General features: G+C 32.5%; 1 non-coding gene across 1 annotated transcript; it reads right to left on the minus strand.

Moving 5' to 3' along the window:
• Positions 1-29,362: 29,362 nt before the first annotated feature.
• LOC120887693 (U6 spliceosomal RNA) lies at positions 29,363-29,469 on the minus strand. The gene has a single exon (XR_005731029.1). It is a non-coding gene; the product is annotated as a U6 spliceosomal RNA (small nuclear RNA).
• Positions 29,470-72,089: the final 42,620 nt, after the last annotated feature.

The raw sequence follows: 72,089 nt of genomic DNA on the forward strand, positions 1-72,089 counted from the left end.
GGGGCTCCAGCAGTAACTAAACTTCCAGTTAAAATGAAATCTTAAGGAAAAAGTATCAGAATATTGCATTTATAAGGTATGATATACTACACCCATTAAAAAAATAAACTGTCAATGACAAATGTGTCAAGATGATTTAGTGGGGGGAAAAATCCTTTCTACCAATGATATGAGAGCAATTGAGTAGACTCTTAGAAGAAGATGAAATGGACTTCTGCTACACATCAAATAAAAGGTTGTCACAAAGTGGAGACAAAAGCCAAATGTGAGCTAATACTATGTAACCGTGAAAATAAAACAGGTGTAAAAACTGTGAGATTGGAAAAGCCAATGTTTTCTTAGCTATGACATAAATTGTGTGAAAATAAAAATAAAAAAATAGAACTACTTCAAAATTAAAGAAATGTGTCTCAAAATATACCATCAAGAAAGTGAAAACTTACTACAATGAATGGATGAAAAAAATTGGAAATCATATATCTTGTAAGAGATGTGTACCCAAAATATATAAAGAACTCTTAGAACTCAATAATGTCCACACAAAATCCTCAATTTAAAAAAAAATGAGTGAATAACCTGAACATTTACTACAAAAAGATTTAAATAGCACTCTACATATAAAAAGAAACTCAACAAAATTAGCCATCAGGGAAATGAATACCAAAACCAAAATGAGAAGTAACTTTGTACCCAATGGGATTCCTATGATCAGAAAGAGAGAGAAGAAGTGAACCTATAGAGAAAATGGAACATCTATACATTGATGTTGGGTATGTAAAATAATGTAGTCTATTTGCAAAATAGTTCCTCGGAGGGTTAAAACTAGAGTAACCATATAATGTAGTAATTTCATACCTAGGTATTCATGCAAAATAAATAAAAAATACATTTACACTGAAATTTTTGCATGACTGTACATGAAATATTAGTCATAATAAGTATGAAGTTGGGTTGGGGATGTGGCTCAAATGGTAGCATGCTCGCCTGGCATGCGTGAAGCACTGGGTTGGATCCTCAGCACCACATAAAACTAAAATAAAGATATTGTTTTCACCTAAATAAATAAATAATTAAATAAGTATGAAGTAAAAACAACTTAAATATCCATAAGCTAATAAATAAAAGGTGGTTTATCCATGCAAGCACATAGTATTTGTTAATGAAAATGTAAGAAAGGATACTCAGTTCGAGTAGGACGCCAGTGTTCGGGCAGCACCCAAAACCTGAAGTTCTAGTCCATGCAAGACTCAGTGAGCACCTTAGCAGAATCACCTGTCAACACACATGCAGATCCCCAAGACTTTGCTCCACTCCCACACAGGTTACTCAGCTGCTACCCACCCACAGAACAATGCCATCTCCCAGCTCCCCCCACCTCACCAGAGACTGCCACTTTGCTCAACATTCTTGTAATATTAAGTGGGGGCAGTTCCCAGATTGGATCTACAGGGGCCGGTGGATTTTTGCAGAAATCACCAGCACTGAGACCACCAGCGCTGCGACTACACCCATAGAAATTGGAGCCTCAGGGCTCAAGTAAGTCTCCAGACTCCAGACCCAAAGCCCTCAGTCTAAACAGTATGATACTGAATGAACAATGGGCCACAGATGACATCAAGGAGGAGATTAAAAAATTCTTAGAGGTAAATGAGAACACAGACATAACATATTGAAATCTCTGGGACACTATGAAAGAAGTATTAAGAGGAAAATTAATTGCTTGGAGTTCATTCCTTAAAAGAGGAAAAAGTCAACAAATAAATGACCTCACTTTACATCTCAAAACCCTAGAAAGAACAAAGCAGCAGCAAAAGCAGTAGAAGGCAAGAAATAATTAAAATTAGAGCTGAAATCAATGAATCGAAACCAAAGAAACAATTGAAATAATTGACAAAACAAAAAGTTGGTTCTTTGAAAAAGTAAATAAAATTGACAGACCCTTAGCCACACTAATGAAGAGAAGGATAGAGAGAACTGAAATTACCAGCATATGGGATGAAAAAGGCAATATCACAACAGACACTACAAAAATACAGAAGATAATTAGAAATTATTTTGAAAACTTTTACTCCAATAAAATAGCAGATAGTGAAGGCATTGATGAATTTCTTAAGTCATACGACTTGCCCAGATTGAATCAGGAAGATATACACAATTTAAACAGACCAATATCAAGTGAGGAAATAGAAGAAACCATCAGAAGTCTACCAACAAAGAAAAGCCAAGGACTGGATGGATACACAGCTGAGTTCTACAAGACCTTTAAAGAGGAACTAATACCAATACTCTTCAATTTATTTCAGGAAATAGAAAAAGAGGCAGTAATACCAAACTCATTCTGTGAGACCAATATCACCCTGATCATAAAACCAGGCAAAGACACATCAAAGAAAGAAAACTTCATACCAATATCTCTAATGAATATAAATGCAAAAATTCTCAATAAAATTTTGGCAAATCAAATACAAAAATATATCAAAAACATTGTGCACCATGATCAAGCGGGATTCATCTCAGGGATGCAAGGTTGGTTCGACATACGGAAATCAATAAATGTAATTATCACATCAATAGACTTAAAGAATTATATAATCATCTCAATAGACACAGAAAAAGCATTTGATCAAATACAGCACCCCTTTACATTCTAAGCACTAGAAAAACTAGGAATAACAGGAACATATCTCAACATTGTGAAGGCTATCTACGCTAAGCCTCAGGCCAACATCATTCTAAATGGAGAAAAAATGTAAGGCATTCCCTTGATAAACTGGAACAAGACAGGGATGCCCTCTTTCACCACTTCTATTCAACATAGTTCTTGAAACACTGGGCAGAGCAATTATTCAGATGAAAGAAATCAAAGGGATATGTATAGAAAGAGAAGTACTTAAATTAGCATTATTTGCTGATAATATGATTCTATACCTAGAAGACCCCAAAAAATCCATCAGAAAACTTCTAGAACTAGTAAATGAATTCAGCAAAGTAGCAGGATATAAAATCAACATACATAAATCAAAGGCATTCCTGTATATCAGTGACAAAGCCCATGAGAAGGAAATGAGTAAAACTACCCCATTCACAATAACTTCAAAAAATAAAATAAGATACATGGGAATCAACTTAATGAAAGAGGTGAATGATCTATACAATGAAAATTACAGAATCCTAAAGAAAGAAATCAAAGATCTTAGAAGATGGACAGATCTACCTTGCTCTTGGATAGGCAGCATTAATATTATCAAAATGACCATACTACCAAAAGCACTATACAGTTTTAATGCAGTTCTGATCAAAATCCCAATGTAAATCCTCATGGAAATAGAAAAAGCCATCATGAAATTCATCTGGAAAAATAAGAGCCCAGAAGAGCTAAAGCAGGAAGAGCAAAGCAGGTGGCATCGCTATACCAGACCTTAAACTGTAGAGAGCAGTAGTAACAAAAACAGCATGGTATTGGCACCAAAACAGACAGGGAGACCAATGGTACAGAATAGAGGAAACAGAGACTAACCCACAAAATTACAATTATCTTATATTAGACATAGGTGCCAAAAACATGCACTGGAGAAAATATAGCAGCTTCAACAAATGATGCTGGGAAAACTGGAAATCCATATGCAACACAATGAAATTAAACCCCTATCTCTCACCATGCCCAAAACTCAACTCAAAATGGATCAAGGACTTAGGAATACAATGAGAGACCCTGCATCTAATAGAAGAAAAAGTAGGCCCTAATCTTCATCATGTGGGATTAGGTCCCAACTTCCTTAATAGGACTCCTACAATGCAAGAATTAAAACCAAGAATCAATAAGTGGGATGGAATCAAACTAAAAAGTTCTTCTCAGCAAAAGAAACAATTTGTGAAGTGAACAAAGAGCCTACATCCTGGGAGCAAATCTTTACCTCCACACATCAGATAGAGCCTTAATCTCTAGGGTATAAAAAGAACTCAAAAAGCTAAGCACCAAAAAAACAAATAACCCAATTAACAAATGGGCCAAGAACCTGAACAGACACTTCTCAGAAGAGGATATTCAATCAATCAACAAATATATGAAAAAATGATCATCTTCTCTAGAAATCTGAGAAATGCAAAGCAAAACTACTCTAAGATATCATCTCACTCCACTAAAAATGGCAGCTATTATGAAGACAAACAACAATATGTGTTGGTGAGGATGTGAGGAAAAATGTACACTCATACATTGCTGGTGGGGGTGCTAATTGGTGCAGCCAATCTGGAAAGCAGTATGGAGATTCTTTGTAAATCTGGGAATGGAACCTCCTTTTGACCCAGCTATCCCTCTCCTTGGACTATACCCAAAGGACTTAAAAACAGCATACTACAGGGACACAGCCACATCAATATTTATAGCAGCACAATTCACAATAGCTAAACTGTGGAGCCAACCTAGATGCCCTTCAGTGGATGAATGGATAAAAAAATGTGGTATGAAATTTTACTCAGCAATAAAAGAGAATAAAATCACGGCATTTGCAGGTAAATGGATGGCATTGGAGAAGATAATGATAAGTGGAGTTAGCCAATCTCCAAAAAACAAATTGAATGTTTTCTTTGACATAAGGAGGCTGACTCATAGTGGAGTAGGGAGGGGGAACATGGGAGGAATAGATGAATTCTAGATAGGGAAGAGGGGAGGGAGGAAAAGGGAGGAGACAGGGATAGAAAGGGTAGTGGAATGTGATGGACATTATAAAGTATGAAGACACGAATTGGGTGTCAACCTACTTATATAAAACAGAGATATGAAAAATTGTGGTATGTATGTGTAAGAAGAATTGTAATGTACTCCACCGTGGTATATTTAAAAAAATAAAATCAATTAAAAAATGATACCTCAATATTGATGAGACATGAGAAGTAATTATTTTCATGTTTGCCTCATACAAAGATGTTTTCTGTTTTCTTCTGATTGTTTTCAAGATATTCATTTTCTCTTAATTTTCTGCACTTTGATTAATTTATTGCAATATGTCCACTGAATGTGTGATATGCTTTGCTGTTTTGTTGTGCTACCAGGAGTAATTGATTTTTATACAATAAGAATGTTATGTGTTTATGTGTTCCTGTCCCAATCTGTTTATTGTTTGATATTGTCTCACTCAGGTCACTAAAATCTCTGTTTACTTTTCTTCAATCTTTGTCAATCTGTTCTTCAAATTGATTATTTCTACAGAGTCATATTAAATTTATTGAGTCTTTTTCCTGCCATCTGTAATTTTCCGAGAGCATCAACTCTTAATTTTCATTGTCTTTAGATTTTTGTTTGTTTGTTACTGGTGTATCTATTTCTCTGATGAACTTCTCATTTATGACTAATTCAGATCATTTTCTTTGTTTAATGTTGTCTATGATAGATCCTTTAAATTTGTGCTTGCTTAGTTCAACTTCTGGGCCAGTTAAGGATAGATTACTATCTATTGAGTTTCTCATAACTGTAACAATATTACGACTATACATACATGTACAGTTATTATTATATTTTGATCATGAATTTAAAAAATATTTTTGTTCTTCAGTTCATGGTCACTTGGCCTTGTTGCTTTGGGCCCGAAGTAGCAGAGTACCTGGTGAGAAGTGCATGATGAATAAAATCTGTTCACTTTATACCAACCAAGAAACAGAAATGAAGGGGCTGGGATCCAAAATTCTCCTTCAGTGGCATGTCCCTAATGCTTTAACTACCTTTTGGGCCTCACTCCTTAAAGGTCCCTCCACTCCAGAAGAACCAATAGTCTGGCAACCAAACCTTGGGTATATGGATCTTTGGGGGACATAAAGATCCAAATCTAGAGTTCTTACATGATGCTAAGCATGGAGAAGGAAGTGCAGGATATGCCAGTTGACAGAATGGCCCTTGTTCCTATTTTCTATGGAGTGAAGAGTCTTGCAAGGAAGGCAAATGAATTATACTGATGTTTGTTTAATTGCAGTAAAGAATATTACAGTGTAGACACTGAAAAAAATATGTGTACACTAATTTGGAGTGAACTTGTACCTAGCCAAAAAGCTGGCGTATCACAGTATACCTTCAAAGATTATGAAATTATCAACATAGAAATAAATTCCATAAGGAAATAGTACCTAAAGAGATTTTTGACTTACATTAAGTCTTAAAAAATAAAATTGTAGGTAGCTTAATTTTTCCTTTAGTAATAGAAATATCCTCAGTTTGGCATACAACTGAGAAACAAAACAGAATCCCCACAGTCTCAGTTATTAGAAGGTCTTTCTTTGTCAGTAGTTTTAAGTATTAAGAGAAATTTGTTTTCTTGGCATCTAGAAATCTTTCTAAGTTTTCATTATGACTTCTTCTTTCTTTTGAGAGTCTTATATTTACCTGTTTATTTTATTTGGCTTAATTCCATCAGTCAATTATATTACATGAACTTTTAATTTGAAAAACAATGAGAACAAGATGCCAAATATCTTTATGGGGCATGAAATTTGAGAATTAAACTCTTTTTTACTATGTTTATTCAACTATGTGTAATATATTGTGGAGAACATCTGAAGTATGTGACATCAAATTAACTTTAACACTCCTTAAATTATCATGGTGTTAGGGGATTATTAGTCACCATTGTTCATTTGAGAATATTCAGATACTTATTTTCATAATTATCTGATTATTTTTAATTTTTCATGCAAAAATGTCTCTATTTTTCTTTTCCTTTCTTTCTCTTTTTTGCCACTGGCAGATGAGGGAAAGGAATTTGTTCAGATGTTTTTTAACATTTAATATGAGTCTGTTAACACAACTTGTAAACAGATGGGAAAGTAAATTGCTTGCATTTTACTAAGCCGCTTTCATCTTTCCAGGCTCTAGCAATGACATATAGCTTAAAGACACAAATATAAAAGTGACTACAATACATTTGGCTAAAAAGTGAGTGAATGGCTTAAGGCATTAACACAATGCCAAATCTTTTACTTCTAGATTACTTAAACTTATGTCAACTAATTAGCAGTTTTACTTACCAATCTATAGCAAACCAGTTCTTTCATATATCCACTAATTTATCCAAAAGCATTCAATATGTCTTGATGATTAGGTGAGACAGTAAAATTTAAAAATAAATAAAACACAATTCTTGCCCCCAAAATTTTTAACTTTTAATGCAATAGATATTTTTCAAAGAAAAAAAATATAATAAAATATGATAAATATTACAGTAGAATTGGCTAGCATAGCCCAAAGTAGATATAGTATCTTAAATGTTTGTATTTATAATTATAGTAATTTTTGTAACGTAAAATGTGAGAGTGGTTGAGAAAAGTGGAGAAGGCATTGCTTATTTATTTGCAATTGTCAAAAGGAGTTGAGAAACATCTGCTGACACATAATTATAAAGAACAAACATCTCCAGGGGGACATCGATCTGAGGGTACATCAACATAAATCACCAAAGACAATGAACATACCCAACTATCTGTGGTGCAGTTTCTATCGAAGAAACTGGTTTTTTTTTTGCACATGTCAACACTATAATAAAGAAAACTACCCCTGTTTAAATGTATTAGGGAAAGACCATTAGGTATTAATCATATCGAGGGTAGAAGTCATATTTAAATATTCTATTTTATGGATGAGCAAGATGATTACAGGGCTTACGTCAATTTTTCATTACTGAAGCAAACATCTGAGATAACAAAATTAAAAAAAAGGAAATGTATATGTGAGTTCACAGATTTGGAGAGGTTAGTTCAGGATCTCTTGGTCTCCTTGTTTTGAAGCAGCACATCATGGCAGGCAGCATGTGGCAGAGCTTAGCCATTTACCTATTGTTATGGTTTGGATGTGATGTGTCTCCTTCAAAAAGCTCACACATGAGATAATGTAGGAAGGTTCAGAAGAGAAATGATTGGGTGGTAAGTGTCTTAACCTAATCAGTGATTTAATCCCCTGATAGGATTAACTGAGTGGTAACTGAAGTGGTAGGGTGTGGCTGGAGGAGGTGGTAATTGGCGCATGGCTATTAGTATGTATTTGTAACTGGATACTGGAGCCTCTTTCTGCTTCTTGATGACTGTGTGACCTGCTTCCCTCCACCACATTCTTCCACCATGATGTTCAACCCCCATTTCAAGCTCTGAAAAGTGAAACCTGCCTTGTATGGACTAGGACCTCCGAAACCTTGAGCCCTCAAATAACTTTTTCTCCTCTATAATTGTGCTGGTCAGATCCTCTTAGTCACAGCAGTGAAAAAATCTGGCTAAAACACCTCTTAAGGCTAGAAAGGAACAAAAGTAAAAATAAGTTGGTGTGCTTGGGGATTTGGCCCACAGACTGTAGTTTTTCAAACCTTTGATACATATCCCCCCCTCAAACAATGTGGGTATTGAAATAGTATATCTCACCTAATATTAAATGAAAAAAAAATATCCTTAGGTAAAGAAAATGGACAATATGGACCTCTGCTTCTGCTTCTGTTATATTTTCCACTAATGTTTAGGATGTTGAAATCGAAATTGGTAGGGTCATAAAAAACAGAACACAAAATAAAATTCTTTTAGAATAATCTGTCACTAAGTATGTTCTGTCATCACAGGTTCTGGGGAATGCTATCACACCTTATGTCAAAAAATTGTTCCATATTAAAATTAGTCTCCAAAATATAACTTCAAAGTTGATTTTTTTTTTAAAAAAAGCAATTATCAAAATAAATTTAAGCAATCGCTCCTTGTGATATCTGAGTGAGGCTGGATTCAACAGTAAGCGTGCTCCCATGATCTTACTACTAAATTCTATTTTCTCAAATCTACTATACTGAAAAAGTAACAGAAATAATTATGAATATTTGGGGACTACTTTATGTCACTTATTTTTTAAAGCTTTTTTTTTCTTTTATATAAAATTATAAATAGTCATTTGAAATATTGGAAAGAAACATAGTCAAATCCCTATAAAGGTAAAGTTATTTCTAAAATTATATAAATGATTTGACCAAGAATCTAAATATTCACTAATTTATTTTTTTCTCAATAATTAAGAAACTTTTTACCAATATTAGCTATGCAGTGTCTAGATTATTTTGTCATCTTTATTTTATTGGAAATTTAAGATGGACAAACTCTCAATGTTTACATTGAACCACAGACAACTATGTTTAAAATACCCTAAAATGTCTTCAGAAAAAAAATCATTGAAATATATTCCATAAAACACATCAAGCTCTCCAGTAACTAAGAAAAAATTATCCTTCTAATTATTTTTTTTACTTATACCTTTATATAGCTGTCAGATTTCTGAGGATGACTTTTTGAGTGATTTGATGTGTGTTAAGAACTTATTATTCATGGATAAATAAAAGAAATATATAAATTTAAATAGAACCAGAAAAAAATAGCACCAGAAAATATAAAGAGAAAATCTCTCTGTGCAGTTCTGATTTTCCCAGTGCAAGTCACAGACAGGTCAGTATTGCCAATGAATAATAGACAGTGGCCATCATCTCCTGTGTCAGACTCTCTCTTCCATGGTAGTGTAGGTCAGTATCATTATCTTCTCCATATTCAGCTGAATTCTCCTGGGTATTAAAGAAAGTTACTTTCACATTTCTATTCTATAACATATATTCTAACATAATAGGAGAAGACGAATTGAATTTTAAGACATGAGCACTTAAAGTGATGAACTTGAGAAAAGAAAACTGGAACCTGATGACATAATTTAACAAAGACCTTAGTGTAATGTACTGGATCCTAACAGAAGGAAAGCAGGGAAGAACAAGAAGGAAGAGATACAATTATTTAAAGATTTAGTACAGTAAATTAAATGTTTACCTAATCTATTGTTTGGGCTTCCCCCAGACTTCTTACGACAAAATTATTTTTTTCCCACATATATCCCATACTTTCACATTCTTTCTTCCATGACATTCAATTTGTCAGAATTTTAATGAAGTAATGTGTCAATAGATGAAATCATATTATTATTCCTTCAGTGTTTTTGTTGTGTTGTTATTTTTTCCTGATACCCTGCCCCTGGGATAGTTTTGTAAAATCTTTCTTAAATATTGTATTCATCTACCGAGATCTCTGCTCAATCTGTTTAAATGTGTCCAAGTTGAGATGACTTACCTGATAATAATACATCAGAGTTTTCCTATGTATTTTGAAATAATAAATCTACCAGTCTTTCTCCACATGCTTTGTGTGCTACAATATATTTTAATCACTCTAGCTGGGTGCATGTAATATCAATCAATTTGCATTAACAACTCTCTTTCTCTGCCTTGAGAGATTTAGGTTTTTCCTGATTATGTGCACAGATCTGCAAATGTGCATAAACTTTTAGATTACCAGAAATATATTTGAAGGTTTATTTAATTTTTTGCAGTGCTGGGGATTGCATCTACCATCTCATACAGAATAAGCAAGCTCTCTACCACTGCATTATATCCCCAGATCTTTATGAGATTTTCAATGTCTTCTGTGGATATTCATTCTTCTTAAAAGGAAGTTTTGTTTTTCTTTTACAATTTTTGATACCTTTTACCCCAAACTGCTATTGCTTCTTCAGGAACTATAGTGCTCAACAATTGCCTCTGATTGTTTTTAACAAATACACAAAAGATAGCATTGTTTGCACTGAGTGAATTCTGAGTCATATCAAGCAAATACAAGTACTAAAATTGGACCTTTTCAGGAAGCAGACAGATAGGTCAAACTGCCACAATTCTCTCAAGATGAGTCCCTGGAGAGCTATAAATATGTTCTGCTCTCATCACCCATGGCAAGAAGATTGTTTTCACAGCTTCCATAATTGTTAGGGTGCTGGTTTTACAAGGGCAAGTTAGAGTTAGAAAGTAAGAGGAAGGTACAGGGTAAGTTAAAATGTCCAATTTCTTACTAAGAGTTTCCCAATTTTGCTTGAGAAGTATTTCTCAGATTTTTTTGGAAGCCTTTGGTTAATTTTCAGGGTTCTTAAAAACAAATATTGACAATTTCTGTTAGTGTTCATATTTTTTTTTCAAATGGCATATTTTTGGTTTCTTACTTGGCCATTTTGGACATCCTTCTCTTCTATGTAAGGATTTAACTTATAGTAAGATTGGATCAATAAATAATTAAGAAAAAGTGAATTCTTTCACATATTGTATTAAGAAAAATCGGTGATTATAGGGAAGAAAATTCAAGTTGTTTCCTACATGAAATTGTGTGTAAGAATATTGCATATTTTAAAGAATTAAACATGCAGGATAAAATTATTCAGTTAATGCACTTACCTGAAAAGATATTTTTGAGCTAGAGGTAAGAAAGGAATTTCTAAGAATTCTAAATTGCAACATGAAGGTAATATGTTGAAGACTCTGATTACATACAGTTTTTTTCTGTACAAATATGCACAGTATGCATAATTTGGATGATATAGTATAGATTGAGAAAATAATTACAATTTCTGAAACTAATATTTAATATTTATGATGTCCAGAAATTCCTGCAATTTAGCAAAAAAAGTCTTCAGAATCAAAATTGCCAAAAAATATGGATAGAAATTTTATAAAAGAATAAATCTAAAACCCTCAAAATTTGAAATCCAAAAATGGAAATATCAATGAGACATTACATTACAATGCTGAGAGTGGAAAAGTTAAGTTGGGGAATGAAGCCATGTATTCACAGACTTGAGGATAAGCTACTTCTCAAATACTGCTGGTGAAAACATTGGTAGGTGCACAAATATTGTTTGACTAACACAGATATGGAAGAGGAATCTGTTTAAATGTGTCCAAGTTGAGATGACTTACCTGGAATTTTGCTTTTGGTGGTACATGCAAATGACATAAATAAGATTTTACACATACAGATGACAAAAATAAATTTATTCACTTTAACATGCCTAAATATTTATTGAACAAATGAAATCAATTATAAGAGTTTTCTGTTTGAGAACTATTTCTATGCTAAATATAATAACTACTAATTGTGCAATATAAAACAGAATCTTTCAGTGGTGTTTGAGTGGATGTTCACATTTTGTTACAAGAAACAAAAATTCAAAGCTTAGGTAGAGGATAAGAAAACTCTACCAGTAGGTACTACATTAAGGTTAGGGGATGAGCTATGTAGTTCTCTACTATACTGTAATTAAGAGAGATGTTAATAGAGCTTGTACTGTGTTAGCTAGTTTTTCATGGGTTTGATCAAAATACTTGACAAGATCAACTTAAAAGTAGGAAAAGTTCCTTTTGAGCTCACAGTATCAGAGCTTCGGATTCCATTTCTTTGGGCTCTATATGAGGAACAATGTCACAGTGAAGGGTATGTTGGAAGAGCATTGTTTTGTTCATGGAAGACAAGAAGAAGATAGAAAGGGAAATGGCATGACTCCATTGACACATCTCCTCCAGTCACACCCAACCTGCCTCCAGTTACCAGACCTTTCAAATTTTAATCCATCAAATGGATGAATCTACTGATTAAGTTACAGATCTCACAATCCACTTATTTTACCTCAGAACACTCCTGCATGAAAACAGGATATTGGGAGATACTTCATATCCAAAACACAATATTCTACCCCTGTCCTCTCTCAGGTGCTGGTCACACCCCCACAATCCTTAACCTGCTAGAAAGAAGTTCCCCACTGCTACTATCCATTTTTCCAACAAAACTCTTGCCTTTCATTTCTGAACCACCAAAGATCACCACATTCTTTCCTGTTGACTACTGAATCTATTGACTGATTTTCACCATTAAAACTATAATAGTATTATTTTTACACTATGATTGTAAGGAACCAAGAGGTGAATTCTTTTAATTTTATGTTGTTCAGATTTTCGTTTTGAATATAAATTTAATCTTTCCAAAACAGAAGTATGGCACAGTCACTCATGACGGTTTCTAGTTCTATACCACCCTCTAATTGCTCAAGACCTTGACCAGAGATAAAAATTTAGAGGCCTTTCTTCTACCTAAAGGACTGGGCTACCCACTTTCCTTCTCCTTCCACTTCCTTTGAATAGCGCATTCAGTCATTTGCCCTCAAACTTAGTGACCACAGCTTCTTCTCCAATATATACTGCTGGTTGACATCCATTCTCTCTAGCTGTTCTTCTTATTCCACATTCCTGTCTCTTGTGAATCCAGGGGAAACAGGACTGAGCTTCTGAACTCATTAAGCCCTTCTTGTCCAAGGTCAGTAAGTAAAGATCTTTGAATTTATATTCTATTGTGGTAGTTCACTTAATATACACCTTCCAACTAAAAAATCAGATACTACCCCAGCATGGGATTTCCTTGGAACAACATGGGCTCAACAAGGTGACTTTCCAACAGCAAAGAAATGGCCAGGAACCATGAATTGGACACAGGTCAGATAAGAACCGCAGGGGTGTCTGTCAGCACAAATGTTTCTTGCATCAGGGAGCCAGGTCTCAAGTTGGAAACTAGGCTTTAGGCATTCTAGGTAAGGATAATAGCCTGTGAAAAGCACACTGTAAACACACACTTCCAGCTGCTCTGTATTTCTATTAGGACAGTGTTATTAGCCACTCTGATACTGGATTCATAGTTTAGCTGGGGGCTCTAAAGACATGATTAACTTGCACTGTTGGCAGAATAATTAAAACTAAGTTTATAAGATTCACACACATGCCCAATATAATTGAGCACAGTAAAATTTGTATGAGCATGCACAGCATCTTAAACTAAGTAATATATTATTATTCCTGGTGAAAGAAAAGTTTCTAAATCCATGTTTCTATTGTTGAGAAAAATACTGCACTTTTTATATAATTGATTTTCCACTAAAACTAATTTTTATTTTTATTTTTTAAATATAGAAAATACATAGGCTTCCAAAGCTGTTTAATTACAAAGCCATATATTGTTCGCTGCCTAAGGTTTATGGACCAGTTAATAATAAAATGTTGAGTTGGTAACATGAAAAACTATTTTTTTTTACTGCTCTACACTCAGAGCAACTAATGTAGTCCAATAGATAAGAAACAACTTTCTGTTATCGATGGAAACATTTTATCACATAACCTACCCACCATGATAGTTCAAGATATCAAGATTTATTTGAACTCCACCTGAATTATTAAGCATTCAGTCAGTTTATTTGGCTGTCAGCATGCAACTGATATTTCAAGTCTCTAGACAAGCAAAAAATAAAATAAAATAACCTGTTACCAGTATAGATTTCAGTTACTGAAATGATATTGCTAACATTCAGGTCAGTCTGTCCGTTTCAGGGGAAAAATATGTTTCAGACCTTTTATCTTTTATTTTATTTTTTTATTTTGTTTTTTCCTGTTCCTTACTTCCATCCCACTCTTCTTCATTCATTCTTTCCTTCTCTTCCCTCCTTATTTATTTATTTATTTATTTATTTATTCCTCTTTCTCCTCCTCTTCCTCTGCCACCCCCTTCTTATTCTTCTTCATTTTCCTCATCTTCTTCTTCTTTCTTATTCTTCCTCCTCCTCCTCTTCCTCCTTCTCCTCCTCCTTCTTATTATTATTTAGAAGGCAGGCAACAGAACTCATTTCTTTCTTCAGAAGAAGACACCCATTATTAGTGAAATCCTGGATGTCACATTATTTGTCACTTCAGGTTTTCAAAATCCTCTTCAATGATGCAAATGTTCCCTCCATTTTTGTTAGTTTTCAAGGGTGATTTTTAGTAAGGAGGAAGCCAGGGGCTCTGTGCAAAAAACAGTTTGAAAATTTCAGATCCACTGAAGTAGTCAAATTAGAATTACCATTGGATTAGTAAATTTTCTTAAAGGTGATATTAAAAGTGAGAATCAGTATATTTAGCAACATGAAAACCATTGGAAAATAAAGTGGAACTATTTTTAAATGGACATGATTTTTCAGTTATTACACATCATTTTGTGACACAATTTGAAAATTGTATTCAAGAAATAGTAACTTAAGTAAAGCAATGTAATTCAGTAATTAATGATAGCTCCCAAGAAAGCTTAATGCTACAAAATATAGAAGACACTTATAAAGGCTAGACATACACATAGATGTCAAAAAGCCTTCAGTTCTGTCCTTCATTCTATCATATAGATTTTGAGAACATGGGCAAGTAAAGTGTTTCTTCAAAAGTGGCACTATTAGCCAGGAATGGTGGCACACACCTGTAATCCCAGTGACTCTGGAGGCTGAGGCAGGAGGATCAGCCCTAGCAATTTAGTGATGTCCTAAGCAACTGAGTGGGACCTATCTCCAAATTTTTAAAAATGTCTGGGATACCTCTGAGTTCAGTCCCTACTATCAAAAAGAAAAAGAAAAAAAATATATAGGCACTATATAGTTATAAAACTATTACAAAAGAAGCAATAGTTATATATGTATTCCTCCTCTTTTTAGGAAATAATTGTATTTCAAAGATGATTGCAGAGAGTTAGGTTTAAAACAACAAATAGCACTTTCATGTGTCAGAGAAATGAATAATTTCCTATAAACCAAACAGGACAGGTTTCATTGCTCAAGTCCTGGTAGGGAAAATTCATTTAATATTAGCAGAGCCAGTTGCAACATAGCTGACACAAGTATAATGCAGATGTAAACTGCTTGATGTAGTCATCATGAAGGATCAAACCCTTGGTGATATCTAGACAAATTCTTATATTTCCCAAACACACTGTTATCTCAATTTTGAGGAAGAGATTACAAGCAAATCATATCTGTGAAACTTCTACAAAATATAGTTAGGTCTGCTTGTGGTCAATTGTTTTTCTATTTAAAAACAATTTTTTAAAAAAATTCTAAAATACATCATCATTTCACGTTTTTAAAATTACTTTTAAGAAAGTAAAAAACAGAAGTTGATATAAAATCCTGAACAGTGAATATAAGATACATGTAAGTTTATTCTACTGATGAAAAGTAAAAACTATACAATGTTTGAAGCAACATAAAATGAATTTCTTAAATGATTTTGTCAAAGAGATTGAATCTTATGTCAACAAAGGATTTTTCCATCAATGTGATTGAAAATGTTTTGTTCCTTAATTTTCTGAATTTTTACCTAATTCATGACTAGGTTTCTAACAAATATTCATGTAGCACTCTTACAAAATGAACAGCCTGAATTATCTCCATACTTGTGTTGAGTCACATAATTTGGAATAGATATTATTATAGCCAGAAACCATAAGAAGAAACCATATAATCTAAGAAAATTTACTTCAATTTTACAAGCTGTGAATATGTATTAGAATTTATATGAATACAGATGTGTGATAGTTTTGACATGGCTATGGAGGTATAGGTATTTGGGTTGTTGTTTGTTTAGGTTGTTTATGTTTGAAAGTCTTAGATATTTTAAATATTATCCACTTACCAGATAGGTCTGACAAATATTTTATACTACTCTGTAGGTTGCCTTTTTATTCTTTGTTTCCTTTTCTGTACAGAAGTGTTTAATTTCATAAGGTCCCACTTATCTATTTTTCTTTATCTTGCTTATGTTTTGATGTTACACCCAAGGTCAACTCCAAGATCAATGTCAAAAGTCTTTTATCCTATTTTTTCTTGAAAGACTTTTGCAGTCTTATGTTTAATCTCAATTCCATTTGAGTAGGTTTTTGTGTGTGGTGTAAGATAAGGGTCTAATTTCTTTCTTTTGTATGGGGATAAGGAGCTGGACCAGCATTATTTGTTGAAGATACTATCTTTTCTTCTTTGTGCATCTTAGGACCCTTGCAGAAGATTATTTGACTGTATGTGAATGGATTTATTGCTGGGATCTCTATTCTGTTCTGTAAGTCTATGTGTCTATTTTTGTGCTATAACTATACTGTTTTAATTACTATATCATTGCAATTTCATTTGAAAGAAATATTTTTGACAATTTCAGCTTGTTGCAAGTTTACATTTAATTGGACAGAGACCTTAAGTAGACATCTCCAAAAAATATATGGACGAGTGCATGAAAAGATGTTCAACATTAGTAATCATTAAGAAAATGCAAGTCAAAAATCACAGTATCTCCTTAGATCTTTTATAATGTGTATTATTAAAAAATGACAAACATAATAAATATGATGGAGGTAAGTTGGAATTAAACCTTTGCATACTATTGATAGTAATGCAAAATTGGATAGCTGTGATGATAAACAGTATAAAATTTCCTCTAAAAAGGTAAAATCAGAATTACTATGTGATCAGAAATCCCACTTCTCTGTATATATACAACCAGATTAAAATCAGGATCTTGCATTCCCATGTTCATTGCATCATTATTCACAATAGCCAAAATATGGAAACAATCTAAATGTCCACTGTGGGTTCAGTGGATAAAGAAAATGTGGTACTACAGAAAAGGTATATTACTCATTCATAAAAAGGAAATACTGCCATATGCAACAACATGGATGAAAAGGGTGATATTATACTAAATTAAATTCGCAAATCTCAGAAGGAAAACACTGTACAACTTCACTTACACACAACATCAAAAATAATCAAACTCATAGAAACAAAGAATAGAATATTGGTTGCCTGTGGCTGAGACAAAAAGAAGGAAGTGCCCCTTTTCAATGGGTATAGAGATACATAAGTTCTAGAGATCCTTATACCACATTAGATCTATAATTAACAATACAATTAAGTGCCCTTAAAAATTTGTTAAGAATGCAGATCTCATGTTAAACATTCTTACTGCATTGTTTTTAAAGATAAAGTTTATGTCTCCCGCCTTTTAGTAATGGAAAGATTCTGACCCTTTTAACCAATAAAGAGTGGCACAAATGACATTGTGTGACCTCTAAAGCTAAATCCTAATAGGTTTTGAGTATTCACTAGAACATTTTGAAGCACTGACTTTGAGGACATTTACTTAGGGTGTACTCTATCCTGGAAGCAAACCACCATGACTGGGGAAGCCTAAACCACATGGAGACATCAGGTGTTCCGTCTCTGAATAAGAGATCCAGGTGAGCCCTCAGACTCATCTTAGTTAAAATAAGAGATATGTGAGTGAAAAAGCTTCCAAATGACTCCAGGCTCCAGTCTTTTGGTCATCTGAAGTTATGATGAAATACAGACAAACTATCTCTGCAGTTCTCTGTCAAAACCCATGACTCACTGTTCTGGAGCATATTGAAAAGATTGCTTTTGTGACATTATATTTGAGATGGTTTGTAAATAATAATGGGTAATGAGAATGGTATGTACATTTTGATCAATTTTAAAATTTAAACTAAATACTAAACTAATTCTATAAGAAAGTTTTGTACCAATTGTAATTTCTTTAAATTATTTAAAGCTATTTTCCTCCAAGTAGGAATAACTTTCCATTGATTTATATACAGTTCTAAGCCAAGGTACATTTTCAAATGAAGAATTTATATGAAATAATTAGAAATATGTGGTTTGAAGTTTGTGATCTAAAATGAAATGAAAAAGGCCAAAAATATAATAACCCTCCTGAAGGAAACAAATACATTAGAAAATTTACATTAATATAGAAATATTAAAATGTTTTATAATTAACAAAAGAAATGTATCATTTAATATATGATTAAATTAGAAATACTAAGTCATTGTGAATTTCAATATTCGTCATATTTCTATCATTTGGTAACATATTTAGAATATCCTTGAAGGTAGAAAGCATGTAGAGGTAAAGCATTTAGATTGTGTGTGTGTGTGTGTGTGTGTGTGTGTGTGTGTACCTTCAAGAACAGAAATATTCTAGTGAAGCAAAGCAACTAGATAGTGGAAGATACAAGCATGTATAAAATATGCATTGTATTTCATTTGATAAAGGAGTTGAATGATTGACCTGATACATAATACATGTGTACTTGAGAAGTTTAATTAGAATGAATGATTGTGACCTCTCTAGAGGGGTGACATTTAATCTGAGACCTGACACATTGAAAGGGACCAGCTGTCCAAAGTTCATGAAGATGACAGTGTTCAGGTGGTGGCACCTGAAAGCACTAAAGCTCTTCTACAAAGCAAAATTTGTTTTGTCCCTTGATAGAAAGGTAAATGCACAGTAGCATAGTGAATACCAGGGAGCTAATATATATCTCATACTTTGCACTGGATCAGAATGTCCTATCTCAGAAATAGTCGTTATTCTTATTTTTATTAAAGATGTGCACTCAAAGGTTCCCCAAAATGGTTTCTAATATCATTGCTGTTTATAGGGAATCCATTCATACCATTTTAGATATTGACTGAAAATTGTGTACTAACTGATTATACATGATAAAAATGCAGAGGATCAGAGGGAAAAGTGGTATCTTTACTTGATGTACCCATCTGTAATTAATAGAATACAAATATCTTCAAAAGAATGGGAAGCTATATAGTAATAGATTTGTAGACACCATGAGGGCTGCTCCCCAGGACATTTTTTAATCAACGTTAATTGAGAAATAAATTTACTGCTAAGAAAAGGGCATCTTTTGTATATCAAAAGAATAATCAACTCTAGGTATTATTTTCTATTCACTAGAAAGTAATAGCTCTGGCAAACTTAAAGTTTTTCCTTTAAAAGACATTCAAGTTTCTAAATGCCCCTCTACATTTTAATACGAGGCATGAAACTGTGAAAATGTCATTTTTTAGAATAATCATGAAATATTTTATTTATTTTCTTTCAAAAAGAACACAAAATCAAGCATACATAAATTATTATATAAGCATTGCTATTATTTATTTAAGAATGGTGTGTACTGCATCATTAAACTCAACAGAAATGTAGAAATAAATCAAGGATACATCTTGAGAATAAAATGTCAGGATCAATGTTTAATGTTTAATATGCATTCTCATTTTAACACTCTTAGTAGTGTTTTTAACAATTACAAATCAACACAAACTATTCTGTATTTTGGTAAGTTGGAATTAAAGTTACCTGTAACTACTACCTATTTATTAACTCTTAATTTCCCTTTCCCATAATTAAATAATCACTAAATCCAATTGTTTCTACCTTCTCTCTGGCTTTCAGTCTATTTTCTCTGTTTCGTAGCCGATGTATAGTACCCACAATTTCATACCTGAATGGCCACATCTTCTGCTCTCCTTGCCTCTGGTCTTTCACTCAATAATTGTTCTCATGAAATTAAAATCACTTTATGCAAGACATTCCACAGTTCCACAAACCATAAGTAAGGTTTTGTAGTCAAAACTTACCATGGATTTCTGACATCTAGCAACATTATAATAATATATTCTAAGTAACCTACTGTTTTCCAACATAATTCTATTTATATAGAAAGTGTCGTATTATTCTCCTAGTTTTCAATATGTGTCCTAAGGAAAATAAAGGAAATTAAATGTTATCTATCCTTTTTGAGAAAGACTACAATCTGTACTACTCATTTGTCCTTATTTCTGTCCTGCACACATGGAAAAAAGTGTCACAAATAAAAACATCAAGTTTCCATTAGCACTTGGCCTTGATTCTTCTTTTAAATCAAGCAATGTAATTTATTAAATATGAAAAAGACAATAGGTGTGCTAAAGGACAAATAAGATTTAATGTATTCCTGCTATACGGATGTTCTCTGTTTTATGGTGAATATAATATTTCTAAAATCTTAGCTGGGAAACTTGGAAATATGACATACTTGCAAACTGAAACTATTGGGGTACCACAAAGATATTTTTGGGCAATCATTACTTTTTCCATCTCAATCTGCTCATGGTTTTCCAACTCTTCAGCTCAGAAATACTAGCTGTAATTTTATGGACATAGTAGACTCACTCATGGATTTTCAGGTGTTGATAATTGTAGAATGTTCAGTTTTTCCTATTGCTAAATTTTGATGATGATTATTGCTTTGGATTGCTCTCAACCCATAAAATACATGTCTTAAAGATAACATTTTATGAAATTTATATTTTTTATCATCTACTTTATGTTTGGCTATATCCATTATCTACTATTCTTTTCCAGCAAAGTTAACATATTAATTTTCTGGTGCTGATGATATGGAGAAAGTGACATAAGATAGCATTAATGCAGAAAACATCTATTTATTGTTCAAAATATTCACTTCAAACTCATTCTGTGGTTGGCACCATTTCCAGTTCTCAGGATGCAACTGTAAAAGAAGCTGAAAAACATTCTCTACTCTCCTGGACCTTTTATTCTAGAGGACATGAGAAGTCACAGAAAGAAAAAGAAGAATAATGTAGACTATATATATTAGTGAGAAGAAATTATGAAAGCATGAAGGGAAATATAGCAAGTTCAGGTCGTATGGGAATTTTTGGTAGGGTGACTATGTAAGCCTGGAGAAATGTGAATTTCTCAGTAAGGATTTATAAGGTAAAAGCCCTCAGGACGGGACATGCCTGGTGTATTGAAAGAGCAGCAAGTCAGAGAATGACTGGAGTAAAACAGCAAGTCTGGCAATGCAGGTCATGTAAGATCCCATGAGTGATTTAATTTCTACTAGAGGGACATACAAAGCCTCTGAGAGTGCTTAAGGAAAAAGTATAAGTGTACTTCCATTTTTTCCCTCTGTGGTGAAGAAGCATTGAGACTAAGACGGGAGATTGGATAAATGGATACCACAGTAACATAGACAAGAGAATTTGGTTTCTTAGATAATGATAAGGGCAGTAGACAGAATGGAAATGGTCCAATTTCAGATATGGTTTGTATGGTGTTGCCATCTGGATTTATTGCACTCTAGATTTAGAGAATAAAAGAAAAAGAGGAATCAAAGATGATGCAATGGTCCAAATGAGTCTTCACCAAAATCCATGTGTTAAAGGAGTGGTATTCAGGGTTGGGTTCTTGGGAGATGGTAGGAGTTTTAGGAGATGAGACCCAATGGAAAGTCCCTAACTTATTATAGACATGTTCTTCAAGAGAACTGTGGAACCAGAGGCCATTTCTCTTCCTATTCCCCTTTGCTTCCTAGCTCACAATTTAAGTGGTTTTCCTCTGTCTTGTGTTCCCAAATTGATGTGCTGCTTCAAAATAGGGCACAAAGCAGTGGGTTCAGTTGATCATGGGATGGAACCTCCAAATGGTGAAATAAAATAGACCCTTTCTTTTTAAAGGTTAATTCTCTCAGATATTTCATAATAGCGATGAATAGGAGAAGATTTTGGTCTAATCAAATGGAACAATATAACTAATAATACTTAAAATATAATGACCTTAGGAATAGCTGGTTTTGGGCTCAGAACATCAAAAGCTTAATTTTTAGAAAAAACATATATTTAGTATTTGAGTAGACAGGAAGAAAATTGGGAGTTCAGGTTGACTCTGGCCTGGGGAGACACATTTGAAAGTTATTATTATCTGAATTGTATTAAAACCATAATTCTAGTTAAAATCACCTAAGGATTAACTGTAAACAACAAAAAAGACAGAGTAGAACATTATGCTTTGAGCTATTTGATTTTGAAAAGGTGAGGTATTAAGCCGAAATCTGAAAAAATACACCAATAAGAATTTTCCAAAATAGAAAATGTATAGTTTGGTGCCTGTATTTGGGAAGCCATGGGGGAAAAATATGAAGTAAATAATCCTATGGCAAGTAGGTTAATAAGTAAATAATAAGTAAATAATCAAATAGGTTAGAGATTGAGTAATAAATAATGGATTTAGCAACTTGATGATTATTGGTGACTTCAGCAAGAGAAGTTTAGGAGAAGTGGTGAGAAAGAAACTTAAATAGAGTTAGAGAAAATTGTGCAGAAGAATTACAGATCCAAGTGCACAAGGGTGATAACCAGGAAATAATGTTCTTGTATTGCTAAGGTGAGGAGGGGGCAGCATGGTGGTGATTGATCTTTGCTTAGTTTTCAAATTACAAAAATAAAATAATGCCTGTGTGTTGATGCGAATGATGCTGTAGACAGGAAAAGGATGATGTAGGGGAGAAGGCAGAATTATTAGAGCAGCAACAGGCAAGAGGACATGAAACCAAGGGTAAAGTCAGAGTTTAAACAATGTTAATAGTAACTGGGAAAAGATTTGCGCACAGCCTCAATGATTCCAATCCCTAATGGAACAAAAGTTTACAAAACATCTCTTATGATTGCTCCAATTTTCTAAATACAACAAGTCAGGACTTCAGCTGAGAGTAAAAAAAAAATTTATGAAGGATTAATAATTTTAAAATTATGAATGTTGTTTAGAGATGAGAAAGCAGAGTGGTATAGGAAAAAGGAATGCGTTAGGAGAGTGTTTCGTTTTTATCAGGAATATCCAAAGGACCCTCACAGAGTCCACACAGAGTCCAAGGACCATGCCACACACGAGAACTTCACATGAGAGATTTACTGTCGGTAACATGAGAGATACCCACAAGGTAGATGTAACTGACAATAAAATCTCTCGTGTGACCTTCTGGTGTGTGGCGTGGTCCTTGGACTTTGTGTGAACTCTGTCAGGGTCCTTTCAAATATGAGATAAGACATGAGAATTGGCTTTGTTTCCCTCTAAGCTTTTTAAGGTTCAAGGCTTGAGGTGTGGAGTTGCAAAGGAGGTGGCATTTTAACCAGGATGGTATTTTCTCCAGGCACCAACAGAACAGAGTCAAATGCAATCTAATGTTTCCATACTGAGTTTTCATGAAATTAATACAGAAGAAGAAAAAAACCTGGCATGAAGTCCCAAGAAAATCCAGAAAAGCAGTGAATGATAAATTTTGGTATAGTTAAGGTATTATTATAGCAATAGTATTAAAGACTATTTGCAAGAAACATAAAATATTGTGGCCAGAGAGTGATACTTGAAATTTTGGATACATATTTATTATGGCAAGGGTAAGTACAAGACCATAGTATCCAGTCAGTAGATAAAGCAAAGTTGAGATTCTAAGTAAATATTGAATACTTGTTTTATTTTATGGTATTAATGATAGCAACCATTTAATAGATCTAGTAAATACCATATCTATTAAATTCAAAATTATTTTAAAAGTATAAAAAATCACACAGGAAATAATGTAATGACATGAAAGATAACCATAGCAAATATTTTGAATAGTAAAGACGGTTTACAAAGCATGAGATATGTATAATCATAGTTTTGAAAATTAACTTCATAAATTTGTATATGTGGGTATATGTGAATATATAAACAGTGATATTCAACAGAATATTCAACAATGAATCATTAGTAGTCATATACAAAGTTTTTATAATTTTCAAAATTTATTTATACACACTGTATTTTTAAAATTTTTATGAGCATATATCTTTTTGGCAAAAACAACTCTGAAAGCATTTAACATTTAGATGGAACTTACACATTTAAAAGCAAAAAAATAGGTATTCTGGTTTTTATTATTACTTCAGTTACTTTTCTTTCCAATAGTGTAAGAAAACTGTCTTGATATAGAATTTCCTGCTCACTGATTTTTATCCTAAGTATCTAAATAGCTAATGATCCTTTCTACTTGAACACAGGCTTTTATTTGAAAACATTATTTAATTTAATTTCTTTACCTTCAAAATGCAATTTTTAGACACATTAATTATGTCATGTACTCTGAAGTATTGACCAATTTCTTCATATTGCCCTATTCTTTGTGAACCATGAAAATTAATATTACAGTGATATTAGCAATTAAAACAGGACAGTGGATTTTTTTCCTTTCTTCCCCAGCTTCTGGAGCTGACTATTTTTCCTCCTTTGAACACAGCTTTGTTTTATTCTGTATTTATTCAAAGGATAAAAATTTAGTTTTAGGACATTATTATGCTGTAAATCTAAATTCCTTATACTTAGGGCCAAACTGATCTGAAGCCTGTGTTAAAACTTTAAATAAAAGTGTGTAATTAAAGTAATATTGAAAATATGAAAAAGATATATTTGTATACTTCCTCACATGTGATTAAATGCTACCTACTATTTAATCACGATTAATAAACATCTGATGCAGGAACAAAATGTAATTTTTTTCCTCAACTCATAACTGAGAGAATTAAATCCTAGAAGCAGGATTTATTGATGATTCATGGAAATCAATTTCTTTAAAAGGCATTTTAAGGACATAAACAAGCAATGTTGTTACCCAGGGCAAAATTAAGCATAAAAACATATTGCCTCTGAGGCAGAACAAAATCGTTTCTTGCAGGGAACAATATTGCAGAGTCGCAGCATGAGCCTTGAATTCTATTTCAGGGAAGAGACTAGAAAAAGAAAAACACATTAATAATAAGCTTCTGTCCATGATCAAAGAAATCTAAATTTCCCAGCTTGGATATGTGCGCTGAAATAAGAAAGTTACACTTGCTGCTTGCTTTCTGGAAGCTAATCCACATCACATTTACGCTGTTAAATAATCTCTTATGCATTCATTTTACTTACAAGTAAATTAGTTATTAGGATTAAGCACTTGGGTTATTATTTCATCATCCTTTGCTAAATTGACATAGAGAAAATCCTGTTGTTTTCCTTTATGTTCCAAAGGAAAAAAAAATAATCGTTTTCAAATGTGTTCATGGTAGTGTTTGGGGCACTTACTAAGTTCGTGAAACAGAATAGGAATATATTTTTGTGATATCAAGCAATCCTTTCTTTATTTTTCCTTGAATATATGTGCCTGTGATACCTCTCCTCCCTATGAAGTCTGCTGTCACTATATTGCTAGAACTACCAGTCCAGGTAGAAATGATCTCCTGACTGAGCTGGTGAGTAAGTGACTGGCCTGTACCTCAGGCACCAGAGTGTGGTACCCTGGAATATTAAGTCATCCAACAACACAATCACTCCTAGGTCTGAAAACCAGCCTACTCTCCAATACCAATTTTTTTGCTTTGCTGCATATTTTATTATTGTGTCACCTGGATTGCTATGCTTTTTTGCTATACATTTTTTCTTTTCGTTCTTTCTTTTTTTTTTTTTTTGCTAGTTCCTTAAAAGCATACTTTTTTTTGCTCTCAGATAATGAAAAAAAAAGCAAAGGAATAGCAATATTCAGAAAAAAACAGCTGAATACACATAATCATCATGAAACTTCACACTGTGATATATTATCTCTGATGCCATAGAGCAGATGTACTATATTTAGTTTTAATATAGTGAAAACAGCATGGATTCAAAATTCTGCATTCGTCAGTCCCCATAGGAAACGATTTCATTTTCCATAATTTTCTCTTTTCATACTTACCAAAGATGTATTCTTTCCTTTTAGTTCACATGCTCCTTTTTGCTATGATTTTCTATACATGCTGAAAAGTTTCTAATGATGATACCTTTCTGAAATACTGGATTCCTTCATTCTTTCTTCTTTCTTGATATTGCTCTCCTTCAAGCTTTAAAAGTGTTGTTTAGCCCCTACAAAATTATTTTACACAAATATTAGAGATAAGAAATATTTCTGGACAAAATTTTAATTTAGGCTTGTCCTGTGGAATTACCACTCTGATTGTTAAGTACCTTATTTTATTCTAGGGGACTTGATCAAAGATAAATGTGTTAGTCATCTTTCCGTCTCTAACACAAAGTATCTAAGGAAATCACCTACAAGGGAAAAATTTACTTTGGCTCATAGTTTCAGAGATTTCAGTCCATGGTTACTTGATGCCACCATTCATTGTTTCTGGACCTGAGAGGGGCTAGAATATCGTGGTGGGAAGCAAGTGTTGGGGCAAAGCTGCTCATGTCACCGTAGCCAGGAAGCAAAGACAGAGAAAGCAGGGAGAAAAGGGACAGTGACCAAATATAATCTTCAGAGGCATGTGCCCAATGACCTATTTCTTCCACCCAGGCCCCAATCTCCTAAGGTTTCCACAATCTCCTAATCAGTCTGATTTAAGCTAATTGGACTAATTTTAGGAAATTGTTTCTGATAATGAATAGTCACAAACATTATAAACCACTTAAAATCACACATGAATCTGTAGATGAAGTAATCCATTCATGGGAGCACAGCCTTTGTGATCCCATCACTTACCAAAGTTCTCAACTCTGAACACCTCAGTATTGTTCATCAAGATATGAGCTTTTGGCTGGCATTTCAGATCCTAACTACAACAATAAGTAATTTCTGCTAATTTCTAAAGGATTTCTATGCATTTGATGGCTAGTTGCTTCAGCACCATATTTGGAGAGAACATATCCTTTTACTTGTTCTTCCCAGATGTTTTGGTCAAAGCAATGCAAAATTGGACTAAAACAGAGTTAATTATTTAAAACTTGCCTCACATATAAGTCCTTTCAACCTGTCCCTGAAACCATCCCTATAAAAGATCCTACTTATATTTCCTATTACCTGCAATACAAAACATTTCCCCAGGCCAAAGGCATAGCTCAGTGGTACAGAGCTGCTTAGTATGTAGGAGTAACTGGATCCAGTGCCCAGCAACCACCCATCTCTGCCTTACCCAAAACATACTTTCAGGCTGTAGTAAAACTGTGCTTTCTATTAAAAGTGAAAACTCTCATTTGACTGTTTTAAAGTGTAAGAATATGATTAAATTACTCAAGTAGATTTATATTAATTATACTTTTTTTCAAAAATCTATAATATTATAATCATTCAAGACATATAATGCAAAGGCTAAAGAAATTTCGTCTCATATGGACGTTGTAAGGAAAAATGTCAGTCTGATTTAAGCTAATTGGACTAATTTTAGGAAATTGTTTCTGATAATGAATAGTCACAAACATTATAAACCACTTAAAATTACTACATGTGAATCAAAAGGCAAATGGCTGATTTTCATTTCCTACCATTGCCCTTAGATGCATTTCATATACTTTTGAAAAACTAATAGTTGTAAGTGGATCTTTATAACCTAGAGTATATACAAGGTAATACTTAATTCAAAAGGTATTGCATATGGTTAATGATATGTAAAAACAAAATTTGGTTCTTTTTAAGCAACAGCCAAACAAAATTAAAAATCCTTTCAGAAAATTCATTGAAAAATGCAAAGAAAAATAGATTTTCTTCATGCACTAGAAATGTTTGCAACTGGTTCTTATCAATTATGCATATAGATAGCTAATCACAGCCATTATATTTTGTAAATATCTGTAAATAGCATTATTGTACACTGATATTATAAGAACAGGAATAAAAGTATTGAATTGGGATTTAATGAACCCTCTCCTGTTGCTCCTATATTTAGTTTTAAACATAATTCCATTCTTCTGAGAAGTTGTATGCTTCTCAAAAATAATAGATACATGGGTTAAATCTTTATTCCTAGACATATATATTATTGGTGTCTATATTAATAATTGTATACCTCCTAAATTTAATTTTTAAAAAGATGTAATCTGATTCCATATGGGACTATTCAACTGTATGTAAATCAGTGAAAATGAATTTATCTTAGATTTTTTAACAAAAGAATGTCAAATTATTATTTTTATTTTAGTCTCATAATAAGTTATTTGTAAATATGAATTATTTCCCCAAACATTTTTTGGTAAATTCTTTATATCTATTTTATTCATGGCTTTAGTTAAATGAGCTTCATTCTCCTCCAATCAAGAGAAGGAAATTATGTGTTCTTTCTATAGTGGCCTTGGATTTTGTGTTGCTCAATACAACACTGTAGATGTAGTGTCCATTCCCAAACTAGTTCTCAAGAAGACCTGCACACTTCTCTCACTCTTACACTCTGCCCTCATTGTGAAGGTATGCTCACTCAAACCTTCTGAAAGGTGAGAAACTAGTAGAAAAAGGTGATCCAGCCCAATCAAGACCATTCCATATATGCAGCTGAATCTTCCAGAGACCAGAAAAATCATTCAGCCAAGCAGAACTAAAAGTAGCCCATTGATCTTTGATTTTTTGGCTATAACAAATTATTGTTCTTTTAAGCCCCTAAATATTGAGTGTAATGAAAAGTAAGCATATTTTGGATTTAGATAACTGAGACACATTGAAAATTGGTAGCTCCTGTGATTCATTCCAGCATTCTTTAGATATTCTAAATAAAATGCATTAATATTTTTTTACAACAATGACATGTTATAACTAATAAAATCTGAAGAGAAGGGGAGTATATGTAACATAAATTTCATCATACTTATAAGAATCCAAAATAATACATCAAATAATAATAGTATGAACTTATTTTCTACAGTAAGGAGTTTAATACTAGGACAGGAAAAAACAGAAATTGCCAAAAACTAAAGATGAGTGTCCTTAAGAAAGAGAAAGATAAAACAAGGAACTTTTTTTAGTCTAAGTTCCTGTTAATATTTTAATAGTTTTCAGTATCAAGCACCTATATTACATAAAAATAAAATTGCAGGGGAGAACTATCAGCCTAATTCATTAGTACAGGTTGAATACCCTTTTTCAGAAATGCTTCAAATAAGATGTATTTCAAATTTGGGAACATTTTTTTACTGTAGTTATTCATTCATATTAATTGCACAAATTAATTGTATTCACTATATTTTTATACAAGAAAATGGAATGTTTCACAAGTTTTCAGGGCATCTTTGTGAAAGGGACATGCTCATTATGTCTATATTATTCCAAATATAGTGTATGTGCTGCTGAAATGAGTGCAAGATTTTAGATTCTCTTTTTTTCTGAGGAGGGGATTTGGGAATATCTGTACACATACACTGTGATATATTGAGGATGGCATCCAAGTCTAAACCTGAAACTCACTAATGCTTCATGCACATCTTATACAATAGCTGAAAGGTAATTGTATGGATATACATATTTATTAAATGATGTGTTTGTAAATTAGGATCTGCATCATATATTGGATTATCGGAATTCCAGAAGTGTCACAAACTTCATCATCCACGAGGACAATTTGCATGGCTTATTTTCTTTTATTTTGGCATCACCATTGTTCCTGACTGTGAATTCATATGCTACCAGGGAACAGTAATTTTCTTATACTTATTTCTGTATAAGTGCTTAAAAGTAATATATATATATATATATATATATATATATATGAGAAATTATTAATACAGTGAAAAAATGCTATGGTAGTGTTTGAGTTAACTAAGCAGCACAGTAGCATCACCAGAATTCCTGTATCGACTATTAATCAAAAGAATCACAAAGAATGGCACCTTTCAGTCCACTTAAAATGCTTTTATTTACTTGTTTATTGACTAAAAGGCTACTACTGTACATTGCCTTTTACTATTGTTTTCAGAGAGAAGAAACTTCAGAAGCAGCTGACAGACTAGAGGTGTTTCCTGTAAAGACAAGGAGGCATTCTGCTGAATGGCTTTTCAAGTGTTTCCTCTGGAGTTCTCAGCCTCTTTAGCACTGGTTTTTTGACATTGAAGTCTCCCTTAGATTTTATACACTACAGATTTCCTGTTCTGTTTTGCATGCACACTGATCTAGCTTGATAAGCCCATCATGAACTTTGACCCTGTTGTCTATAGGCATGTTTTCTGCAGTGTAAACAATGCCACCCTCATGATCACTGTCATGGTCATCTTGATTCAGAATCATTTCGGCTATTTTGCCACTGGTCAATGAATGAGCATTAGGTGCCTAATTATTGGTATTAAATTTTTTTATATCTACTTTTTCCAGCTTACTGACAGGCATGGAGCTATATTTTTTGCATACAGAAGGAAGTCAGCCATCTATTTATTTATTTATTTATTTATTTATTTATTTATTTATTTATTTATTTATTTATTTATTTATTTTTGCTGCTATTGTTGTTGTTTTGTTTTGTTTTCCTCACTCAACATCCAGAATGTTTCACCACCTTATTCATCATTACTGAGCATTGTCACAGACCAGGCATCCACAATGTATCTTCGGTCACTGAAGTTTAGGTGATGTCAACAGCATACACAGCATCCTTTGTGCTAGGCTGAATTTGAGAATAATCTTCTGCCACGCTTTTGCTCACTGCTGCTAGTTAGGAAGTATTTTCATATTTGATCTTCATGATTCTAACGATACTGTGGTCACATAGCTGAATTAATGAAGTTACATTTAAGGGAAAGTACATGGCATAAACCTACGTTTTATTAGAATTTCACTTGGACCATTAGCAGAACGGTAGTTAAGGAATCACAAAATTTTGTCATCCTCATTCAGTTCAACTTTCATGCCATGAGCAGGAGCCACTCTACAAATTATATGTAAAACCAATCAGTTAAGTTGCATCTGGTGATCTGTCCCTTTGTTAGCATGATGATGATCTGGTAAGGACTCTGCTCCTTTAAAACAGCAGGGACTGAGCTTTTGCTTTTCACAGCAAGATGGCCCTTATGCATGCCTGGCTGCAAGAACACATCTCACACAGTGATTCTGTCTTTGGCATCCTTAATTCTTGGAGCGCCATCTCATGTGCTGTAGTTAATGTCTTTGGGGGAAAATCACACTCAAACAGTGATGTTACACCAGCATTTTGCAATTGTGCTCATGTCAGGTTTTTACCTGCAATGACCCTGGCAATCTCATCAGTGAGCTTCTCCACCTCTTCGTGATCACCTAAAGCTCTATCACCAAAAATCTTTAAATATTGATGCCATATCCTTTCTGAAAAATTTTGCAAAAAGCCTATGGAATTTTCACATTTCCCTTCAATGTTGAACTCATTGTGATATACCTTTATTTCTTTTATGTCCAGCATACCACTCAGAGCGTTCTTGGCAATGCTGATAGATACACATTTCAGTACATAGCTGAGGCCTTTGTTTATAATTCTGTGAAGTATTTCTTCTATTTTTTTTATCATTAACTTTTTTTCATTACTCTTAGCACATAACTTTGGTGGTATATCCTCCCCTTTCCTCATATTATATATGCGGTCATTAGAACCTACCTAAGCTTTTGGAAGATGTTTCACATTTACACCACTGTCCAGCAGTTCTGAAATGGCTTGATTTTCTGTACTACTAATAAACATACATGCTTCTCTTTTTTATCACCATGGGGATATTTACAGATATTTTTGATATTTTCAACAGTATCTTTACAACACAGTTTAAAAATAAACAACCCACTGAGTAATGAATGTTGATCTTAGCTCCACATGAGGCATCACTGAAAAACTTCTGTAGGTATTTGCCTGCACACCTCTCATGTTATTACCTTTGGTGGGAGAGCTAGCATGGGAGAATCTGGGCATGTGCAGAAAAAAATATATATCATAGCTTACAGGTAGTGAGAGTGTCTTTCTTTCTTTCAGGGATGCTTAGTAAACTGTGTTGGGAACATGCATTTTGATAATCACCCATTATATAAGGTTAGGTATGAAAATTTTCCACTATTGGCAGAAAGTAGGTACTCAAGAAGTTTCAAATTTTGAAATGTTTCTAAATATGCTTTTATTTAAATATTAAAATGTGTTAGAATGATATGTAAAGATAGATACAGATACATATGATCAAATGGGAAAATCAGTTTTTAAACTGATTTTTATATAATGTTCAAGTTTCATAAAAAATTGCACATAGATTTAAAGTATGGCCAGTTATACAGCACAAATGGCCTGAAAGATTGAAAAAAATCAACAATTATTAGTTATTCCCATAAAAATAATTTTCTAAATATTCTACTTAAAATTATAACAAAAGCAAGTAACACTTTATGTAAAGTTTGAATAACTAAGAACTAAATAATCTCTTTTTCTTAATTTTTGTTTTTGGTACTAGAGTTTTAACCCAGGGGCATTTAAAATTGAGCCATATCCTCAGTCCTTTTTAAAATCATTAATTTTGTTTTTAGATAGGGTCTTACAGAGTCTTACCAAGTTGCTGAGGCTGATCTCCAACTTATGATACTCCTGTCTCAGTGTCCTGAGTCACAGGGATTACAGACAAGCACCACAATATCCTCTTTTCCTTAAATTTTGATAACTTGAAAAGCTTCTTTTCATGATCCCTGAATTTTCAGGCCATTGTAACCTTTATTTTCAAAACGCTTTTAATCTTATATAGTATAGCTGTAACAAGATGAAGTAAAAATTCTGAGGAAAACGTGATCACCATTCCATACTGTGTTCTAAACTCAAAAGATATTCCCAAGAGCTGTAGAAAGATTATTTAGCATCTGGTGGTTTATTCTGCTACACTATGTTTTATCAGTAAAATTCTTAAACCCATTTGAAATATCTCTCTCAAAATCCATAGACAGGCTCAAAATGTGTGATGATTATATTTTTCATAATATTAGAAACACATTTCAAGCACAACCTCAAACATATTCACATATCCATTTTCCTGTTATAGAAAGAAAATATTCAACTTCTGATATCATCCATAAGTTCGATTCATTTAAAAATGTTGTTTCTTTACACCACTTTTCAATTTCTGATATATCCCTATACACTTATTTATTATTAGTTGTTTCTCCCACTAAAATAGTGAATGAAAGCAATGTTTTGATTTTTAAATCTTTTATTCATTGCAAGCTCTTCATTTTGGTAATACATGACTAACAATTGTTAGTGCCTCAATAAGAACTATTGAAAGAATAAAGTATTACAATTCAATTTAGTTAACTAAAAAACAGACCTTCTTGCAAGTGCTGGATTATCCCTGGCCCCTACTCCTAAGGATTTAAAAAATCAGTACAGAAAGTAGGGGTGATTTATAAATTGAAATTGTGTTCCTTGCTCTGTTGGAGAAATATGTAGACAAAAGGACTTTTGAAGGAAATAATTCATTTTGAGAAGAAGGTAATGCAGTTCAATTTTTGAGATTGGTCTTAATACACCCATCACGTGTGCAGAAGTTCATTTCATATTAATATGCACACATTTGAAAATAGACACTATTGAGATTCTATGAATAATAGTATGTCTTTGTCAAATTTGTGCTTTAATTAAATTCTATTTGCAATAGAAGTGATGATATGGTCTTTAAACTCAGGAGATGATCAACTGGGATGCCAGTCTGAAAATAGTTTCTGTAGTTTCACTGAGAAATAATAAGAACTGGAAATAGAACAGTTAAAATAAAAATAGGGATAAATAAATAACTTAAAGGTGATATTGAAAGAAATTATAGATTAATTTGATGTGTTTGGTAAAAAAAGACAGAAGACTTAAAAATGCATCCAGAGTTCAAGACATCTGTGTACGTGTTGATACTGTAAATTTAGATATGAAATCTAGGAGAAGCAAGTCTAAGCATACTGAGTCAAATCTTTCTGTGCATATCTCTGAAAATATGTATAGTTACCTCTTTCTAAAATCTCCAATGAAAACCTTTATTTTCCTTTAAACTTTTAATTTGTATTTATTTTTATTTCCTTTTCCAATAATATCCAAATAGTTGATTCTATTTATTCTGATTCTATTAATTTTCCTAGGCAAACAAGATGCTCCATCTTTTACATAGTCTCCAACTATCAATTAACTCATTGGTTAGATTGCATATGCCGTCAACAAATAATTCCTGATGAGGAATCACATGAAAGAAACATTGCTGAATTCTAAGGACAAACACATTGATAAGGCAAAGATGACTCAGTCTTCCAGAACAGCTCATGACCTCTTCAAAGAACTAAATGAGTAAATTTGTCTTTATAATGGTCTATACAACTAGCAGTAGTTAAGTGTGGATTGTGAGTTCTTGCTTCATCTCTACCTATGAAACTAATGACTTAATAATACATAAGTTATAATGTTTTCTTTATTCTTTAAATCCAATTACTTTGAATCACTTTCTCTCAGGTCTAAACATAGCATTTTAATCCTTATTATTCTATTAGAAATTGTGAATTAAAATTTTATTGAAAAATTTGGAGATTCAAATGCAGTTATAAGAAATAGTACAAAGAGATTCCTTGTACATTTTTCCAGGTTTTCTCTGGATAAATCTAAAATTTAATATATTAACCAAGATATTGGGGCTGTTGCAATCTGTCAATCATAGAGTTCTTCAGAATGACTTGAGTGTGTTTATGCATTTATAATAAGTCATACACAATTTTTCACTTGTGTGGGTTTATTTACCTTCCGATAGACAAGATGTTGAACAGATTCAACATCACAATAATCCAGATGTTTTTATTTTATAACCACATCCACCTCCCAATACCTTCTCTTTTCTTGGTCTTCAATTATTAGTAACCACTCAGTGTAAGTCATCCAGTGGTCCTGAGTAATAATAGTTCATTTTTTCTTTATTGATGAGAAGTTATCCATATTTGCATACAAATTCACCTTTTGAAATATTTCTGATTTGATTCTAGCTTTCTCCCTTTCTAAATAAATGTGCTATGAGTTCTTGTATAGATTTTGTTTGAATAAATGTTCTTATTTTTCTGGTATATACGTTCAAAAGTGGATCTGCTCTGTGAAGTGATAATTGCACATTTAGATTTATTAAGAATAGATTATTTAGAATTGCCAGCCAGGTGCTTGTTATCCCAGCAGCTAAGGAGGCTGAGGCAGGATGATTGCAAGTTCAAAGCCAGCCTCACCAATTGAGTGGGGCCCTAAGCAACTTAGTAAGAGTTGAAAAAGGACTGTGGATGGGAGTCATAGGTTAAATGCCATTGGGTTCAATTCCTGGTATGCACCCCCCCCCAAAAAAAAAAAAAGAATTGCCAAACTGTTATCCAGTGCACCTGTACCATTTGACATCCTCACAAGCAATGTATGTGAGTCAATTGCTCTTTATCATTCTGAAAATTTTGTGTTGTCACTATCTTTTCATAGCTGTTCTGACTTGGATAGACACAGCAATGTGCTAGTCAGATACTCTAATGAAAGAGCATTGTCTCAATTGTTGGGACTGGTATAGGAAGACAGCCAACATGCAGAAAGATTTGGCCCCTTAAAGATTGACATAGTTGAAGAGACAACACAGTCACATCTTTTTTCCCTTGGAGAAAGTTCATCCAATGAGTGATGAGAGTGTTTAAAGAACTTACCATTAAGATTGAATTTGAGATATAAAGGACCATGTCAATACCAAAGCTTCTTGTGGAGTTTCTGAAAATTTATCTCAAATTGATTTCTCTGAGTCCTTTCCTACTTTTTTCTATTCCCTTTTACATTTTGGATCTGAATAGCGATCTTTATAATTTTGCATACTGACTTCTATCTCTTACTCAACTTTCCAGGTAACTCAAACTACAATTTTAGTATCACTTAAATTTTTACTATTCATTTCACTTCATATTTTATAATGAATTCCTAGAGTTCAACATGCATTGCAAATCAGCTTGTTTTCCATTCCTACTGTTTATTAAACCACTGTTGCCTTCCTTTGGACTTATCCTCTATTGGAACTATCATCCGCTTTTGTGATATTGGCTTCCTTTTAGGGGACACCATTTGAGAGCTCTAAGGCAACAATGGGATGCTAGAGAGGAGGAAGAGACACACTCTTTTACCTTTACTTGCTGCTACTGTTAGCATCACCATAACACAGCAGGGGTTACTTGTCCTGCCAGGAATAGTTAATTATAGTAGAAGCAGTTGGTTCTGACTTGTAGCTTGGTTACCCTTCCAGAAACTTCCAGTTCATCATGCCCTTCAGAGATCCCTGTGCCATGGCTTCTTCTCTTCAGTGACCCAAATCTCAGCTCAGGAGGGCCCCTCCTTTCCATTGGAAAGGTTTAATAATTTTGAACTCCTTACTTTCTGCAACTGCAAACTGCATAATCACTCCACATTCCCATTTGGTCTTTTTTGAATTGCACATGGCTGATTACCAGTTTACGATATGTTCTGTCCATTTTTATGGCTCCTATGATCCTGACTGATCAACCGCAATTTTATTTAAAAGAATTTTAGAAATATAATTAGTTAAAAAATATACTATGTTCTCAAGAGACTAGAAAGTATTTGGAGATAATATAAAAAACAAAAAGTACATCCATAAAATGAAAAGTTTTTTGTTCAATTAATCTAAATATTCCATAACAATTTCATATTTTAGTTAAATTAAATAAATAATAGTTATTGGATATTGTCAAGATTTTTGAAAATTAATTATTCGAGAAAGCAAGTGATGTTTTATTACTTTAGTATCTTGATTTGGCCTGGGGTTGTGTCTCAGCAGTAGAGTGCTTGCCTAGCACATTCAGCAACACCAAAAAAAATAAATAAACAAAATAAAGGCATTGTGTACAACTAAAAAAATAAAAATAAATACTTTAGTATCTTGATTTATTAATTTTGATCATTAAAGAATGGTCTGAGCTTTTAATATCTGTGATTACAACTATAAAAAATAAAAATATTTTCTAAGTATATTCAATCATTCAAATTGACCAAAATCTGTTTAGGGTTATCTTTCATTAGTAAAATGAGAAATTTTCTTTTTTTCAGAATTCTCATGTTCTGACTTTAAGTAGATATTTGCTTTGTTAATTAAAACCAAACAATCACAATTTAAAAATTTTTAGGATTTAAATTAATATTGTTCAAGCCTTACTTGAGTCCCATTTTCTCAGAGTTCACAAATCTTTTTTATTCATTCACCAATTCATTCAACCAACATTCATGGTCCAGCTGTGTTTAAGCATTAGACATAGGCTAAGTATATAGAAATGAAACAGGTAACAATTATTGCTTAAGAACTTACATTTTTAAATCTTTGCCTTAAAAAATAAGGTTATTTATAATATTTGATTTAAAAATATTTTCAATTATTACCTCCAGAATTTTACATTTTTAAAAATTTTACTTGAAAAAATAAGATATTTTTAAATTTTTTGATTTAAAAAGATTTCATTTCATAGTATAACTTTCAAAAATGGTCTAATGAATTAATAGTATCATTTTTATTATGACTACTCTAAGTAGAAAAAACATACCAGGTGGATTCATAATCATGTCTTGTTATATAGACAATAAGTCACATTTTCATGTTTTCTTATAGGAAGTTAAAAGTTGAGAGTAATGACTACATGTTTATTATAGATTAACTTTGATTCTGGATGTATTATATAACTATTAGTGCTATAGTCTCAGAATTTGCTACTTATAGACCATTAATTCCTTATTTGAATTATATATCAAGACAATTTCAAGACTGATGACCCTAATTTGGTATGCAGCGCAGAAACTCAGCAGAGGAATTTTGCCAATATGAGAAAGTTACCAGCAAAGAAGTAGATACTTTTATAAAATTCAGTATATTTACAATATTAAAAGCCTGAGCAAAACAAACTTCAAAAGCAGAAAAACTACAAAAAGAACAATTTTAATACAGACTGAATACAATGTTTGCTCTCAAAATGTTTGAAAAAAAAAACATGCTTATTTTATTTTGTTTTCATTTTATTCTATATTAGTATCAATTTTGGTATATTTATGGTATCAAGTTAATTTTCAAAAAGATAATTTCAATTTATATCACTGATGGACAAGGAAAATGGAATTGGTTTAGTTTCCTGGAAACAAGTTACTTATTGCCATCACATAAAATAGCTCTATATGCTATGTCAATTTAGAAGCAAAATTTGACAACTCGAAAAGAAAGCAAAATACATTGTATTTTAATGAAAGTGGTTATAACATACATTTTGGAGCAAAGTTATTTTATTCATGTAAATGTGATATTTTGAGTAATGCAATACAATAGGAAATCATGAGTATAGTATTGTAACATTTTACCAAGTTTTAATAGAGTCTAAAATTACAAAGATAAAAATGTATGGTGAATATTAATAAATAGCAGGCAAGAAAATACAGAAAAACTACTGAAAAGTGAGATCTTATGCAGGATACAATTGCAGTACAAGATCTGATGCAATCTCAATAAATAGTAATCAAAAAGCAATCTACAACATATATATCTTATATTTGAACATAATTCTAGTAAATTATAAAAGTATAATTTTAGAGCATGTGTGTAAATATATTGATATTTATTTGCATGCAAATACACACATGTATATGTCAAGGTGTTCTTATTGTCATACATTTCTTTTAGATTTTACTTTTGATCCATGTATTATGTTAGCAACACATTTCAATTTACCATATCAGATTAACTTCAAATAGACTTTTCGTAAACTTGGTGAACTTGATACTTGTTTAAGCATTTCTGTAGCATGTGAATATTACATAAGGGTTTGAGTCTTTTCATTAGGAAATGTTAAGCCCCAATGGACTACATAGAAACCTTTGACTGTCATGAACTAACTGCTAGATCAAATCACTTCAGAACAATTCTTCAGGTGGTTTTGGACCAATTCTGTTCTCCCCTCTTTCTTGTTTATATTTCTCAATAACTGTAGACTGTGCTGGGACTGCAGTGTGGTGAGATAGGGTAGAACTTCCTAAGCAGTTCAGGCCTTGTTCTTGATCCTCTTAGGGAAGGTAGCATCTTGAGTTAGGAAGGAACAGCCAAGAATAGCCTGGACTCTGTTTCTTCCTTCACATATATGATCCATCCCTAGGGTATAGAACCCAGGGAAACCAGACCCTTAGCCTCCTTCAGCTGTTGTGCAAAGTGGAACACACATAGTTGAGAATCTACCTGCCCCTGACTATTTTCTTGAGCTTTGAGGGGAATGTCTCACAATGAATTCAAGACTGTTTTTTTCGTTGGTTTGTTTGTTTTTGTACCAAAGATTGGATCCAGGAGTGCTTAACCACTGAGCCACATCCCCAGCCCTTTTTTTAGAATTATTTTTTATTTTGAGACAGGGTCTCACTAAATTGCTTAGGTCCTCACTAAGTGGCTGAGACTAGCTTTGAACTTGTGATCCTCCTGCTTCAACTTAACTGGGATTATAGGGGTGTTCCACCGTCACTCAGCTTCAAGACTTCTTTTGTCCCCTGTCACCTATCTCTAAGTAATAAACTTGCTTAATATAACTTGTGCGTGAGACAGTTTTTATGAGATTCAAAAAGAAATTGGTAATCTGTGCTTTTTAATGAACTAAGCAACAGCTCATGAGCATAGTATCATGAATTCCTATCCCTGGTTGTTGCATAGTGAGGATATTTGCTACTTTCCACACTCCCCTCTTTTGGGATTGGTGATTAGCAAACCTGCTTCACAATCAAAAGTTTTATTATTATTTATTTATTCATTTAAGTAGTTGCTTTTTAAGTAGTTCATTTAAGTAGTTATTTGTTAATTCATTCGTGCATTTGATCCTTTATTCTAGTTTCTTTTCCTACTCTTTTGAATGGGTACTTTTTGCATCTAGTCAGAATTTAAAAATATACAATTAGGCATGCGGTGAAAAGCAAACTTCATGTCCGTTTTTGGGTAGATTTAAAAACTGCATTTTCTTCTTTATATTCTTTTATTTTATTAAAATGTATTATTGTGGCTCACACAAACATTTCATATTCAATGTATGCAGTTGTATGATAATATTTTATTTTAGCTATTGAAAGTTTTAAATCAGCATGTTGATGGTACCTCACATATTTCTTTATTGTCTGTTCTTGTTAAAATTGTAGTATGTTCTGTAACCAGAATCCCTATTTGCCTGTTAGTCCTACTCAATTAAACAGTTAAATGCTTCTATGTCCCTTGACTATTCATTTGTCGTTTTTTTTCTTTTTGTCTATGAAAGGTGTTCTCTGAGATTTTCTTTCCAGGGAGTACAGTTTCTGGGAAGTTGAGAATATCCCTCCCTGGTCCTGTTGGGTTTGTCTCTGAGCCGTATTTTGGCTACTTACCAATTTATTAGGTCACACCCTCCTTCCTTGTTGCACAGGTGCTACCACTTTGAGAATTGCTGTAGAGAGGTAGAAGATCCGCCTATTTTTTCACCTTATACAAGAATTAAATTTTTCTCCTTCTTTTATTTTCTGACTGCCCCAAACCTTGATGAATATGAAATTTAAAATTCAGTTCACTTGGTAGGGTTTATTTTGTAGTGAATCACTTTAAGGCATCTTCTCCCAGGATGTAATGTTCCCTTTAAACAAGTAGAGCTAAGTGTTCTTTATATATGAAAAGTCTTCTAAAATTGAATCCTTAAATATTTTTCTTTATTCTATTTTAATTGATTCAATCATGAGATAATAGTTAAGGTTGATTAATATTTAAGATTTACTACACAGTGAAAAACCATTTGTATCTTACTCAATTTTTTTCTATTCTGATTCCATTCTGTTCATTTCTGAAGACTTGTCCTGTTTTTTTTTTCTCACTGTGATTTTTAGCAATGTCCTATAACATTTGCGCAGCTTTCAATTTAGCCTTTAATTCTGTGGGAGTTTATAATTTCATTTATTTTCTAAAATTTAACAGCTTTCTTCTCACCATTTCTTTCCTATAAAAATATTTAGTGCTCTCATTTTATTAAGATAATTGTTGTGGTTTGGAGATGACTTTTAGCCAATCTACAGCAACAATTTTTTTTTTGGTGAGTATGGATCTTTTGATATTTTCCCCCTTTTAAAAATTTTCTTTCCCTATTTCATTATATTTACTTTGTATAGGTCTATTATCATTTATTTGAAGTTATTTATCTTTGAACTAGTTCATTTTTCCTGGGGGAGAATCCAGGCTTACGTTCTGGGTTACTAGAATTCCTATCACAGTTTAGTTTTATTTGTGTATAAATGTGTTTGTGTAAAAAAAGATCTCCCCAGCCAGTCCAGATTAGCACTATAAAGCTGTTTACAGTTGTGCTATCTCTCCTCCACCTTATGCCACAGTATGTTTCTATCTAGACTCATAAACAGCCATTTGTTCATGCATCCCTGCCTGCCAAGCTACCAAATCAGCAAGGTTCCACAATCAGCCTTGGCACTGAATTTCCATTGTTGAAGATTGGAAATAATGTTACTTTTTACTTTAGGTATAGTACTTATCTGATAAAACGTGCTATGTATATTTTTATAAGATCCATAACAAGAGTATGCTGAGCCATTCTTTTCTGTACTCATTATTCAACTTTCTAAATATAGAATTACTCTGCTCTCATTTTAGACTTTAGAGATTTAGATATTTCTTAATTTCTTTGAAGTTGACTTTTTATTTTTCTTTTATTTTTTTTTTAATTTTTAGGAATATCCAAGAGATAATGATGAAAATGAAAATTTCTTCTAGAATTAAGAAGTATATATTGTTTTGGATATTAAAAAGAAAGCAAATGGTTTTTTAATTAATTAATTAATTTATTTATTTGTTCTGATTTGTTATACATGACAGCAGAATGCATTTTGATTCCTAGTACACAAATGGAGCACAAGTTTTCATTTCTCTGGTTGTACACAAAATAGAGTCACACCATTTGTGTCTTCATACGTGCACCTAGGGTAATGATGTCCATCTCCTTCCACAATATTTCCTACCCCCATATCCCTTCCCATCCCTTTTCTCCCCTTTGACCTGTCCAAAGTTGCTCCTGCCCCAACCCTCATTATGGATCAGCATCCACTTATCAGAGAAAATATTCAACCTTTGGTTTTTTGGTTTGGTTTACATCACTTAGCATGATATTCTCCAACTTAATCAATTTACCTGAAAATGCCAAAATTATATTATCTTTTAATGCTGAATAATATTCCATCATGTATATATTCCATATATATGCATATATATACCACAGTTTCTTTATTCATTCATTTATTGAAGGACACCTGTGTTGGTTCCACAATTTAGCTATTGTGAATTGTGCTGCTATAAACATTGATGTGGTTGTGTCCCTGTAGTATGCTGTTTCTAAGTCCCTTGGGTATAAACTGAGGAGTGGGATAGGCGGGTCAAATGGTGGTTCCATTCCAAGTTTTCTGAGGAATCTCCATACTGCTTTCCAGAGTGGTTGCACCAATTTGCAGTCCCACCAGCAATGTAAGAGTGTGCCTTTTTCTCCACACCCTTGCCAGCACTTATTGTTGCTTGTGTTCTTAATAACTGCCATTCTGACTGGAGTGAGATGAAATTTTGGAGTAGTTTTGACTTGTATTTCTCTAATTGCTAGAGATGTTGAGCATTTTTCATATATTTATTGATGTACATCTTCTGAGAAGTGTTTATTCAATTCCTTAGACCATTTATTGATTATTTGTTTTTGGTGTTAAGTTTTTTGAATTCTTTATGTATCCTGGACATTAATGCTCTATCTGTTGTGCTGATGGTAAAAATTTGCTCCCATTCTGTATGTTCTCTATTCACCTCACTGATTGCTGCTTTTGCTGAGAAGAAGCTTTTCAGTTTGAATCCATCCCATTTACTGATTCTTGATTTTATTTCTTCTGCTATAGGAGTCCTGTTAAGAAGTCGGGGCCTAATCCAACATGATGAAGATTTGGGCCTACTTTTTCTTTTATTAGGCACAGAGTCTTTGGTCTAATTCCAAAGTCCTTGATCCACTTCCTAGACCTTAAGCTATACTACAGATCAATAGTAACAAAAATGCCATAGTTTTGCCACCAAAATAGACTTGTAGACCAATCGTATGGAATAAAGGACACAGAGACAAACCCACATAAATACAGTTATCTCATACTAGACGAAGGTGCCAAAAACATATTGGAGAAAGGATAGCCTCTTCAACAAATGGTACTGGGAAAACCAGAAATCCATATGCAGAAAAATGAAAACAAACCCCTATCTCTCACCATGCACAAACCTCAACTCAAAGTGGATTAATCTAAACTAGGAATTAGACCAGAGTAAATGTTATTAGTAGCTGTTTTAATCATCTTTTTTGTTGCTCTGACCAAAAGACCTGGATAGAAAAATTTTAGATAAACAGTTTATTTGGTGCTCTCAGTTTCAGGTCTTAGTCCATTAACGACCAACTCTATTGCTCTGAGCCCAAGGTCCAATGTGAGGTAGAACATCATGATGGAAATATGTGAAGGAGAAAAACAGCTCAAGATGTGGCTGCCAAGAAGGAGAGGGATACTCAACTCACCAAGGACATAATTTAAATCCCCAAGGTGTGCCTCTAGTGACCTGCCTCTTCCACTCACACCCTAACTGCTTACAGTTACCAGCCAATAAATTCTTATCAGCAGAATTAATACATTGATTAGGTTAAGGGTCTAATAAGTCAATCATTCCACCAATAAATCTTCTTGAATTGTCTCAGTCATAAGCTTTAGGTGGACACCTAATATCTAAACCATGACAATCACTATAGCCTCTTTTCAAATCTTATCACACACATTAGTTAACATCAAAATTAATCTGTTTATCCACCTATCTATACATCTTTATATTTCTATATACAAATTCTTCTCAATTTAGGATGTGGTTGTGTCCCAATAATTCCAGAACAAATTGAAAATATATTAAATCAAAAATAAATTTGAGACTTTTAACCTAGCAAACATCATACCTTAGCAACACAGTACACTATAGGGTATTGGTCATCTGCACTTAAATTATTAAGTAGCTGACTAGGAACTCACTGCCAAAGCCTGGCTTCAGGAAGTATTGTATCATGTATTTTTAGCATAGGAAAAGATCAAAAATTAAAATTGCAAGTGTGGTTACTCTTGGGTTAATATCACTTTCATTCCATTGTAAAGTTGAAATTTTTTAAATTGAACTGTGGTAAATTGGGAACCATTTGTGTGTGTGCACAAGTGTACATGCACATAAGTCCAGAATTGGACTGTGATGTATTGAGGATACAGTTGTACTTTCTACGTATTTTTCTGTTCTAAATCACATTTTTAAGTAATTTATCTTTGTTCACCAGTTCTTATACTATCTATATTTCATTTATATTTTTATTCTCAAATTTCTATCTTTCGCACATTACCTTGATTTGTCTAGTTGCATTTTTCTATGTTTTTATCTATTTGTCACAATATTTCATCAGGAAAGACTAATTTCCTATCTTTTAAAATTTTCAGAATGGGAATAATTGGTTGACAAATGAGTCAAAAAGATAAAAAGACTCATCATTTCACTAATTTATGTTTGCATACACATATACCTACATATACATACAATTCATGGTTTCTTAAAATAACATTAGCTTTCTATTTACTTCTTTCTACCTAGATTTCACTCTGCAAGTACATATAGCACTAATCCCTTTCCTTCCTCCATTTAATCCAACTGGGCAGTGGATTAATATCAAATCTGAGCATTAACATCAAAACTTCGAAAACAATATGTCAGTCTTCTGTAGCAATTTAGATGATGCTAAATTTATTTTGCCTGGTGTACAATTTTTTTTAATACTATTGCCAAGAGGACTTTATAAATATTGTGCTAAGAAATAAATGTTTCTAACTTTCTTTCAATTTACAGTTTAAAAAATTTGTGTGTGGGGGGGTTATTTTTAGTTTTTGGTAGAGTAATTAAGCTTTACTAGAACTGAGTCACCAAATAAATTCTAAACTTAGCAGTGAGTCTCAGCTACAATAATGCTTTTGCCTTACTCTTGGGGAAAAATGAGAGTTAAATTCTAGAGTTCTTTAATAATTATATTATCTTGGAAATCACTTTGTTTTTTTCCAGATAGATAGAAAATTGCATTTGATTAAAAAGTCCTTTTTCCAAATACATAATATTTGAGAATTATATGGATATTAGTTTTTGGTGCCTTGAACTTTCACAAATGAGATTGGCCAAACAAGTGACAAAAGTTTAGAATCTTTGACCTTCAATAGTGTCTCCAGTTATAGGAAGATTATAAAGAACCTTTGTACTATATCTTCTGAGACTCTTAAATAAAAGATATTGTTATATACCTCTAATCTATCAGTAAACTAAGGAATGGTAGAGAGAAGGAAATGAAGAAAACAGAAGAAAATCTGTGTTTGGAAAGAATTACCTAGTTAAACATTGTTTCTGAATTCCAAGAGACAATATCTCAAATAATACGATAATAAGGTAAAACTTTTGAAAAAAAATGAGCAGATATAAAGTAAGTGAAAATAAATGAAACTTGAAGATTAAGTTGATAGATTCCTTTTATGATACACATTGCAGCAAATTGTTCATGCAAATTAATGCTGTTTGCATATTAATAGAATGCGTGTGAGTACAATTTTATATGATAGAACTATCAGAATTGATCTTGAAAATGTGAGTTTTTTAGCTGCTAGAATTTAATGACAAAATTATAAACATTCTAAGTAGATAATTTCTGTATTTGAATGAGAAGTGCTTCTATTTTCTGAGCTAAAGCACTGTGATAACCCAAATTATAAGAGCAAATTAACTGAGGTAGGTTATTTTGATGAAGCAAAGAGAGACAAAATATATAATAGTTCATATAAAATGAAATTGTATTTCTTACTCATAATTCAGTTAAATTTCTTGCTCATATACAAGTTCAGGTCAGGTTCCTATAGGTCAGGTTTTGATGTTATAGGAATAACATCAGTTGTCACCCCACTGAGCCTGGAGAGGACAGAAAATGTGAAAGAATTCCATCAGAGTAATTGTCACTCAGAAGTTAAAAAACACAATTAGTCCTTTCTATAAAAAGAAGTAGAGGATAGTTACACTTGACTCCATGCTGACTGAAGTCCTGTCATAAAGAACATGCTTGAGTTATCTTGAAAACAGGCTAGAAAAGGGCATATTAAATAATAAACCCAATGTTCCTATGAGAGAAGTACTGTTAAATTGCTAACAATCCAGGAACATACAGAGTATATGTATAATCTGTTTTACTTTTATTTTAAAATTTAGGTTCTTTAAAAAGATGGAACATTTGGACACCTTTTTTTGAGTTGTGAAATTTTAACAAGATGTTTTCAAAAGAAGACACATTTCTCTACATTTATTCTTACTTCTACTGCAACGGAGCTTACAAAGGTCAGCATAAGCTAGAGCCTTCCTACCCCTCCGTTTGCCTTCATACCTATGGAGCAGCAGGGTCCTCCAAGCGAAAGGGCATGAGTGATGTTCCCTATAATGAATGGCGCTATTTCGTTACTTGACCTTCAAGACAGCCTGAAAATTTCAAGTCAGAGATCAGTGTGGAAAAGCAAATTGATGAGCGGGAACACTGTAATCTTAGCTGATAACTCTTTAAAAGGTAACCAAAGCTATTTCTTTGCTCCCTGGATAATGGTAAACTTTTCAAAGAACTTTTTTTTTTTTTTAAAGTCTGGTAGAGCATACGGAAAAGTGAACATTTTGAGTGGCCTTTTCTAGACCATGAGTCATCTTAAGATGCTTCAAACAGTCTTTCTTTTACAATTGATATTTTAAATGATGAATATACCCTGGATGAAAAAATAAGAGTCATGGAAGAGTGTATATAAACAAGAGTTTTTAGGACTGGGCTTACAAAAGACCAAGTTCAGGAAGATTTAAAAAAATAAAAAATAAAAAGCATAAAGGACAAAAGAGTAGACATCTACATGATATCAAGTCTAATCTAGATTTTAATTATTCCAATTTAGATGAATCACAGGGGACATTTGGGGATATAAATATGAGAGAAATACAAACTTTTAATAAAAAACAAGAAAAAATTGAAAACTTTTCTGAAGTTTAATCTCAAAGAGATGAAAGAGAAAAATAAGTTCCAATTTTTTTAAAAAAATATAATTTCTAATGGTTTAATTCCTTTGGTTTGATATGTGTATGTGATGTTCTAACAAACAATAATCAATTCTACATAAATTTGTATGATTTGATAATATATTTATATTAATATGGTCTATAAAATAAATATTCTAACACAAGTTATTGCAGAGTGAATGACATGGTTTACTTAACAAACAACAACATGAGTTACATAAATTATAATTACATAGTATATTTTGCCTCATAACACATATGAGACAACTTTTATGTTGGAATGAACTTTACAAAATGTTGCATGTATACTACTATTATATTTACAAGCATTGACAGCCTTCTGTATCAATAGGTTCTGCATCTGTGGATTTAACCAACCACACATTGAAAATATTGGGGAAATCTTGTGTCTGTGCTAAACAGGAAGGAACACTTACTTTGTTATTATTCCCTAAACAATTCAATGTAACAACTGTTGACATAGCATTAACATTGTATTAGTTACTATTAAGTGATCTAAGGATGACTAAAATATACAGGAGGATGTGGAAAGGTTACATGTAAATATTACCAATTTTATGCAAGGGACTTGAACATCTATGAACTTGGTTATCCACTGGGTCTCCTGGAACCATACCACCAAGGATACTGAGGGACAACTGTATTAGTATTAAATAGTATTAGCTTTTGTGATGGCACAAAATTAAAAAGAAATGGATAAAGAAAAAGTGCAGTTATTTATTTCCTTATGTACAACAAATATTTATACAAAAATCCCTGGGTATGTTGATCTAGAGTAAATAAAAACTATTCTAGGTAAGGGAAAAACTAAAATGATATTGAACAGAGTCTGAAAACTTCTCTCCATCTATTATAAATTAATGACAACACTTATCTGACAGAACTCGAAGAACTGGGTTGCAATAAGGTGCGCTTCAAAGTCAGTGGACGAGCTGGGAAAGCAACCATTTGTTCATGTTTTTTAAGCAACATTCTGACACTGTCTGAATTTCATTTATTTTATTTTTACCTCAAGAAGAATTTCAAAAGCTGAAAAAGAATGATATCAATTTTATAGAACTTCTGCATATAAAGGAATCTGTAACCTCGTTTGTTCACAGGGACTTTCTTTTATTGATCATAAAACTGGGTCAATTATTTCCCCTTATTGATGTCAACTGTTGAAAACTCTTTGTGGTTTTGGAGTTTGTTCTGCTATGTTAAAAATTAAAGTATGAAGTATAGATTTGGAAAAGAGGTGATTGTGCATCTACTCTAGTAAGTGGTACACTGGGAAATTGAGTGTTGGTTATAAAGATATAATTATCAATGTTTTGCCTTTATCTTTATTCTCTTTGGTAAATCATGTGTAAAATTTAAGTTAACCCCAATAGATTTGAAAGATTCACCATGAACACCAAAATTATTCAGTTACCAGGAATATTTATGCTATTTTTCTTTGATTTCTTTAGAACTGAACTTATAATTCAAATGTATAAATTTAAAAAAAATTACTGTTGTCTTTAGCTAACTTTGCCATAAATTATCCTGCAGACATATAAGTTTATCTGTAAAATAAAATTTTAAATATACAATTTCTAAGTTATTTGTATTTTTATACATATCAAATTTAACTCTTAAGATTTTCTAGATTGTTTCCTTTACTCCTATTAAACAGTGAAAACAATTAAAAATAAATCCCATTTAATTTATAATAAATCCATACTTTATTGAGGGCAGAGATCCTTTTTCCATTTTCATCCCATATATCCTAAAATTGATCTTTTTTTAATTACAGTAGATCCTAGTAAAAATACCATAGGAGGTATTTTTAAAACCCAGTTGACTGGTAATAAAAAATCTGAGAGAAAAAGGGTGAGAATAAGAAGTGAGTTCTCTTCATCTTCTTAATAAAAACTAGTATTGTATCAGATTCAAAGCAGAAATCTTGGAAAAGTTGGTAAGGGTTTTTCATGCATTCAAGATAGTTTTTTATTTTATATGCATCAATTAGCCCTCCCTGCAAAATATGATACAGAATACATCAATTTAGTTAATGTGTTGTATGAGATATGTGTATGGCATTATACTTAATAGTTATTCTTATCACTTCCCTTTCTTATAAGAACATTGTATATTGTGTGCATCTTATGTTTCATGGAGGATCTTTTATAACTCATTTATGAATATCTATTAAGTATTAATTGTTCACTCTCAGAACAAAAACTTCCATTGTGACACTGTGACTAGATGAAGTTGACAATGTCAATAATTGGTAAAACTGATATTTAAATGGTAGAACTGACAAAGCCTATTGACTAACAAGGTTGATAAGGACTTGCATTTCTTAGTTCCAAGGAAGAAATAATGAAGCGTCATATATTAGTTATTACAATATAAATTTCATGATAGCTTGAGCTTCCTTCAGGACGTTGTCCAAGTAACAATAAAGATATCAAACTATTAGATTATTGGAAGTTTCTTTTTGAAATTTGGAAGGTTGAAAAAACCTCTGAAGCCTCTGAAGATTGAATGTCAATTAAGCTGTGGTGGAAGTTTTGGTGTTTACTGGTAACTTTATCAACTTAGCATTATTCCATGTACTAATAAATGGTGGAGAAAATAAAAATTTTCTCCTTTGTCTTACTTAAAATTATCTAATTGGCACACTTTACCTCATAAATATGCACACATAAATTGATAATAATAAAGAAAAATCCATTAGTGAGGCCATCCAAGTGGTTATATGACCTACATGTGGAAACCTGGCAAAGTTAGGAATACTGTGCCACCAGTTGGGGAGCTCCCAAGGCATCCAGACAGCAGATGCCCGCCATGACTATCACTGAGCAACCAGGATTGCACAGAATGATCCCCACAACTAAGAACCTACTAATCCGAGTATCAACAGTGTTCAGATGGATAAACCTCAATTACAGAAAACGAACAAGAGAGCTGGTATGAGTTAGAGAAAGGACTTGGTAGGTAGACTCATAGATGGATACTAACAAGTTGTCACCATTTGGCTACATTGTAATATGTGTTTCACTTCCTTGATTTTTTTTTCTCATTATATATATTTTAATTACCTGAAAATATTGCTGACTAGGCAGCAGCTTTGAGCTTGTGCATAGAAAGATTAATTGCTCCCCTCTGCTCTCTCATTAATCCAATCTACATATCCCCTTCCTAGACAAAAGGAATGGCATAGAGACCAGTGAAATGACTTTGTCTCTCTGGTGTTTTACTTTTTGCATTTTGCATTGAAGAAGTTGTAGCAAAGAAGACACCCTGCTTCTTCATTGATTTGATTAGTTCTATCAGTATAGTCCCATTTCTTGCATAATTCTTTAAAATTGAATATTTAGCTTCATACAAGGGATTATTAAAATCATTAACATAATTAAGAATATGTAATTTAGTAAATAAATTATATATACACTCAATTTTAGGCAGAAACTCAAAATAAATGTCTACAAAATATATGTTTCAATTGTCTCATGACAAATGAATTTGTTGATACAAAGACTGTATGTTCTGGCTTGGATGTGAGGTGTCCCCCAGAAGCTTATGTGTGAGATGATGCAAGAAGGTTCAAAGAAGAAATGAACCAGATCTGAGAACTTAATCCCATCAGTGAATGAATCACCTGATGGGATTAAGTGGTGGATTAAGGTAGGTGAGGTGTGGCTAAAGGTGGGACATTGGGGCATAGGTTTGGGTGTATATTTGTATCTGGCAAGTAGAGATCTCTCTCTTGCTTCTTGATCACTATGTGAGCTGCTTTCTACTGTCTCACTCTTCCACCATGATGTTCACCCTCACCTCAAGTCCCTCGGTATGGGGCTGGCCTTCTATGGACTAAGATCTCTGAAACCATGAGCCCTCAAATAAACTTTTCCTCCTCTCTAATTGTTCTGGTTTTGTCTTTTAGCCACAGTAGCAAAGAAGCTGACCAAAACACTGTGTTTACCATTCTCTTGTTTCACTGTATTCATCCATTAATTCATTCACAATACTTTAAGAACAGCTGTTGTGCCCCAGACACTAAGTTAGAAACTAGAATATTCTTGCAACATAGTAAGCACACAATAAACATTAATTGACTAAACTCATACTATAATAGAATAAATACTTGCTGCTTCTCATTTTGCATACTATCAAGGAAGACAGATATTCTTTAAATCATCACAGCATTATATAGATAATTTTATAAATAAGTGCTTTGAAGTAGAGGAACATGGTGACATGAGGACATAAAATGAAGAAATCTGATTTCCATAAGATCCAGAGATCATTAAAAAAAAATCTCTACTGCAAAGGTGAAGCCAGAACTGAGAGCTGATATGTAAGAAACAGCATGAGTTGAGGGAAGAAGGCCAGTATGTCAGGTACCAAGAGAAAGTGTTCAAACACTATATAACACGGTTGAAGAACAAGACAAACAGGAAATTTGGTTATGAACAGGGAAGTTCCTAATTATCGAGTAAACTTGTATAAAATACACTGGCGCGAAGCACACCTGTAATCCCGGTGGCTCAAAGGGCTAAGGCAGCCTCAGCAAAAAACAAGGTGCTAAGCAACTCTAAATAAAATACAAAATGGGGCTGGGGATGTGGATAAGTGGTTGAGGGCCCCTGAGTTCAATCCCTGGTTCCCACCCCCCCCCAAAAGCCACTGACTCACTCCTGCTTACAAAGGTTCACCAAGAGTGGTGAACATGGAAGTAGTCTCTGTGAGCTCCTCATCAGCTTGTCACCTTGCTCTTGTCCCTTTCTAAGGCCTCAAAAGTGAAATGTTGAAGCACAAAATAAGACTCTATGACAGTTTTTGGTACTGAAATAATGGCGAATGCTTGATGTAACACTTGATCATAAAAATATGTGGATCAGAAAAATATGTGGATTATTGATATGTGCAAAATCCAATCCTATTACATTTTTTGTATCAATACTGGTGAAATCTACATTAGAAATATGTGGAAGACAATCACAGACTATGTTAGGAGACAGACAAGGAATTTTCAGTAAACAAATATGATAAATGTCTTGGAAACTCTGTTAACTTTTTATATCTCATCTCTTTGTTTCTCTAAAGCCTTCATAAATTTTGATTGTGAAGCCAGATCCAAGATAGCTCCATCCATTACAATCCGACTGTGAAAATCTTATCCTTTTCTTTAGCCTCAGTTTATACATTAGGACTGTAGGAACATGATAGTATCTGTCTGATCAGCTGCTACCAATCTCAAGCAACTCAACATAGTAGGATCAATGTGATGCTCATGGTCTGAATTTTCTCCCCCGGGGCCTCAGAGAACAACCCTGCTTCTAAATTGAGTCTTCACTTTGAGACTTCAAGATTCCCCTACCACCTCTCATATTGTCAAATGGTATGAAGAGAGGAGAATTGGTGATTTCATTTTTGTGACTATTTTGGACAAAAAGTGAAACTAGCCATCTCCACTTACAATTCATTGGGATGATCCACTTCTACTAATGGACCCTGATTCAAGAGTGAACTAAGAATTTTAGCTTCTGACTATAAGCCATTTCACTAAAGAAATTCCACTTTACAGAGGGGATACTGATAGACCACCCATTTCTGCCACTAAACCTTATTAATTTGTGATGAGGATAAAGTGAATGCTATAATATGGAATAGGAATGTCCTACAAAGGTTTGGGCCCTAGTCTGTGGCACTATTGGCAGGAGATGGAACCTATATGAGGTGGGACCTAGTGAAAGAAAGTTTATTTAAACCCTTAACCCATTCTGATATTTTTTTTAATAATTATTTTTATTTATTTAGGCTTCTGGGTTTTCATGAGGTGAATAGAACTTCTCTTCCATGTGCTCCTGCAATAATGTACTGTGCCACCACAGATGCAAAGCATCAGGGCAAAGAAACCATGGGCTGAAACTTCTAAAACCATGACACAAAATAAACCTTTCTTTACAACTTGATTTCCTCAGGTATTTTGTTGTAGTTACAGCAAGCTAACATAATGAAATAATGTGTCTAAGGTAATTTAGAATAATATCTATCACATAAATGTAATACATGTTAACATTTGATGTTACTATTATGTTTTTATATTTTAACTCTTCAATGAAGGCCATTTCTAATATCAAATTAGTTAAAGCAAATTTACTCATTTTTTTTTTTTTTTTTTTTTTTACAAAAGAGTCCTAGCAGTTTTAATGATTTGTTAGGGTTTAGATATGAGGTATCTCTCAAAAGCTCATGTATGGAACAATAAAAGAAATTTCAGAGTTGGACTAATTGGATTATAAGAGCTGACTGGATTAATATGTTAATCCACTTGAATGGATTAACTAGGTGGATAACAGTAGGCAGGTAGGGTGTAGCTGGAGTAGGTAGGTCATTGGGAGCATACCTTGAGGTATTTATTTTGTCTCTGATCTGCTGTCTTTGTCTCTGTCTCTCTCTTTCTGAGCTATTTCCTTCTCCACACCCTTCCATCTTGATATTCTGTCTTATCTCTGGTTCAGAGAAATGGAGTCTGTGGACTGAAAGCTTTGAAACTATGAGCAACAAATAAACTTTTCCTCCACTAAATTGTTCTTGTCAGGTCTTTTGGTCACAGCAGCGAAAAAATTTACTAAAGCATGACCACAACAAAATATGGCAAAAAAAAGTCATGTATATTTAAAAAAGGAGAACAAAATTTAGCATGATCCCCAGAATTACAATTAGTGTTTTATTAAATTCTATACAGCACATTTTATTACAATGTCATATTCATGGAGTAATAATTCTATAAAAAATCATGCAGAACTTATTTTACCTTAGTAAATGGGTGTATAAATGCATATTCATCATATATGCAGAAAATATACGATGAATATGCAGATACATTTCTTTACTTTATTAAATCTAGTTTTTGAAAATGAAGAATTTCAAAGTGTTATATTAGAATATATTCACATACCATAAAGCAATATTCAGAAAATTGAATGAAAATTAAATAATAATTTGAGTTACTAAATGTAAATGGGACTTATGAGCCAAATTCTGAATAATACATTTTCAGTCTCAGAAGCTTAAAAAATTTTTAAAATTAATTGACCTCTGTGGATTTCTGAGGTGTAGTTATACAGGGGATTAGGGTGTTTTTATGCATTGCTATTAGTTATGTAGCTGCCTGTGTAACCTGATGCTTCTGAAAGCTCTAAATTAAAACTGTCATGAAGGAAGTATTGATTTATCATTTACTGTTAAGGATTTAGGGTGTTTTTTTTTTAACCAACAAGTATATTTTTGATGGACATAACTTATTATGGAATAGAAAATTGAACAGAATTTTGGCCTATTCTTTACAGTTGCTATTTGAAGAAAACAGAACTTCTGAATTGAGTTCCCTGATATTCAAATGCCTTGATTTGTTACGATACTTATGGATAGGGTTTGGATATAAGGTATTCCTCAAAAGCTCTTGCACTAATGCAGAAATATCCTGAGGTGAAATAATTAGATTAGGAGAGCTGTAACTATATTGGTCCATCCTCATTTGAATGAATTAACTGGGTGGAAATAGAAGAGAGGGCTTCATGAGTGGAGACGGGTCACCAGGGGAGCACCTAGAAGGGTTTATCTTCCTTGCAGGCCCTTCCTCCCTCACTGCTTTCTGGTTTCCATGGGCAGAGAAGCTTCCCTCAACCATACCTTTCTGCCATATTGTTCTGCCTCACCTTGGGCCCAGTACAATGGAGTTGGTCAACCATGAACTAAATCTTTTATAACTCTAAGCTTAAACTTTTTCTCCTTTAAGTTATTCTTGTCTGGTATTTTGGTCACAGTGCTTAGAAGCTGACTAATGCAGTGGATATATATATATATATTGGGATTTTTTTTTGTGTGTGTGTGTGTTGTTGTTGTTTGAAAATGTTCTTTTTCTAAGACTCCAAAGAATGCATTCTTTGTGCCTTGCTTCCCACAAGATTCATGTCTTTAAATTTTTTATTTTCTATAATATCCAAAGTACAATTTTTATTATTATAGGCAAAATTAGAATGCTTATCATTAAACTGAACTGTTTCCAATGAACATTTACATCTCCTATCTTAAGCCAAGCTTTGTCTTGGTCCAGACAATCAGAGAATTGATTCTTTAGCTAAGGCTGTAAATAGACTGACTTCCTGTTTAAATATAATTTATATCCTTTATTCAGTTCAAAATATCTGCAATTTTAATCTGTGTAATGTGTAATTGATAACCAATTAAATTTAACAGAAATACAATTTTTTCTCAATGGAAGCTTTTTATTGAGATAATTTTTCTGACTAAGTAAATCTTTCAGGACTAAAATTCACCTTAAAGAACAATTCATAATTATAAAACATAGATGTGGTCATGAGAAATTCAACAAATTTGTCCATCGATAATCTGTATTTTTATAAACTGACACAAAATTAAAGAGAGTTTGATTTCAGATTTGGAGAGTTTGATTCTAAACTCATTTCTACACTTGTCTGATCATCCATCCTTAAGCAAAACCTGATCAATAGCTGAGGTCTTAGTATCATAAAATAGTAAGGAAGATGAATGTATCTTGTTAGAATTCCTTGTAAGACACCACTTTTAATTCATACATTTAAGTATGAGAACTTGCTTGTTTTCTGCATTTTTAAAACACAATAGAAACAACAAAACATTAATACAGTTAACATTTTTTAAATGTCTACCATGCATACTTAAAACTGAGTATTTCTAAGCATATTACATTGTACAATGAGTTTGGCTACCAAATTATTTGTGTAGTAATACTAAAAGACATTAATATTATATGAACTTCTAAATTATCATATCTAAATTTCTATAGTTAGAAAAATGTGTTTGTTTTCTGGGGTTATTTAATATGAACCTGACCAATAATTTGTGAGATGAGTTTCCTTTTATTAAAAGGAAAGTAAGACTCAAACTTGTTCAAACACTTTGAGATATAATGCAGTGATTTAATTACAATCATGAGCATATAAAGTGTAATTATTTGTATATGACATGTCTCCCCAAAGTTCCAGTTAATGAAAGAATGTTAAGAGGCAAAATGATTGTATTAGGAGAACTGTAATCTATTCCAACCATCCTAGTTTGAATGGATACACTGGATGGTGACAGTTACCTGTGGGTAGTTGGGGCATGATTGGATAATGTGGCAGCATCACTAGTAGCATACCTTACCTTGGGTTCAGAACAATGGAATCAGCCATGTATGAGCTGAGAACTCTGAAATCAAAACCATGAACCCCAAATGAACTTCCTCCTCTAAGTTGTTCTTGATGGGTATTTTGGTAACAGCAATGCAAAACTTGATTAAAACAAATATATACCATTTGTTCCAATTTTGTTTCTTTTTTTTTCCAGATCCATCTATTCTTTACAAAAATAAAACTAATAATGTTAATAATGAATGTAGATGCCATTACTTAATTTTTTCTCAATATAATACATTGATTTAGATACAGAATATTATAATTTAAGAAACTTTTAGTAAAAGCAAAAATTAAAATTCTTTTTTATTTAAAAGTTTTGTCATACTCCATAGCTGATACTTAACATTTTTTTCTAAATTTCCACTACCAAAAAAGGTTTTCATACAGTAAGAACCAAATTATTCTATGTGTGTGTGTGTGTGTGTGTGTGTGTGTGTGTGTGTGTGTGTTTAAATATTACAGCAAATGTCACCAAAACCCAGAGAGGAAAAGTAGGTCAAACACTAAGATTATTTTCCTTACATACTTTGAGTAAAATACTTGGGAGAATTCTGATCTATTTTTACATTTGTGGCCATGGACCTGCCAATCACAAAACAGTGATAGCACCAGACTAAATGAACTGTAAATCTACTGTTAGAGGCATTCTGGTATACTGCCCAATCAACCCCATCACATTTCAATGGGCAGACTAAGTCAATACATCACAACAGATGGATGCACAAAGGCAATCATGAGAGTAAGTTAAGAACAAAAGACTCAATATAATTGGAATTATTTTGTGGTAAGTTCCAAAGCATGAACAAAAATTCACATAGTAAAAACACTATATCTCCAACACTATGAAAAAAAAAAACTACAAGAAGTTTTATTCTTCAGTAGTAGACGTGTATTTACCAATGGAAACAATATTTTGCCATTTGAAAGTAATAGGGTTTCTGATCGTATGTTAAGATGTTTTCTAAATTACAAGAAGTGATATAAAAATAAGCTAATTCAATTATTGTTAATAGGAAATCAGCAAATATGGAATGTGAGAAGTTATGGATTTGTTTCATAAGTAATTGTTGAGAGCATGAATGTTTCTCTAGTTTACAAATAAAGACTTAGTTGAAATACTAAACATAAAAAGGCTTTTCATATAATGTCCTTAAACAGGACTTTAAATAGCCTAATCATGATAGAAGTTTGTAAATTCAATAAGATTATAGAGAATTCATTAACCTTCCTCAAGTTGTAGTCATAGGTGTTTATTTATTCAGTAGAGTTAAAGCAAGTGCTAATTCACCTACATTTATACTGTTTTCACTATAAAGTAATAAGATAAAGAATAAAAGATGTAATTGAGCAGATGCTGAAAAGAAATTTCCTTTGCTTTTAGTTTTCTATAGCTCCAAGATATTTACTTTGGAGGTTCTTCTTTTCGTAAAATAGTCTTTTCTTCCATCTTTTCAATTTTAATAACTATTCGTTTAGTTTCACTTTCAGGATAGTAAGTGCCACTTCCCACTTACCAGTGGCAACCTGATAGACTCCACAGATCCACTTTTCAGTAAAACTAGTAATGCTTGTGACAACTAGAAACATGCACAGAATACTGCATTCTTCAAAAGCACTACAAGAGTGAATGCTAAATGTCCTCACTGCAAAAATTATAACTATCAAGTAATGCAGTTTTAAAATAGTGATTTAATCATCTCACCTTGTGTGTGCAACACTTACATATTTCAAAATATAACATTGTGAATGGTAAATACATATTACTTTATTTACCAATTTAAACAAAAAAAGAGAGAAATTAAAGTTTCCATGAATTGTCCTAGGGGCATAAAGCAAACAAAGAAACATTTCTCAAGAAAATCTACTGAAATTCTATAGCAATAGCAAGAGGTTTTGACATTTGAGCCATGACTTGCTCCTTTCCTTCTACCAACGCCCCCCCCCCTGCAACACACACACCCCTCGAATCTTGGCTACATGGAAGTTCTGCTCTAAGTTAGTACAGTGTGGTTAACAAGAAAAATCCCTTTCTCCTCTCATCTCTCAGTCAGAGGTAATTTTGTCTCACTGGGGAGTAGGGGAGCAGAAATTCAGCATATTTCATCCTTTCCAACTTTAAGCAAGAAAGGTTAAATTTCTAATGAGTGTAGCCAAGTATCCTGGGCCCCATTCCTGTGTCCAGCTTTTGCCTATCAAACTGATGCATTTCCCCAGGTACACAGGTACAAATGCCCTTCAATTTATGATGGAATTACTTCTCAATAAACCCACCCCTTATGGGAGATATATCAAAAATGCATTTGCTAGACCTAAACACCATAGCTCAGCAACACAGTACCCCATGGAAGAGCTGTTGTTCCCCCTCATGGATCATGTGGCAAAGAGTTGCTGCCCACTGCAGCTCCCAATATCTTAGGAGAGATGGCACCACCTTATCACTATCTGGGAAAAGATCAAGATAAAATCTGAAGTGCAGTTCCTACTTGTCATGAGAGAAGAGATATCCCTGTCCAAGGAGTTCCCAGAGAGGAGAAAGCAATCAACTCAAGACTACTGGGGTTCTTGACGGACATGATGGAAAAAAAAATTTCAGCATGAATCAGACAAGGATTCATAGACAGGGATTTATGTAGGAAGGTAAACATTTAAGGGAGAATATGGGCTATCTCAAGAGTGGAAAGCCTGGCCTTAGGCTGGGGAGTCTAATATTTATAGAACGACTGTCATTAGGGGCTGGACTCAGGTGGAACCACAGTGGAATTGCACAGTTTTGTTCCAGTTTTCTCTATGCTTGTGCATTTTCCTCATTTTACAAGAGCATGGGCCAATGGCCTGTTGCTCAATATTTATAACTCTGTTTTCTGCATCTTAATACTTCATGGACATTTTCTTTAACATTCAGTTTATCTCACTCTTTATTCTATATCCCTATCTCATCCTAAATATGTAGTTTGGGAATTATCATAAGGTTGAAAAATCCTAAATTGGACCCTGGACATTGTACTGGATCTCTAATTGCCCTTGTGGCTCAGAGAGGAAAGCTTTTGAGACTAGAGAGATCTTTATACCCCAGACTAATGACTTGTAGATTTGTACAGGGACAGCTTCAAATCTCTTCCAAAGACCTTAAATTTATTAAAAATAGAAGGAAGTTATATTGGAGCCTCTGAATATTTTTATAAAATTCCTTTTCTTAATATAGAGCAGCAAGGCAAGATATAGGCAAGCTAATTTTCCAGAAAGAATCAGGAAAGGAGGTAACTAACTAAAAAACACTTCTTCTTGGTTCAGAACCAATGCTGATAAATTAGTAGAGATAGACTCCAAAGATTGCTAATATTTAGTTTTGAAATGATCTCCGTTTTCTATTCCAGAGTCTATCATGGAATAGAAACTCTAATATATTAAATATTTATGTTTCCATGGGCTCCTCTGGGTTGTGACATTTTTCCTCTAGACTTTGTTTTTGATGACTTTGACCATTTTGAGGAGTACTGGTTAGATATATTTTACAGTGTTTCTGTTTTGGAGTGTTTTTGAAGTTTCCATAATGATTAGGTTAATGTTATAGTTTTATGAGAAGAATATCACAGAGGTCAAGAGACGTTTTCATCACAGCCTTTTAAGGGTACATACTGTCATTACGATTTATAATGTTTGGTGTTGACCTTGTTCCCCCTGCCAAGTAGTGCTTTTAAGTTTCTTCACTTTAAAGTTACTCTTTTACTTCCATTTTATAGACTGTACTCTTTGGAAGGAATTCACTATGCTTAGTGCACACCTAGAAGATGTGAAGCTACAAAAGCTTATTTTGAAAGGAATTCTCTACCATATTAACAGGTATAAAGCTTTCAGTAGCAGATTTCTTTACTTTCTGAAATCCTTGTCCTTTGGACTCATAATCTGAATATAGTTCTCCTTTTCTTCTTTTAAACATCTCCATATACCTGAATGCATGAGTTACATGTGTGTCAGACTCTAAGTTATGAAACACTGAAGTGATGACTTGAATCCAAGGGCTTTGTAAAAAAATTCTATTTAAAATGACAACAAAATAATGTGAAGTAGATGATCCTGAGATAGATCAATGTCTCTACAAGGTCAACAAATTGAGAAATTAAAAAATAATGAAAACAAACCAAACCAAATTGATGCTGACTTCTTATCACTGGCATCTGGCAGGTTGCAGCTGCATGAACATCAAGTGAGCACAAAGATGCACAAATACTCTTTAGGGAATGATAGCATAGGCTAATATTCCACATGGTACAATAAAAATATACTGAATTATTTCCCTAATCTAAATAACATGGGTGATTATTACTTAATCATCATAGTCCTTTATTCTTCCACTTCTTAATTAAAAAACAAAGTTGCACAATAATCAAATTCCCCCTTCTTCCTGAAAGAACTTAATCATAACAAACCCTCATTTACAGCATACTACTCAGACCTTATCTGGAACAAGCTTGAATTCCATAAAAATCCCCTTAAATTGCACCTTTCACAGTTTTCTTATGAAGCATCTCTCTCTCAGTGCCAGTAATCTAGTAAGTTTACATTTCATGGGCTATAGGCATTGTCCTGCTGGACTTTCACTTGTGAGCATTAACAGAAACATTTTTAATCTCTCAGGCTATTAGTATTTTTATCTTGCTTATTTTCTCAATATCAGAGTGACACTATCTAAATATATCCAAAAAAGTAAGGTTTGAAAACAAAATGTAAAATAATGTTATAATCCTCCAAATCATTTCTTCTCATTCAACAATTGTTTTTAGCTATTATAATTCCTCTGTCTTTCCATGTAAGTTTTAAGATTGGCTTGTCTATGACTTAAGATATTATATGATATTTTAACCAAAATTGCTTAGATCCTTTTTGGGAAAAATGTTAATTTTCCTATACTGAGTTCAGCAATCTGTGAAAACATTATTTCTTTTTATGTAGACCTTTGGTGTCTTTAGTTTTGTTTTTGCAAGCATGAAGCTTCTCTACCTGTTGTGCTTGATTTATAAAGCATTGTTTTACTTTTGGAAGTGGTTTAAATGACATTATTTTACCTTTTGTTTTCAAATCTTAACATTTTTGGATATATATTGAAAAAGACATTCTCATGACACTGAGAAAATAAATAAGAAGGTGAACATCCTAAGAGATAAAGCATTAGTGTAAGAGACCAGATACTCTGTGAACAAAATACTTAAATGTAAACTATATCAAGGAAATTGTATAGAGAACCAAAAAAGCACACAGAAGAATGTCCAATAGCATTAAGTATTATAGAAATGTAATTTACAACCATAATCTCTCATAAGCTCTCCACACTTATTACAATGGTTAACTAAAACATTGGAATATTAAATGCTGGAAAAATCTGGAGCTACTACACCTCATGTATATATATATTGCTTAAGAGAATATAAAATATCAAAGTCACTATGAGAAAGTTAGTTAGCTTCTTATAAAGTTAAACATGGATTTGCCACATGTATCAGAAATTCTACTTATTTATTCTAGAAAATTGAAAATGGAAGTTCATGGAGATAGATCCATATGATTTTCATAAATTGCATTCCTAATCAATGTAGTTGGAAATAATCCAAGTACCCTTCAACAAGTGTCAAAACACATTATCATAGATACAGATAATAAAATGTTAATAATGTCATTTTTTATTTTCACGATATTCAATTAGAATTTTGAGTAACCCAATGAAAATCATAATACTTAATTTCAAAAAATTTAATTAAGTTTACTATATTTTATTTTTATTTACTTATTTTTAGTACTAAAGATTGAACTCAGGGGTGCTTTAACACTGAGATATCCCCCACCATCCAGCCTCTTTTATTTCTTATTTTGAGACAGGGTCTCACTAAGTTCCATAGAGCCTTACTAAGTTGCTGAACTGGTCTCAAATTTGCCATCTTCCTGTCTCAGCCTCCAAAATTACTGGGATTACAGGCATGTTCCAGTGTATCGAGCTATACCTACTGTAGTTTAACACAAAAACAGCACATGAGATGCTTGCTTTGTTAATCTGGAATGCTATTTTAGTTAGCTTTTTCACTTCCGCAACCAAAAGTCCTACCTGACAAAAACAATTATAGGAAGAAAAGTTTATTTTGAGGCTCATGGTTTCAGAAGCCTCAGTCTATTTATGGCCAGCTCCATTACTCAGGGGATGAGGTCAGGTAGGACAAAATGGTAAAAGAGTATGGCAGAGGAAAGTAATGCAGGACATGGCACCAGGAAGCAGACAGCTCTGCTCAAGAGGACAAAATTCCAAAAGGCACACCGCAGAGACCCACTTCCTCCTGTTACATCCTACCTACCTATAGTTACTTAACATCCAGTTAATCTCTGTTAGGATATGAATGCACTGATTTGGTTAAGATTCTCATGACCCAATTATGTCATCTCTAAACTTTCTTGTATTGTCTCACACGTGAGCTTTTTGGAGGATGCTTTATATCTAAACCATAATACATATTACTATTCTTCCCTGTTGTGCTTCTTGTATATACTTTATCATATGGGTATAGTTAAAATGTTTAAGTAATCACTCTATATAATCCACAGAAACTTGTGTCAGTGTCTGTGAGTCCTGTTCACTTGGCTATGGATCCTAGGCCCATGTGCAGTTTTCATTTCTAATATTACAATATTCATTCAGGGATCCAGAATGATGTAAAAACTTTCCAATAAACAGAAATAAAAATAAATATATTTTACTCTATCTTAGCTTCTTATATTTTCTCTAAAGATTAGAAAATTTCTTGAGTAGGAATGTAACTATGAGAAAAGAGCAATTGGTGCTTATTTTTATTAATTTATTTTAAAATTTCTGTCTCTCTCTAGTCAAATCTTTCTGATCAAAGATTATATCTTGAAAATTGTCCCAGAAATGTGTTAAAGAATCTTATTATTTTTCCCCCAGGATGCCTAGAAGTCAATCTTGAAACCAACTCATCATTTTTAAAATCTCTTTTCTGGTGAAAACAACAAACAACCAACCACATAGTTTTGTAAAGTAATTCTCAGGCTACCACCAAACTGTGCTAAATAAAGTGTTGATTTCTCAAAACTAGATCTTACCTAACACTAAATTTTTGCTAATGATTCAAAGGATAAAGGAAGAATCAATATTAGATAAAATATTCTTGGATTCCAAAACTTTTGGAGGCCAGATCTCTTAGAAATAGCTGTTGAAGTGTATCTTTAAAAATATATATGCAAATACTGTTTCAAAAATCTAGCTGTTTTTAGATTTGGGGATTCTCCTGTTTTATGCTTATAAAAATAATACAGAAAATACTTATATAGTATTGCTTACATTATCAACCATACAACCAAGCCTAATGAGTTATACACTCTTTAAAATAATCAATTTATGCAGCTTATGTATATTTGATTAAAAATATTCAATGAAGAGAAACTTCTGTGTTTTTTCTCTGCTAAATTTTTTTTCTAGATCATCTGTCACTTTAGTTAATGTGGAAATTATGTTTTCCAAAATTCCTTCATCAGGTAAACTTAAATGTTTGAAAATTTCTATCTTAAATTATTTTATTTGTTCCTTTTAAAAATTAAAAGTAGAAAGTATATAATGAAATGAACTATTTTCCTGCTTCAACAAGTAAGAGGTTAAGGGGAATAGGGAGGTCACATGAAAAAACAGCTCACATAATAGGAATTGGGGGGAAAGTTATTTTGATAAGCAACTAGATATTGGGAAGATAAAGCATAAACAGATTAATAAAGAGGTAAACAAATTGTTACTTTTGTGCTTGGTAGTCTATTCAGCCTAGCCATGATTCTAATACTTCTACTTTTTAACGTTTTTGAAACCCAAATTGGGTTTTATGTATTACATCATGTTACTAATTGCTAATTACTAATATTATAGTAAGTACAATTATATATAGAACTTTTACTATAAGTGGAGAAGAATTCCAATTTAAAAGTATTTGTGCTTACACCAAATGCCATTATTTAAATTAAATTTTATGAGTTTAATTTAAAAATGAGCATCACATAAAAACCAAGTATAAAATTCAAATGAAAATGCATAACCCATATAAACAATCTGTACCCTAATCATGTCTATATTTGGAAGTTCATAGTTATGTCTTTTAATTAACACATAATGATGTGTGTTTGCCAAAATTATTAAAGTATATTATTGAAAGTGAAACTTATTTCATAATAAAATAATAATAAAATACGTCTTGAAATTATTCTGAAAGTTTATGACCTCTTAATAAGCGAATTAATAGAGGATCACCGAACAAATATCTTGCCCTTAGATTTAATTAAGTAATACCTGAACTGCAGCTGAACTGTGGTGTAGTACACAGTGTGAAATAGAATTTTTAATGTAAAGGTTAATGATTTAATTAGCCACATTTAAATGTTTAATTCAAATAAACGCTCAACCAGTTGATTGTAAAGTTCAGTCAGTTTGTCCCCTTTGCTTATCATCCTGAATATCTTTTCCACACTGAAGTTTAAAAAGTGGGATAGCACATAGGATTAAGAAACAAAACAAATTTGGCATACTATTTGCAACTTATGATAAGGAATTAGTAAGCTAAAATAAAATATTACATGTAATTTGATTAATATTACTAAATTGAAAATTATTTAAAAATAAAGTTTGGGTCAGACTGTAGAGCCATTGAAATATTACTTTATTTCATTTGGATAGCTTTTATTTATTTATTTATTTATTTTTGTCTTAGTGGAGTGCACATCCACTAAGTACTAAACAATCCATGCAACTTTAACTAATATATTTTCTAATTAATGTCTCATACCTCAAAAGAGTATTTCCCTTAAATTTTTGTTTAAGGATTTTTCCCATTGTCAAAATTAAAATAAGGGAAATAAATATGATACATGCCAGATGTTCTTTCTCTCTCAGTTTCCTATATTCTTTACTTTTAAAAAATGAACATTTATATTTTTAACACAAATAGGTGGGAAAATATTTTTTATACCTTTATTTTGTTCATTTATTTTTATGTGGTGCTGAAGATCAAACCCAGTTGCTCACATGTATGAGGCAAGCCCTCTACTGCTGGGCCACAACCTAAGCCCCCGGGGAAATATTTTTAAGGAATTATATTTACTTATTACTTACAATAATTTTAGGAATAATGATAACATATACACATTACTGAACAAAAGTAAAGGCTTTAAACTTGAAATTGATTCCATTACAATATTTTATGTGTATAAGTCTCTCCAATTAAGTAATAATTCGAAGCCTAAACCTAGACTTTATGAAATCAAACTTCAAGTAAAATTTTATAAAATATACAGAATATTTACAACTGTTTATTCAGCTCAACATCCTTTTACATTTATTTCTGCTATTTATTTTAGCATTTTGATTCATCTCTTTCATTAGTGCTTTTGAGATCTCCACCATATATTTGCTTTCATAACTGTCAAAACCACAGTTTTTTTTCCATTGGAATGGATCCACATTAATTAGCTCAGTCTTCTTCTACCCACTATATTTTTTTTTATCTACAAGCCCTTCTTACATTTCTGGCTTAAATACAATTTTCTCATCAGCATTAAACACATCATCCATGATGTTACACTCAAAAAACAAAATTGCAGGATGATTCAGAGAAAACAAGCACTTGACTTCTTTTCAAAACTGTCCTCAATTATTTCTCAATTCAAAAGAGAAAATTGAAGTCACACTTCTGTTACTATAATACGAAAGCAGAATTTCAGAGAGTTGAGTCAATTACAATTACAATTACTTCCAAAAAATGATATGAATAAGCTTTAAAGAAAAAGGCTCAACACTTCAAGTGCATGCTTCAATTAAGAATCAAGGTTAAATTCACTCTATGGGATAACAAAGATTGAATTTATTAAGTACAACAAAAGGCATGGTAAAGATAATTTATCCTATAGTAATTTTAAACATGTTTTAAGTCTTGACAATTGCTCCTAACTGTATAAGTCTGAACATCCTGTACCATTTTAGGATTTTCATTTAACTGTCAATACGAAATGATAAGATTGTAAAAACATCTCCTAAGAAATATTAATTACATTTCTACCCACAATTTATTATTTCATTACAACCTCACAAATATATAATAATAAATATGTAAACATGTATTTGTGAATTTATGTCCCCTTAATGCTTTTCATCCTATGTCTTATTAATTCTAACACTTACATAATAAGTAAGTAAAAAACTGATGTCTAACTCCTTTCTTTTTAAATTTCCAGGTGTCTTTCAAACTCTATAATGATTTTGCTAATACTTGTCCCTGCAAAAGTGCTTATTTTCACATGAATTACAATTTTTTCTTTCTTACCCACTTCAGATAATGTTGATGCTTTTCTCTCAGTTTGTCTTACACCTATTCCTCCTTAGTGGATTGTGCTTTATTTGCTATCCTTTTCTTCATTATGATTAGTGCCCTTTCTGGAGAAAAGGAAGCCACAGAGACACAGAGGTACAACTAGAGGACTGTAAGGAATACAATTATAGTTATAAGAAGTCTGGAGGAGGGGTCACTGGTATGACTAGCTCTGCTTCGTGAGATTATTAGAGGCCATACCAGGTTCCTCTCTATCTTAGCTCCATTAATTTGTCAGGGATTGACTTTGTCCATCTAGTCAATATGGAGTCACCACTGTCACCCTGATTCCTGATGCAGGGCAAGGTTTTTAACCTGGTTTTGAGGATATTACATTTTACACAGAAGCTGCACAAATGACTTCTGCTAAAATTCTGTTTGGAAAAAGTTAGTAACATGGTCACATCATGTTTCAGGGTGTGTTCTTTGAGGTGGTAATTTCCATTATTAAGATAAGAACAAAGAGGGGCTAGAGATATAGCTTATTCGGTAGAGTGCTTTCCTAGAATGCACAAGGCCCTGGGTTCAATCCCCAGCACCACATATACACACACACACACACAAAAGATAAGAATAAAGAGCATAGATATGGGAAACACCATTATCTTCTCAAAAATCTGTAGCTTCTGAGCTACTCTTCCACTCCTGAAGACATATCATTGATCCTAACAAAAAGAAAATTAAATAAGTAAATTGGCCCCCAATTAAAGTATATATTTAAGATGAAGTCCTGCTTCTTACTTGATAGTAAATATGATTATTCTAAATAACATCCAGCTCCAAAACCACAAATACCCATTAAAGTTACTTAGAAAAACTGTGGACGATTACCCTTACTCACATGCCAATCATACTCCTCTCATCTGAATCAAATATCATTGAAAAATTTGATGAATATCATTACAGATCTTTTATCATGTGTTTTATAACACAATCTTCAATTAATATTTCATATTTCAACAGATATCATTCTGTACCATATATATTTGAAATTTATTTTTAAATAAATGCTTATAATTTTTGTCTTATTTTATTTCAGATTTATCAGGAAAATCACAGGGTGGGTAGCTACAAAAAAATTAATGTCTACTGGCTGAAATTTATGGTATTGGCAAAAATTGCTCATGTCAATAGTACAGAGATGAGGAACTGGAATATCAAACCATATATCTCCTGTAACTCATATTCCATATTCCAAATTACCACATGACCCATATCCAAAGAATGTAATAAATAAATAGAGTAATATGTAGGAATGTGTTCCATGCATTAGATCTTATAGGGAAAAGAGTAACTTCTATAAAATCAATTTTTTAGTTGTGAGAGAAAAATATAATATTGCTTATAGTATGAGATATGCATGTTTTCAAAGAATACTTAAGCTTCTTTTTTCTTCTGTTTTATGTGTAAAAGAGTAAGTGTTCTAAATTACATGTTTACTGGGACCACATGATTTCTTATGTGGTATAAAGCTCCATGAAACATTCTCTTATGGCAAAACTATAAACTATGTACCTTATATTTTATGGCTTAAGCAAATAGAATTATTCAAATGAAAATTTGTATTCTTACAATGTTATGGTTAGTTTTGACCAACCAAATTATTTGCAAAGATACTTCAGTGAAATTAATATATATATATATATATATATATATATATATATATATATATATATATATCACATCTAACTTACTTTGGGAATTTAAATTAGGTACTTAATTGTTCACCAGTATATTTCCTAAATAGCAATTGCATTTATCAATATTTTTTGTGTTTTAATTTATATAAGGGTAGAAATGTATCTTAAATGTAGTTATATTTTTCATCATGAAGTATTGGTATAATTTAAAAAATAATCAATGCCAGAAATAAAAGATTATATTTGTATATAAAAATAGTATTTTTTGCTAATGATCATTTTACATTCATAATATGCAAGTCAGTTATGAGATTAATATAGAAAACAAACACATTAGTAATTCTTTAAAATATTCCCTTATCATGAACATTTCATTTATTCATTCTCTTTTCCTGAACAATATTTCCAGATTTCAAGTAAACATACTAAGTATCATTGCATATTAAATGTTAATCATCTCAAAATTCTGAACTACATCCTAAGTGTAGAATATTCTCTTCACCTGTAGGTTATTGGTGATAAAACTGAGAAAATCAACTTATGTAAGTTATATTAATTATAACTTGCAAACATTATTCTTTGTGCCAAGTTTATAATTGAGACCGTTTGTTTTCTAGGATGTGTAAGAGCAGCTGTGGGCTATAACAGAGAGAAGTCATCTTTGCATTTTTCATTGTTGCTTGGTAATTGCCTAATTTTTCTTTGGTATTCCCTCATATAAGAATTCCAATTGCAAATACGATGTTTTCATTCTATTCCATGTATTAATTCCAAAATCTCTGTCTTAAAAACTTAACCCATAAACTGATGGTTTTCTTCTATTTAATTCATAATAATAGAATGTATTTATTGTGACAAGTCAAAGGCAAATATGCTAGTAAATATGAAATTTAACTTTTTGACTTTAGAAGTGGAAACATTTTATGCCAGTATTGACAGATGATTGATATAATTATCACTCCACAGTACTTCATCAGGTTAAGCAAAAAAGGTTCTCTTTGTGTTAACATATCACCTCTAAGCATTTTTGTAAACATGATATACAGGTATAGGGGAAATAAAAGAACTGCATTAATAATATTGCAGTATCTCTTGACCTGAATAAAAAAGTCAAACTTTTTATAAATATTTACATAAAAATATTTATTCCTTTTTAATGAAGAAATACCAATTTCATGTTCAATGTGGTATATAACTTTGCTAACTTTTCCAGTGTGATAATTTTTCATTCCTGTGGTGAGACTATCCTTGTACCAGGAATGGACTTCAAGTATGTGCAGAGTCTATATAGATCTTTTGGTTATCTCTCTTGGGGATCAGAAATTTTGGTAAATTTTATCCCTTGAGAGAAAAAATGTAATAACATGTAGTAGAAATGCAGGCACTAGCATAAGCAATGCTACTCATTCACTGTGTTGTTTAAATTTTCATCTTCTAGTCAGAGAATGTTTTTCTTAATCTTCTTGCTTTGATGTTGGGCCCAGAGTAAAATGCTAACTAATGATAAGAAGAGGAAAATTAATTAGTTTGTTTCAGGCCTAAACCCTAAAATCTCCTAATTGCATATTATTGTCATATATATATATATATATATATATATATATATGCACACACACATATGTATATATGTGTGTATGTATGCATGTATGTGTATATGTATATATACATATTCATATGCATATACATGCAAATAAAAGGCTCAAGAAAGATTATTCTGTACCCATCATTGCAGTAATCACAAGGTACAAGTACCTACTGTGAACCTGAAATGTCCCAAGTTCACAAGAGGAACTTAAAATTTAATTAATTTTAATGAATTTAAATATAAACAACCACATGTGGTTAATAGGAACAGTATCAGATGGCATGCATGTAGAAATTGGTGCTGATGAAGTTTAAAAAGAAGTCAATATCCTAAAACTTCACATTGAATCTTATTCATTGAGTATTACAGACTATGTTGTAAGAAATAAATCTATAATTTGTTAATTCAGTAAGATATTTTGAGTCTTTTTTTTACCCAAATGACCAGTTAATCAGCATGACTACTATAAGAGTAATAATCTGTTTATATTTGTAATCTCAGCAATTAGTCTAAACTACAGCATATTTTGGTGAAAAAATAAATTATATTAATATATTCTGTAGGTATTCAAAGAGCATTTGTTCAAAAGTAACATATGACCTATAAAGCTACTTTAACTCTTATAATACATGTATATGTATATATTCATACATATGGGAATTTGTGTGTATATATGTATATACACACATATATGTATATGTTCTCAAGTGTTACATACACAAATAAACACATGACTTTTGAGAGTGAACTACACCCATGCTTGTAGTTGACCTGTGGACAGAGGACTGGGTGGTCAATATTCTCAGGAACTTCTTCACAGTAACATTCTTAAGGTGCCTTCACTATGATAACTCTTGTAGGCAGTAAGTTTACATCACTTGATGATTGCTTTTTCTTGCTCCTTAAAAAAACATAAAGGTAGACTTTGCCATGATTAGAAATCTGGGAATTATTCTAGGACTAGACTTGTCTTGCATATAGAGGAAGAGGTACAGATATTTAGAGAGCAGCCTTCTGCTGATAATTGCTCAGGATGATTTTTACATAGAAATTCTGGCACTATTCTGGTAGTTTTCTTGGGATATAATCCGGTATATAATTCAGGGAGCAAAAATGCAGTTCATAATATGCAGCAAATTCACTCGTTTGGGAAGAATTTTTCTTATGCTAAATAGGTCATTGTTAAGAAAGTTGTTTTTATTTATGACTCACAAATATAATCCCTTAAGCAAAGTAATAATTAGCTTTATTTTATATGCATTTAAAGTTTCATTTATATTTTCGACAAGGCTGCTTTCTTATTCTTTATGTTTGAGCCAAGTTGCTTTTGATTCTGAAGATATGTGGATTTTTTTCTTTCCATATTTTTTCTCCTCTCACTTTTAAATAAGTACATGGATATAAATGTTTTCATCCATAAATTAGGGAGAAGAATAGGAGACATAGAAAAAGATGACTCCTATTAAAGACACATGTATATAGGAACTCAATCATGTGCAAGCAATAGCAGACAGGAAAAGGAGAAAGAAGGTGACTGCCAAATGAGATCAGGCAGCCATGTACAAACAAATACATGGAGACTGATGAGAGAATCCCACAATCCCACTTCCAAATGCAAGGTGCTCTAATAATGGTGGCAAGGCAAGTGGGGCAAAATAATAGGCAATATTAGCACAAGAGTAGTCTCAGAATATTTTAGAAAACTAAAGATATATACTTAGGCAGCAATACTAATCTCTAGTGATTTCTGTGAACCATGAAGCAGTCATTCAGGCTTTTGCAATTGTATAAATTTGACCCTCACTTACCAGCGTTAAGGAGAGGACGCATTATTCCCACACTGGATACTTATGCCCAGGAAATATTCTAAGTTGAACACAATTAATGCCCTGTTACAACATATTGCTGGCTCAAATTGCACACATCTATACTTTAAATGGGCT

This window comes from Ictidomys tridecemlineatus, chromosome 10 (genome assembly GCF_052094955.1).
Source record: "Ictidomys tridecemlineatus isolate mIctTri1 chromosome 10, mIctTri1.hap1, whole genome shotgun sequence".
Classification (NCBI taxonomy): domain Eukaryota; kingdom Metazoa; phylum Chordata; class Mammalia; order Rodentia; family Sciuridae; genus Ictidomys; species Ictidomys tridecemlineatus.